The sequence below is a fragment of the Bos indicus genome, chromosome 20 (assembly GCF_029378745.1).
Source record: "Bos indicus isolate NIAB-ARS_2022 breed Sahiwal x Tharparkar chromosome 20, NIAB-ARS_B.indTharparkar_mat_pri_1.0, whole genome shotgun sequence".
Classification (NCBI taxonomy): Eukaryota; Metazoa; Chordata; class Mammalia; order Artiodactyla; family Bovidae; genus Bos; species Bos indicus.
In genome coordinates, this window is record NC_091779.1 from 45375104 (window position 1) to 45447192 (window position 72089).

Below are 72089 nucleotides of genomic sequence, written 5' to 3' on the forward strand. Positions count from 1 at the left end.
AGAAAACCTAAATAAATGAAGTACTTAAATAGCCATGTTAGAGAGAGAATTACTTATGCTTAAGGACATTCTTTCTCTAGGAAAAGTAAAATAAATGAAAATGTTTAACAGTTTTGCAAACTGCATTTGGCATTTTATATAAAAAAAGCAAAACAAATGAATTGAAAGAATGGTAAAAATGATCTTTATGTTATTGGAAATTGTGTTATGTAGAAAGGAATCCATAGTGTATTCCATAATCTGTTAAATAAATAATCCAATATAAAAAGAAGTTATCCAGTAATTCCTAATCTTTAGGAAAGTGTTGTATACTTTTTCTTGTGTTATGATTCCCAGGACTTACTGGCTGGAAGATTTTATCTCTTTAAGCCTCAGTCTGAGAGACTAAATGACAACTCCATAAATATATATGTACATATCTATATATATATATGTGTATATCCATATAATCATACATATATATATTTATATATATATATATATAATTTAATTATCAAAATAGTTTGTGTATATTCAATGAAATAATTCATAAAACATAGTTCTTATTATATCATCAATAATTTATATTTGATAAATATAAACATGAGAAGATACTTTTCAAGGATGGAAAGGATCAGGTTTAGGAAAGATTTTCTAATGTATATTTTTAATAAACTTATTAAACATACTTTAGCCATTGCAATGCCTGATATTCTTTGGTATTTTATAAAATGTGCCTAAGCATGGAGAAATTAGCTACCCTGCAAAGAAATAGTTCTGCAAGGATATTTCCTAATTTTTAACACTTTATTGATATGTAATTGTATACCAAAAAATGTACATGCTTAATGTATAAAATCTGATGTTTGGATATATGTATATACCTGTAATACCATCACCACAATCAAGGTAACAGGTATATCTAACAACTCCCAGAGTTTCTTTGTTTCCTTTTGTATTAATAAATACAAATTAATAAATAGAATACTATTTATTATTTATTCACATGATAACAGTTAACATGAGATCCACTTTCCTAAAATTTCTTAAATGAGCAGTATCATACTGTTAACTACAGCCACTGTGTTGTACAACTGATCTCTAGAACTCATTTGTCTTTCATGGCTGAAACTTCATACCCATGGAAAACCACTTCCAATTCATTCCAAGGATCACATCTTTACTTGAGTAGCCCTGTGTGAATTCCCAGTTATTTAGCTAAAATTCCTACTTATTTATTTTTCTAGAAGCTGGTAAAGTATTAGTAATAAAGCATAAATTTCTCTGCTTTCATGGAACTCACATTCTAGTGGGTAGAATTAGGAAAATAAGCTGGAAATTAAAAGAAGAAATATCATATTCATGCATATTAACATATTAATAGATTTATTGATTAGCAATTGATGTTCCAGTAAGATTTTTCACAGCTATAGGTTCTATGAATATCATGAAGTAGAGGAAAAGAACATTAACTGGAGGAAAAGAAATGATTTGAGAAAATTATTTACATGGAGTTGCATACATGAGTTTGGAGGACAGAGGGATATCTGATTGCAAGATATCAATGGAAAGATCACTAATACATAAATGATGAATGCACTGGACTAGTGGGCTAGAAGAAATTATGGAGAAAGGACAAAATTAATCATATCAACTTCACGAATGCTGGAGAACAAAAGCCAAAAAGGAAACTTGAAAATGCATAGCCTGTGAGGTGGGAGGAAAACTATCAATGAGAATTCTAGAAGAAGGCACGGTCATCGAGTCACCATTCTGAGAAGAAGAGAAAGACTATGAAGGCAGGAGAGTTTTGGAGATTTTGTAAAAGGCAATTTGAGAAGAGATGAGGAGTCAGAATCTGAATGTTTTGAGAAGAGAATTAGAAATGAGGATACGAAACAACAAACATAAAGATCTCTCAAGATTTACTGTGAAAAGGACAAAGAAATGGGCATTAGTTCTGTAGTTTAAGGGAGGATATCTTATAATAAAGAAGAAATATAATATTCATACATATTAATATATTAATGGATTTATTGATTAGCAATTGATGTTCCAGTAAAAAGGCATATTTCCAGTAGCAAAGTTCTTGAGAAAGTATGAAGAATGGGGTTCTGAATACAAACTGAGAAATCAATTTTTGTGAAGGATAGAGAAGCCTGGTATGCTGCATGTAGTCCATGGGGTCACAAAGAGTCAGACACGACGGAGTGACTGAACAACAACAAGGCAGAAAATGAATATGGATTGATATATAGTTAGATGAGTATATTTGTTCAAGGAAATAATTCCTGAGTGCTTCTATTTATTTTTATTATGATTTTTAATTTTTCAGACCTATAAATGTTTTCAGAACTTGTGACTCCTTGAGGATTTCTCACAAGCCTGGTTCTAGGAACAATGAGGGGACATTCTAGGCCATGGACCATTGTGTGGGCCAGTGTGAGTCCTGCCTGAGACTCAGATTTAGTCTGGAAAAATGGAAGCAATCTTCACACGTTACCCTTCTTTTTCATATTGCCTGTGCTTGAAAAGTCCTCATTCTGATTCAGTAGCAATAATGAAAAACACAGCTTTGGAGAAAGAGTCCAATAAAACTGGGAGAAAACTTACAGGCATAAATGATTACATACACATACTTAAGAAAATTATACAGAGTTAGATGACCTAAAATATAACCTTTATTGGAAGTTAAAATGATCTATTATTCCTATATACATGTATTTGTCTTAAAACATATTGATATAATAGATTATGACTTTTCTGGTTATGTAGAAAGAAAGTAAAATAAAATTTCCAGACAGGATGGAATAATAATTACCAGGGGTCAAATATGTTGTTGTTGTTCAGTTGCTCAGTCATGTCCAACTCTTTGGAACCTCACAGACTGCAGCACACTAGGATCCCCTGTCCTTCACTGTCTCCTGGAATTTGCACAAATTCATGTCCGTTGAATTAATGATGCTATCTAACCATCTCATTCTTCTTCTTTTGGAGTAAATTTTTCCAAGTATCAGGATCTTAGAGACAATGAGACAGCCCTTCACAACAGGTGGCCCAAGTTCTGGAACTTCAGATTCAACATCAGTCCTGCCAAAGAATATATATACATTAACCGAAATTATAAAAAAGCAGGTTATGGATTTATAATATATAACCAAGAAGAGGTTTTAAAAGCAAAACTTTTAATTTTCTGTTTGTTTCAGTCATATATTATTAGGATGATAAATCAATTTGTTTCCTCAAATGGTAAGATGCTAAACTGGAATAAGCACTCTAAGACAGCTGAAAATAAATATCTTATTTCAACATTTTGTCTACCTGAATTCATTATCTTGTCATCTGTTTACCCAATTTCTTTTGTTTTGGTGTTCTAGAATTTATGAACTACTCCAATCTATAAACTAATATAAAACAAAAATATAAAACTAATATAAGACAAAGGTTTGCCTTTGTCTCCAAGGCAAACCATTTAATATCCAAGTTTATGCCCTGACCAGTAATGCTGAAGAAGCTGAAGTTGAATGGTTCTCTGAAGACTTAAGAGAACTTCTAAAACTAACACACCAAAAAAATGTCCTTTTCATGATAGGGGACTGGAATGCAGAAGTAGGGAGTCAAGAAAAACCTGGAGTAACAGGCAAATTTGGCCTTGGAGTACAAAATGAAGCAGGGCAAAGGCTAATAGAGTTTTGCCAAGAGAATGCACTGGTCATAGCAAACACTCTCTTGCAACAACACAAGAGAAAACTCTACACATGGACATCACCAGATGGTCAGCAGCAAAATCAGATTGATTATATTCTTTGCAGCGTAAGATGGAGAAGCTCTATACAGTCAGCAAAAACAAGACCGTGAGCTGACTGGACTCAGATCATGAACTCCTTATTGTCAAATGCAGACTTAAATTGAAGAAAGTAAGGAAAACCTCTAGACAATTCAGGTATGACCTAAATCAAATCCCTTATGATTACACAGTGGAAGTGAGAAATAGATTCAAGGGATTCCATCTGATAGAGTGCCTGAACAACTGTGGATGGAGGTTTGTGACATTCTAAGGAGGCAGAGATCAAGACCATCCTAAACAAAAAGAAATGGAAATAGGCAAAATGGATGTCTGAGAAGGCCTCACAAATAGCTGTGAAAAGAAGAGAAGCTAAAAGCAAAGCAGAAAAAAAGATATACCCATTTGAATGCAGAGTTCCAAAGATTAGCAAGGAGAGGTAAGAAAGCCTTCCTCAGCAATCAATGCAAAGAAACAAGAGGAAAACAGTTGAATGGGAAAGTCAAGAGATCTCTTCAGGAAAATTAGAGATATGAAGGGAATATTTTATGCAAAGATGGGCTCAATAAAGGACAGAAATGGTAAGGACCTAACAGAAGAAAAAGATATTAAGAAGAAGTGGCAAGAATACACAGAAGAACTGTACAAAAAAGATCCTCATGACCAAGATAATCACGATGGTATGATCACTAACCTAGAGCCGGACATTCTGGGATGCGAAGTCAAGTGGGCCTTAGGAAGCATTACTATGAACAAAGCTAGTGGAGGTGATGGAATTCCAGTTGAGCTATTCCAAATCTTAAAATATGATGCTATGAAAGTGCTGCATTCAATATGCCAGCAAATTTGAAAAACTCAGCAGTGGCCACAGGACTGGAAAAGGTCAGTTTTCATTCCAATCCCAAGGAAAGGCAATGCCAAAGAATGGTCAAACTACAGCACAATTGCTCTCATCTCACATGCTAGCAAAGTAATGCTCAAAATTCTCCAAGCCAGGCTTCAGCAATATGTGAACCATGAAATTCCATATATTCAAGCTGGATTTAGAAAAGGCAGAGGAAGCAGAGATTAAATTGGCAACATCAATGGGATCATCAAAAAAGCAAGAGAGTTCCACAAAAATACCTACTGCTTTATTGACTATGCCAAAGCCTTTGACTCTATGGACCATAACAAACTCTGGAAAATTCTGAATGAGATGGGATAAACAGACCACCTGACTTGCCTTTTGAGAAATCTGTATGCAGGTCAGGAAGCAGCAGTTAGAACTGGACATGGAACAACTGACTAGTTCCAAATTGGGAAAGGAGTATGTCAAGGCTGTATATTGTCACCCTGCTTATTTAACTTATATGCAGTGTACATCATGAGAAAGGCTGGGTTGAATGAAGCACAAGCTGGAATCAAGACTGCTGGAAGAAATATCAATAATCTCAGATATGCAGATGACACCACCCTTATGGCAGAAAGTGAAGAATAGTAAACAGCCTCTTGATGAAAATGAAAGAGGAGAGTGAAAAAGTTGGCTTAAAACTCAACATTCAGAAAACTAAGATCATGGCATCTGGTCCCATCACTTCATGGCAAATAGATAGGGAAACAGTGGACACAGTGACAGACTTTATTTTCTTGGTCTCCAAAACCACTGCAGATGGTGACTGTGGCCATGAAATTAAAAGAAGCTTGCTCCTTGGAAGAAAAGTTATGACCAAACTAGACAGCATATTAAAAAGCAGAGTCATTACTTTGCAAACAAACATCTGTCTTGTCAAAGCTATGGCTTTTCTGTAGATATGTATGGATGTTACAGTTGGACTGTAAAGAAAGCTGAGTGCCGAAGAATTGATGCCTTTGAACTGTGGTGTTTGAGAAGACTCTTGAGGGTCCCTTGGACTGCAAGCAGATCAAACCAGTACATTTTAAAGGAAGTCATCCCTGAATATTCATTGGATGGTCTGATGGATAACTAAAGCTACAATACCTTGGTCACTTGATGAGAAGAGGTGACTCATTGGAAAAGACCTTGATGCTGGGAAAGATTGAAGGCAGGAGGAGAAGGGGGCAACAGAGGATGAGATGGTTGGATGGCATCACTGACTCGATGGACATGAGTCTGAGTAAACTCCAGAAGTGTGTGATGTACAGGGAGGCGGGGCATGCTGCAGTCCATGGGGTCACAAAATAGTTGGACATGACTGAGCTACTTAACTGAAGTGAACTGATAAACTAATTCAGACTCAAGCTAACTAATATTTAAACAGGTTCAGGTTAGTACTATGTCTGTATCATCCTATTTTTTATTCTAAATGCTTTGGAAATAAACATTCTTGGTAGTAATTTGTAATTACTTGAATGGGCTTCCCTGGTGGCTCAGAGGGTAAAGCGTCTGCCTGCAATGCAAGAGACCCTGGTTCGATTCCTGGGTCAGGAAGATCCCCTGGAGAAGGAAATGGCAACCTACTCTAGTACCCTTGCCTGGAAAGTTCCATGGATGGAGTAGCCTGGTAGGCTACAGTCCATGGGGTCGCAAAGAGTCGGACACGACTGAACGATTTCACTTCACTTATGTTCATGTACTTACATGCTAGCTTGTTCTACTTCATGATTGAGTTGCATCATTGGATAATATATGTTTGATTATACATATATATGTACATATTTGTACATATATATGTATATTCACATATACATATATATACATACATATAATGTATCTTTGATTATCATTGGATAATGTATGCTTGATACCTCCATCCAAAGAATGGGATAGCTCTTTTAATCCATATTTGAAATCTCAAAATGGTCAAATCCTCAGGCAGTTATTCAAGTTAATTTCCCACTTATCGAACCCCCAAAGATGACAATCTGTACTTACCAGCTTCCTCATTCTACATATCTGGTAACACAATCATCTCCTGTTTTGGATCCCACTGCTTAGCCTTCAGCCAAAAAACTGATCTCATCAGAGGCCCAGGGTTGAGCACATTCAGGGTATGTACTTATGTTACTTGAAGAGAGCAATTTGATTAAAAAAAAAAAAAAAAGCAAAACAGTCTGCAATAAATATATTTGTCCAACACAGGCAGCATATAGGTATCTGTCATTGTCAGCAGTTGATGAATGGGCAAACAAAATATTGACTGTTGCTTCAAGCAAGTGTGTAAGGCATCAAGTCCTCATGGCATTTGATCTGTAATACAAGTTAAGTACCGTAACTGCCAGGTGAGCGAGCACTGCCCTAACTACTTTGGGTGGCACTCACGTGGATCCTGCCATATACTCTTCTTTCCCTTCTTTTTTTTATACTCATTTGAACCTCTCTCTGGCTATTCACCACCATTCCTCATGTTTAAATCATAAACTCCCTTGTAGTGATTTTAACTATTTTTCCTCTGACTAAGGCTCTTCTGCTGTGCTTTGCTTTCTTCTCCAGGATTATTTATATTTATGTTTCCAGTTTTTCCAGGGAAGTTCTTAACATTTGTATCCCTAACTCAATATTTGGGTCAGCTACTAATACGCTCCTGTGATGACTTGTACATAGCTCAGCACATGGCTTTCAACTAATTTTCAGTATCCCTCAGCAAATATGGTGACCTCTGAAAGTAATGTATATATTTCATCACACTAAAGTGTGTTTATATGTATTTTGTCCTTTCAACTTTGTTGAATTATTTTTGCTTTCAAATAGCACTCCTTCCCCCTCCCCTTTTAAAGTTGTTATAATTTCTCTAAGGGTCATTTACAAAAATAAAACCTCAATTATTCTAAATTCTATATCTAAAATTTTTATAACTCTGCTGCTGCTGTTAAGTCGCTTCAGTCGTGTCCGACTCTGTGCGACCCCATAGACAGCAGCCCACCAGGCTGCCCCATCCCTGGGATTCTCCAGGCAAGAACACTGGAGTGGGTTGCCATTTCCTTTTCCAATGCGTGAAAGTGAAAAGTGAAAGTGAAGACGTTCAGTCGTATCCGACTCTTAGCGACCCCATGGACTGCTTTAAGTACTAGCTATTATTAATGCATTATGTACAGCCTGATTTTGTACAATGTATTCAATATTCAGCTTTAAATCTGTAGATGTAATGCTTTATTTAGCTATATCATAAATGTTTTGGTTGAATCATTTGTTAACCATAAAAAATTAATACCTATTATTTCATGAACTTCTATATAGATATTTTACATATTCAATACAATAATTTGCCACTATTATTGGCAATATAAGCCAATAATAATAATTTTTAAGCCAATAATAACAATCTAATAATAATTTCCTATTCAACATGTAGAGTTTTAGAAAAGTTTACTCTGGGTGTTTAAAGTTCTTTTCAATTCTTCTCTTTTTTATGTTTTAAATTCTCAAGAGATTAAGTCCGTTAAAATGAAGCTCATCTTTAATTAGCAAGAAGAACATATGTATGCTCTTCATTAAAATCCCCAGGTATCATGGGCAAGAGTTCATTTTGGGTTTTCAGATAATTAAAGCCTCATACACATTCTCTGATATTCCATCTGGCATTAGAGTGTATTCAACTATAGATCACTTGAGTTATCAGACAGCTGAAAAGCTTAATAGCAAACATTAATATTGGGAGCACCTCCTTTTTGATCTTTTACAGATAAGAGCATTATTATAACCTCAAATATCCTCAAACAATGAAAAAAATAAAAAACGGTATATTTTATCTTCTTTGATAGCCTTGCTAGACAGTAACAATTAGAAGTCTCTTGAAAGTTTCAGTTTAAATAGACTTTCTATGGCTGCTAAAATGGAAATTCAGATACAAAATAAGATTTGATGATTTATTTTAGGAAATATTGTTTCTATTCCACCCTCCAACCAAAAGGCCCCTCGCATTCATATCCACTGAAATATATATATATATCATAAAAGCAGTGATCTTGTGACTAGTTCACTGAATAAAACCTAGTACACAATTTGTGCCCAATGACTATTTGTACACTATTCTTAAACATTTTGAAATTTAAGACCTTTAGCTTGTGTGGATAATGTGCTAAGGAAATTTAAGGTAACTGTTATTTGATCTATTTTATAATTTTCATTATTAAATATGTTGTAGTGTTTCCTATAATTCAAATTGTACTTTGTAATTATAAAGCACCTCAGGAAACAGGAATCTTAACTTTTCAAGCTGAGTTGAATTTTTCTTGAAGATCAGGTTAGTTTCATGTATTGTGTATCTATTTTACATTTCAATAAGCATTTATAGTTTTTAAAAACTCAGCTAACATTGAAAACTCTTTCATCCAATGTTCTGTACCAGCATCTGATGAAGTATCAGAAAATTATGGCTAAAATATCTTTCTCTTTCCATGGATCCCTGGGTCAGGAAGATCCCCTGGAGAAGGAAATGGCAACCCACTCCAGTACTCTTGCCTGGAAAATCCCATGGAGGGAGGATCTTGGTAGACTACAGTCCATGCGGCCAGGAAGAGTTGGACATGACTGAGCAACTTCACTTTCACTTTATGTTGAAGATGAAGAAATTAATAGTAATAGATGTCCAGATAAAGCCTCAAGAGAAGAATGATAAAGTTTCAATGTACACTGTTCTTAAGACAACAGTCATTTTTCTGGATATATTTACATGAGTTATCTGCATTCATCTCAAAGACTCCAAGGCTCGTTATAGAGTCTGTTTGTGCACAGTGATCTGCAGGTTTCTCTGACTCATAAATTACTACTTAGCAATGATGGGTTGTTAGGGTGGACTTCTTGATATTAGTTCTCCATCATTTTAGTTGCAAAATATGCACTTGCCATGGGAAATTGAGAAGATCTGAGTTATAGAGAAAGTTAATTGGTTCAATAGTGAAATGTGATCTAATATGTCAAATGCACAGGGTTTCTGTAGTGGCTCAGACTGTACAGAATGTGTCTGCAATGCAGAAGACCCAGGTTGAGTCTCTGGGTTGGGAAGATCTCCAGGAGAAGGGAATGGCGACCCAATCCACTATTCTTGCTTGGAGAGCTCCATGGACAGAAGAACCTTGTGGGCTAGAGTCCATGGGGTCACAGAAGAATTGGACAGGAATGAGAAACTAACGCTTTCACTTTCACGACAAATGCAACTGCATAAACTAAGTTTCTGCCTAGATCAAAGTCACTACAGTTATTATGGTTGCTAAAAGAATCTACCATATTACTGTTGTTTTGGAAATAAGTGTTTTGAAATATGGACTAATGAAGGATATAAACTAACTTCCATGGCAAGTTAGAGTTGACATTGACCACTGTCAAAAAAATAATACTTTGTGATCCAAAATATAATCTAAAATATCATGAGCGCAAGTGATGTTTTTTTTATTTAAAAGTGTCTAGTTCAGTTCAATTCAGTAGCTCAGTTATGTCCCATTCTTTGCAATTCCATGGACTGCAGCAGGCCAAGCATCCCTGTCCATCACAAACTCCTGGAGCTTGCTCAAACTCATGTCTAGATGGTACATCAATACAGGTATGTGTGGAGGAGTAAGATATAATGAGAATAAGATAAAATGATATATTGAAATAAATAATTTTCTACCCGAGTGAACAGGCAAATTAGAAAGAGGTAAATTCCAGATAACACAAGTTGTCCAAATATGGTAACAAGGAATTAATGCAATTGCTACATCACATTTTCAAGTTAGTCAAAGCAATCTGATCAGTGGTATCAGTGAGAATAAACAGTGTTTAGAATGAAGATTTGAAGGGTAAATTTATCTTCAGCCTCTGTTACAGACTGAAAGAAATATCAGGAGAGGAGAAATGATCTTGTTCTTAAGGAATATGTGAAAGAGATTTAAGGTAATTTTTTTTTTCTTTTGGATATTTTTTACTTATAGTACCAAACAAAATACTACTTCTCTTAATATTAAGTCACTCGATTCATCAAGATAAATATATATGAACATTTTCACTATTATTGATGATATATTTTGGTACTACATTTTCTTGGAAAAGTTTAAACTTATTTTATTGAGGATATTATAGAGGGATTTTCAAATTAAACACATTAAAATAAGTGTCTGTATACAGAAAGGTTTATATTTAAAGCAAAATATAATTCATGCTTAAAATTTTTATCTGCACAGAGCAAATACATAGAATAAAATGAGCGCTGAGTTCTGATTTTTAAGAAGCATACTTAAATTTTAAGTAATGAACTTAAATCAATAATAGGAGATCATAGCACTATTTAAAATAATATTTATTTTCTAATACAATAGATATAAATATTTCTTTAAAATGTGTAATATGTGTTTCAATCAAAGTTATTAAACTGAGCCAAATATGAAGTCTGTTCATTTTTAATTTAGCTTGATAAAGTAAATTTATATATCAGGACTCACAAAATAGATGCTGCCCTCATGGTCTGTCCTATATCACAGATCTAAATGTATGTCAACCTGCACTTGTGGGAAACACCACATTGTCAAGGAAACTTAACACCAATCACAATCTTCCAACTCAGCTTTAGCTAGTTTATCTTACCCTAGAAAATAGGACCTGTAGGCCTTATAAGAAAACCCCTGACCTCCTAAGCAATCAAGCTGTATTTTGGTGTTGCCTTTTCTGAGTGCTTAGTTGTTCAGTCTTGTCTGATTCTTTGAGACATTTTGGATTGTAGCCTGCCAGGCTCCTCTGTCCATAGGATTTTTCAGGCAAGAATTCTGAAGAGGGTTGCTATTTCCTCCTCTAGGTGATCTTCTTGATCCAGGGATCAGCTCATGTCTCCTATGTCTCCTGCATGGCAGGCAGATTCTTTACTGCTGAGCCACTGGGAAAGCCCTTCTAATGCTGTATAAAGCTCCCTTTGGCCAAAGTCCCTTGGGAAAAGCGCTCCTCCCTGAGGCACTGCGCTCTGTCACCCATGGACTGTTTTCTCTTCAATAAAGGACATTAAACTTGTTACTAAATTGTATTATTTTTGTCATTTGACATGCTATATCTGCATATGAATATTGATGACATTGATCCTTTACCAAATACTTCCAATGAACTAAATACTAACTTAAAAACTGTATATTCTATCTCATACTTTCACAAACTGTCAAGAAATATGTCATCGTCTTCACTTTTCAGATGATGGCATAAAGGCTGTGAACTTTTAAAGCAGCCACTGAGTAAATAAGGATTTAAACAAAGCTATTTCTGACACTAAGGGTGTACATTTAACTACCACTGATACTCAGGTAAATGTAATGTAACGTGTGTGTGTGTGTGTGTGTGTGTTTTCTGCCATGCTCCTAGACTGTGATCAATATGCTTTGGCCAGAAATGTATCACTTACGGCATTTTGCTCCTGGAATGAATCAGACCATGCCTAGCATGGTGTAATCCATTTTATCAGCCTCATGTAGACAGGTTTAGAGTGTAATTCTTGTTCTTCCCTTTTTCCCATATGTCTTTCGAACCTCAAGGTCCTCAGTAGTGGAATTTGCCTTTCTCTTCTGCAGCAAACCCTGAGGGTTGGTGAAAAATTGGTTCTTTTCCTGTTGCCTGATTGAAAGGGGTATGAATTCAAATCACTTCCGAGTTTAAATTGGCCTTTCATTGATGGAGTTCTTCCTCACATATCTGTTCTGGCTGATGGCTGAGATTTTTCACTGCTAAGGGCTTTGGCTTTGTTCAGAGGAAAAGCACCATCTAAGTGCAAAATGTTACAATTAATATTAAAATGAGATTCCATTGGGTTTAAAAAGACTCAATTTTTAAAAAGCACAAGACATTGCAGAAGGACAGCAGCATATGGTTCTTTGTATTATATAGATACGCTTTTTTCACAAAGTGGACATGGTTTTTCAACATACGTAATTTTTAGAAGAGAAACATAAAAAGTACATATGTAGATACGATATTAAGAATTCTGAAATATTAAAAAGGAACTCTGTAGTTAAGATATTTTTCATATTATTACACACATTTAAATTTAAACTGACACAAAAATTTCACTTTGCTCTCTTTCATAGCTTTTATAACTAATCATACATACACTTGACGGTCACTATTGCATTAACAGTTTTGAATAGTAAGGAAGTTTCTTATTGTTTCTTAAATACAGTAATGATACTGAATGAGGTAGTGAGAAAACCACTAACATAACAGCAACTGTTTTCATAATCCTCTAAGAAGAGTAAAAATGGTGCTCATCTAATTCTGAGTTCCAGCTTTGTTCAATGTGAAAATAAAGTCCCACTTGATGAATACAAAAATATGTGTTTGGAATAATTCAATGTTTATATAATGAATTTTTTTTTATTCAAACTTGTGTGTGTGGATTTTGAATTTGGTCAACTTGTACAATAATAACATGGCTCTTTAGAAGACATAAAGAAATCATACCCACTGCAACATGTTTTCCGAAAGGAATTACAGTTTATGATTTTGCAATATAATATTAGCAAATATATCTTACTTTAAAATATAATATAAATGCAATTTCAATATAAATCTTTCTTTCCCTATCTGTATATGTGTCTCTCTGCTACTGCTAAGTCACCTCAGTCGTGTCCGACTCTATGCGACTCCATAGACGGCAGCCCACCAGGCTCCCCGGTCCCTGGGATTCTCCAGGCAAGAACACTGGAGTGGCTTGCCATTTCCTTCTCCAATGTGTGAAAGTGAAAAGTGAAAGTGAAGTCGCTCAGTCGTGTCTCTCTACCTGTGTATAAATAAGTATTGCTATTACATTTATCTGTTCTTTCAAACAACATAGATTTCTAACCACCGAATCATGTGATATGACGTCAGACAAGCAGTTGTATCTTTTCATAGAGAAAATGTCAATACTATAACATAACATTTTAGTGTGGTAACTTAAATTTTAATCAAAGCATGTTAGTAAAGCATTAAAAAAAGTAGAAATCTTAAATGAAATTCCATCCATTGGACTGATGTAATTTAGTAATAGATTTCATTTATTCAAAAACATTTTATTATTTTGATGTAGTGTAAATTTCATAAGAAAAATCCCCAAACCACATATATGGGTTTTGGAGTGCATATATTATCCACAAAATGTGATTGCATGAATCAACACATAAAATAAGTGGAAGACAAGGATTTGACACTGGATCTATTTTATTTCCTCTTCCTGGATTGAATATTTATGAGTTAATGGAGATGGATCTCCAGAAGCAGATTTTCAATAGGAAATTCAACTTAAAATACCATTTACATACTTGATGGGTGACAGAAATCACTTACCAGATGTCATGGTGCTATCCTTAAATGTTATTAAGTAAAAACTGTTAAGGAAAAGAAGAAACGGCATTGATAGTTTCAAGTGCTAAAAATTAAAAATAACAATATTAAGAGGAAGGAGACATAAGTATATCTATGGCTGATTCATGTTGAAGTTTGGCAGAAACCAACACAATATTGTAAAGCAATTATCCTTCAATTAAAAATAAATTTTAAAACATCAAAAAAAGAGAGAAAAGAATAACTATAAAGCATAATCTTCAATATTTTGAAACAGCTGATTTTTTAAAAGCATGCATAACTCTTTCTTTTACTTTATTGATCCCTTCAGCTGTCAGTGCTGTATGATTAGCTGGTGATCAGAGTTTATCTTTATCACTTATCCCCATTTATTTGAGAGCAGAGAGTTCATTTTCCAATGAGATGACTGGATTTTTTGTTAGTTTTATCTGGTTTCTGCTCTGCAGACTCATATATCTAAAAGTACATCTTTTCAGTATCAGTGAAAGTCGTTCATCTACAGGATAAAAAAGTGATGATATATATCTATCATACATTATATATGTTTTTATTTTGAGAATGCTGCACATGTATGTACACATAAAAATTCATAGAAAATATATCACAAATTACTGTTTGCAATATTTTTGTTTTTGCTGTGTATATTTCAAATATTTAATAAGTATTCATATATAATATCTCATTATAAAAAGATGATGTGAACAGCCATCCGTTATTTTGAGCATTTTCCACCATTTTTCATCCATGTTTTACTATCCAAAATCTCTCTTAAAGTTAACATTTATTTTTCAAGTCAATATCAACACACTGATTGCTTAAACATTATGCAGGAAGTATCTTTGATAGCTGTATAATCTATTAAAAATAGTGTTATATTGGCCACTGTGACAGTGCACAGGCACGACCAAAAGGAGCTACCCCACGTCTGAGATAAGGAGCAGCAGCTGCACTTTGTTGGAGCAGCCATGAAGAAATACCCCACGTTCAAGGTGAGAGAAACCCAAGTAAGGTGGTAGGCACTGAGAGAGGGCATCAGAGGGCAGACAGACTGAAACCACAGTCACAGACAACAGGCCAATCTGATCACACGGACCACAGCCTTGTCTAACTCAGTGAAACTAAGCCATGCCGTGTGGGGCCACCCAAGATGGACGGGTCATAGTGGAGAGGTCTGACAGAATGAGGTCCCTGTAGAAGGGAATGGCAAACCACTTCAGTATTCTTGCCTTGAGAACCCCATGAACAGTATGGAAAGGCAAAAAGATAGAACACTGAAAGATGAACTTGCCAGGTTGGTAGCTGCCCAATATTCTATTGGAGATCAGTGGGGAAATAACTTCAGAAAGAATGAAGGGATGGAGCCAAAGCAAAAACAATATCCAGTTGTGAATGGGACTGGTGATAGAAGCAAGGTTTGATGCTGTAAAGAGCAATATTGCATAGGAACCTGAAGTGTTAGGTCCATGAATCAAGGCAAATTGGAAGTGGTCAAACAGGAGATGGCAAGAGTGAACATCTACATTCTAGGAATCAGTGAACTAAGATGGACTGGAACGGGTGAATTTAACTCAAATGACCATTATATCTACTACTGTGGGCAAGAATCCCTTAGAAGAAATGTAGAAGCCATGATACCTAACAAAAGATTCCGAAATACAGTCTTGGATGCAATCTCAAAAACAACAGAAAGATCTCTGTTCGTTTCCAAGGCAAACCATTCAATATCACAGTAATCCAAGTCTATGCCCCGACCAGTTACGCTGAAGAAGCTGAAGTTGAACAGTGCTATGAAGACCTACAAGACCTTTTAGAACTAACACCCAAAAAAGATGTCCTTTTCATTATAGGGGACTGGAATGCAAAAGTAGGAAGTCAAGAAACACCTGAAGTAACAGGCAAATTTGGCCTTGGAGTACAGAATGAAGCAGGGCAAAGGCTAATAGAGTTCTGTGAGGAGAATGCACTGGTCATAGCAAACACCCTCTTCCAACAGCACAAGAGAAGACTCTACACAAGGACATCACCAGATGGTCAACACCGAAGTCAGATTGATTATGTTCTTTGCAGCCAAAGATGGAGAAGCTCTATACAGTCAGCAAAAACAAGACCAGGAGTTGACTGTGGCTCAGATCATGAATTCCTTATTGTCAATTTCAGACTGAAATTGAAGAAAGTGGAGAAAACCAATAGACCATTCAGGTATGACCTAAATCAAATCCCTTATGATTATACAGTGGAAGTGAGAAATTGATATAAGGGACTAGATCTGATAGAGTGCCTGATGAACTATGGACAGAGGTTTGTGACATTGTGCAGGAGACAGGAATCAAGACCATCCCAAGAAAAAGAAATGCAAAAAAGCAAAATGACTGTCTGAGGAGGCCTTACAATAGCTGTGAAAAGAAGGGAAGTGAAAAGCAAAGAAGAAAAGGAAAGATATACCCATTTGAATGCGGAGTTCCAAAGAATAGCAAGGAGAGGTAAAAAATCCTTCCTCAGCTATCACTGCAAAGAAACAGAGGAAAACAATAGAATGACAAAGATTAGATATCTCTTCAAGATAATTAGAGATACAAAGGGGACATTTCATGCAAAGATGGCTCAATAAAGGACAGAAATGGTAGGGACCTAACAGAAGCAGAAGCTATTAAGAAGAGGTGGCAAGAATACACAGAAGAACTGTACAAAAAACATCTTCATGACCCAGATAATCACCATACGTGATCACTCACCTAGAGCCAGATATCCTGGAATGTGAAGTCAAGTGGGTCTTAGAAAGCATCACTATAAACAGAGCTAGTGCAGGTGATGGAATTCCAGTTGAACTATTTGTAATCCTAAAAGATGATGCTGTGAAAGTGCTGCACTCAATATGCCAGCAAATTTGGAAAACTCAGCAGTGGCCACAGGACAGGATAAGGTCAGTTTTCATTCCAATCCTAAAGAAAGGCAATGCCAAAGAATGCTCAAACTACTGCACAATTGCACTCATCTCATACACTAGTAAGTTAATGCTCAAAAATCTCCAAGCCAGGCTTCAGCAATACCTGAACTGTGAACTTCCAGGTGTTGAAGCTGGTTTTAGAAAAGGCAGAGGAACCAGAGATCAAATTGCCAACATCTGCTGGATTATCAAAAAAGCAAGAGAGTTCCAGAAAAACATTTATTTCTGTTACATTGACTATGCCAAAGCCTTTGACTGTGTGGATCACAATAAACTGTGGACAATTCTGAAAGAGATGGAAATACCAGACCACCTGACCCACCTGTTGAGAAACCTATATGCAGGTCAGAAAGCAACAGTTAGAACTGGACATGGAACAACAGACTGGTTCCAAACAGGAAAAGTAGTATGCCAAGGCTGTATATTGTCACCCTGCTTATTTAACTTATATGCCGAGTACATCAAGAGAAACGCTGGGCTGGAAAAAGCAAAGCTAGAATCAAGATTGCCAGGATAAATATCAATAACCTCAGATATGCAGATGGCACCACCCTTGTGGCAGAAAGTGAAAAAGGATTAAAGAGCCTCTTGATGAAAGTGAAAGAGGAGGGTGAAAAAGTTGGCTTAAAGCTCAACATTCAGAAAACTTAGAACATGGCATCCAGTCCTGTCACTTCATGGCAAATAAATGGGAAAGAGTGGCTGACTTTATTTTTCTGGGCTCCAAAATCATATCAGATGGTGATTGCAGCCATGAAATTAAAAGACACTTACTCCTTGGAAGGAAAGTTATGACCAACCTAGATATCATATTAAAAAGCCGAGACATTAATTTGTCAACAAAGGTCCGTCTAGTCATGGCTATGGTTTTTCCAGTGGTCATGTATGGATGTGAGAGTTTGACTATAAAGAAAGCTGAGCACTGAAGAATTGATGCTTTTGAACTGTGGTGTTGGAGAAGACTCTTGAGAATCCCTTGGACTGCAAGGAGATCCAACCAGTCCATCCTAAAGGAGATCAGGTCTGGGTTTTCATTGGAAGGACTGATGTTGAAGCTGAAACTCCAATACTTTGGCCACCTCATGCAAAGAGCTGACTCTTTGGAAAAGACCCTGATGCTGGGAAAGATTGAGGGCAGGAGGAGAAGGGGACAACAGAGGATAAGATGGTTGGATGGCATCACCAAGTCAATGGACATGGGTTAGGGTGGTCTCTGGGTGTTGATGATGGACAGGGAGGCCTGCCATGCTGTGGTTCATGAGGTCACAAAGAGTTGGACACGACTGATTGACTGAACTAACTATATATGTATGTATTCATCTACATTTATTTGCTTTTAAATGTATTCCCAGGTGGCATTGTGGTAAAGAATCTGCATGTCAATGCAGGAGACACAAGATATATGTGTTTGATCCCTGGGTAGGGAAGATACCCTGGAGGAGTAAATGGCAATCCAGTATTTTTGCCTGGAAAATTCCATGAACAGAGGCACCTGGAGGGCTATAGTCCATGAGGGTTGCAAAGAGTTGAACATGACTTTCATGGACACATAAACTTTTTGTTTCAGTAATGTTATCCACATAAAGTAAGAGGAATAGAGAATCAGAACACGTCTCCATAGTGTAGCTCATAAACGTTAGTTACAGTGAATGAATGGAGACTCCATGTCATAAAAATTCTAATGTCTTTCTCTTGTAAATTTGCCAGATGTTAAGTCATATCCTTTGGAAGGTTTGGAAATAATTATTCCTATCATTTCCCTGTCATTAAATTCTCTGGTGTGATACAAAGTTCAAGTTGATAAATACAAATGGTTAACCATATCATTCTGACTATGAACTTGAGACCTTTGTTTAAATGAGTAGAAGGAAAAGTTTAAAAAAATGTGTGATCTAAAGTATTTACTCAGACATTATTCTTGTATCCTATATAATATTTATCAACTTTGTAAGTAACAGCTATTCACAATGATCTCCATAATCTCTTAAACTTACCTCTATGAGTCACAGTACAATCAGTTACAATAACAGATCAGAAAAATAACAAACTTATTTGTGTCATATTCTAATGGCAGTGCTAATTTAACTGAGAAATTACTATATAATGTTACAGCCTAAACAGTCATTGATATTAATTTCAGATAATATTTGAAATTAAGAGAAAAATTAGTTATAAAATAATAATTGGAAGAGAAAACAGCTTAGCACATCATTTAAAACATGTTTTTTTTTAATTTTTATATGTCATATAGAAGCATTCATATAACAATTTGTAAAGAACTTATCTCCTATATGTATTTCTCTTACTTTAAATTTCTATCATATTTTAACATACATGGAAATTGCTATACAAATTAAACGAGTCCATATTTATCCCTCTTCATGTGTCAATTCACTTAACCCTCTATATCTCACTGTTTCTTTCCTCTTACATATGAATCAAAGAGAGAGGTAACTAAACTGGTTTCATCTGATTCATTCATTTTCTTAAGTGAATAAACTATTCAACATTTCTTTAATGAATGAGGAGTGCAGCAGATGTCAAATTTGGCATACTGAAGACATACTAACATATCAAAATATGGCTGATTGAAAATAAATGTTAGAATTACTGATGCTTGAAAAGCAGTTGGCAGAGCAATCGCTGATTGGATCTATATGAACATCACTCCAGATATGTCCTATGCAATGTACTTCAATTCACATTAACACAAGACCATACATGCAAAGAACATTGTAAAAATTAAGGTTATGTTGAAAACAAATATTCCCATCTATTCTATAAGCAATTGTGAGTACAAAAATGTGCTTGCAAATATTAAATTTCAGCACCTTTGGAGTCTACAGTTGTGATAATGGAAGACTGGTATTATAACATCAGATAGATTAAGGCCACTTCCTTTAGTAAAAGCTTTATTTATCTGCAGAATAAATGCTACTAAGATGCCATTTGTTACTTTAATTATAGCAATATGTCTTCCACTTGCCTAGAGTAAAAAGTTTACTTTAATTAATATCTCAATTTTATGATTAAAACATCAAACACTACATATGCTAAATTTTCACACTACTTACAGCACACAGACATGAACAATTTTGCTACAGATGCTGCTCTGGTCATCAGGATTTGTTGAAAATCTCTTGAAAAAGAACTGTTTAATCTCTTCTGCATGAATGTTCATCTATCATTTGTAGTTGATATTATTTGAAAAAAAAATATGTAAAAATATAGAATTTGGGATTTAGCATTAACATACATGGAAAGCCCACAATGTTAAGTGGTTATTTCAAAAGAATAACTCCTGCATAAGATATAGTTAGCATAAATATAGATTATTCTATTACTTTTAGTAAACTGTTTTCAGTTTGTCTAAGGATTATGGTCATTAGCATTTACAATATAGTCATGAGAAAGGAGAATTAGAAAAAAATCTAAATCATCAGCCTAGTTTTGAATTTCAAGTCAATCAACAAGAACTGTATGAATAATTAAAGAGCAAAATTTTGAGGGCATGCTTATCTGATAATAATTTTCCTATTTCACTCAAATGCACCAAGAATAAACAATTGAAGGAATTTAGCAAAGGGAGCAGAGAAGATGGGAATCTAACTGACCATTTGTAAAACTGCTTTCATAAAAATTACATATTTCACTAAATCAGGGATAATGTTGGGAGAATAGACAGTGCTCTAGGTGTCTTTTCTTCCTGAAGTCTCAGTATTTACTGAGACCCAGGAGGGGACAGAATTTATGCAGGAGAAAAATCTTCAGATGAAAAAAAAATGTTGTATATTTATAGATGAAATTTGTGATATTTCTCTTTCCCCTAATATTTTTCTTGAGATATTTACAATATCATCTTTTGACAGTATCTGCAGAACTGAATGAGATAACCTTTATTTTTTATCAATATTATGAGAAGGAAAATTTTATGTTTCAGTCAAAATATTGTCAAAATCATAAGAAAGCTATCAAGATTTCAGTAATTTTGACTGTATATTGACAGAACTTAAAATAACACTATTTTTTTATGGATATTATGGCTGCTCTGGTCCCCTAATCACTTCCACAATACATACATATGGAAAGGCAAAGTGCTACTAATATTAAACACACTGACAGTATTGTCAATCAAAGATACACCCAAGTGAATGCAGAGTTCAAGAGAAAAGCAAGAAGAGATAAAGCCTTCTTAATTGAACAACGCAAAGAAATAGAGGAAAGCAATACAATGACTAGATTTCTCTTCAAGAAAATTGCAGATACCAAGGGAACACTTCATGAAAAGATGGGAACAATAAAGGATAGAAACACCAAGGACCTAACAGAAGCAGAAAATATGAACAAGAGGCAGCAAGAATACACAGAAGAACTGTACAAAAAAGGTCTTAATGAACTGCATAACCACAGTGATGTGGTCACTCATCTAAAGCCAGACATCCTGGAGCATGAAGTCAAGTGGGCCTTAGGAAGCATTGCCACAAAGTTAGTGGAGGTAATGAAATTCCAGATGAGCTATTTCAAATCCTAAAAAATGATGGCAGATTCATGTTGATATATGGCAAAACCAATACAATATTGTAAAGTTAAAAAATAAAATAAAAAGAAATGAAAAAAATGATGCTGTTAAAGTGCTGCACTCAATATGCCAGCAAATTTGGAAAACTCAGGAGTGGCCACTGGATGGCAAAAGGGCAGTTTTCATACCAATGCCAAAGAAAAGAATGCCAAAGAATGTTCAAACTACTGTACAATTGCACTCATTTCACATGCAAGCAAGATTATGCTCAAAATACTTCAAGCTAAGCTTCAGAGGTATGTGAACTGAAAACCTGTATATGTTCAAGCTGGATTTAGAAAAGCCAGAGGAATAAGAGATCAAATTGCAAAATATATGCTGAATCATAGGGGAAAAAAAGGGAATTCCCAAATAATAATAATAATCATCTACTTCTCCTTCATTGACTACGCTAAAGCCTTTGACTGTGTGGATCACGACAAACTGGAAAATTCTTGAAGAGAGGGGGTTACTAGACCACCTTACCTGCCTCCTGAGAAACCTTTATTCAGATCAAGAAGTAACAGTTAGAACTGACATGGAACAACTCACTGGTTCAAAATTGGGAAAAGGGTATGTCAAGGATGGATATTGTCACTCCGCTAATTTAAGTTTTCTGCAGAGGATATCATGTGAAATGCTGGGCTGGATGAAGCACAAGCTGGAATCAAAATTGCTGGGAGAAATACCAATAACCTCAGATATTGGCTTCCCTGGTGGCTCAGAGGTTAAAATGTCTGCCTCCAATGTGGGATACCTGGGTTTGATCCCTGGATCAGGAAGATCCCCTGGAGAAGGAAATGGCAACCCACTCTAGTATTCTTGCCTGGATAATCCATGGATGGAGGAACCTGGTGGGCTACCGTCCACGGGGGTCGCAAAGCATCAGACACGATTTAACTTTCTTTCAGATATGCAGATGATACCACCCTTTTGGCAGAAAGCAAAGAGGAACAAAAGAGTCTCATGAAGGTGAAAGAGGAGAGTGAAAAAGCTGGCTTAAAATTCAACATTCAAAAAACTAAGATCATGGCATCTGTTCTCATCACTTCATGGCAAATAGATGGGGAAAAAATAGAAACAGTAACAGACTTTATTTTCTTGGGCTCCAAAATCACTGCAGATAATGACTGTGGCTGCAAAATTAAAAAAACCTGCTCTTTGGAAGAAAAGCTATGACAAACCTAGACAGAGTACTAAAAAGCAGAGACATCATTTTGCTGACAAAGATCCATATAGTCAAGGCTATGATTTTTCTAGTGGTCATGTATGGATGTAAGAGTTGCACCATGAAGAAGGCTGAGCACTGAAGAATTGATGCTTTCAGATTGTGGTTCTAGAGAAGACTCTCGAGAGTCCCTTGGACAGCAAGGAGATCAAGCCAGTCAATCCTAAAGGAAATCAATCCTGAATGTTCATTGAAAGGACTGATGTTGATGGTCCAAGACTATGGTCACCTGATGCAAAGAACCTATGCATTGGAAAAGACCCTGATACTAGGAATGCTCGAAGGCAAGAGGAGAAGCATCTGACAGAGGATGAGATGGTTTGTTGGCTTCACTAATTCCATGGACATGAGTTTGAGTAAACTCAGGGAGATAGTGAAGGACAAGGAAGCCTGGTGTTCTGCAGTTCATAGGGTCATAAAGGGTCGGAGACGACTTAGCAACTGAGCAACAGCTACAATCTCCACTAAGTTTTCATTTTGTAAAATAGAAACTCTATAGCCATTAAATATCAACATTCCATTTTCTTCCACCCTCATCTCCTGGCAAAGACCCATTCTATTTTTTGTGTCTGTGATTATGACTATACTAAATAACTCATAGAAGTGAAATCATATAGTATTTGTCTTTTTGTGACTGGCTTATTTCACTTACCATTGTGCCCTCAAGGTCATACATTTTGTGGTGTATGTAGGAATGTACTTCCTTTTTAAGACTGATTAGTGCTCATAATATTAAAAAAAAAAAAACAGACAAATCTATTCAAAAATTAGCAAAGGCCTTGAACAGACATTTTCTAAATGAAGATACACAACTGAATAATAAGCACATTAAGACATGGTTGATATCACTAATCAATAATAAAATGTAATTCAAAACTACAATGAGATTTCACATCACATCCCTTAGGAAAAAAATAAAAACAGAAAAAAAAATAATAAAACATAAAATAAAAAGTCAGTGAAACATAGGGACCTAAGTGCACTGTTGAGAGCAATATACAATGGTACAACTTTGTGGAAAATCATTTGGTGATTCTTAATATTGAAAATAGACATATCATATGATCCTTCAATTCTATTTATAGATATTTACCCCAAAGAATTGAAAGCATTATCTCAAAGAATTATTTGTATACCTGTGTTCATAATAGCATTACTCTCAGTAGCTAAAATGTGGAGACAACCACAGGGTCCACTCATGAATGAATGGATAAGCCAAATGTGGTTTCAGTTCAATTCAGTTCAGTTCAGTTGCTCAGTTGTGTCCGACTCTGTGATCCTATGGACTGCAGCATGCCACACTTCCCTGTCTGTCTTCAAATCCCAGAGCTTACTCAAACTTAGGTCCGTTGAATCAGTGATGCCATTCAACCATCCCATCCTCTGTTGTCCCCTTCTCCTCCCGCCTTCAATCTTTCCCAGCATCAGGGTCCTTTCAAATGAGTCAGCTCTTCACATCAGGTGGCCAAAGTTTTGGAGTTTCAGCTTAAGCATTGGTCCTTCCAATGAATATTCAGGACTGATTTCCTTTAGAATAAACTGGTTGGATTTCCTTACAGTCCTAGGGACTCTCAAGAGTCTTCTCCAACACAACAGTTCAACAGCATCAGTTCTTTGGAACTCTTCTTTCTTTATAGTTCAACTCTCCCATCCATACATGACTACTGGAAAAACCATAGTTTGACTAGACGGACTTTTGTTGGCAAAGTAATTTCTCTGCTTTTTAATATGCTGTCTACGTTGGTCATAACTTTTCTTCCAAGGAGCAAGAGTCTTTTACTTTCATGGCTGCAGTCACCATATGCAGTGATTTTGGAGCCCCCAAATTATTAAGTCTGCCACTATTTCCATTGTTTGCCTGTATATTTCCCATGAAGTGATAGGACCAGATGCCATGATCTTAGTTTTCTGAATGTTGAGTTTTAAGCCAGGTTTTTCACTCTCCTCTTCCACTTTCATCTAGAGGCCCTTTAGTTCTTCTTCAATTTCTACCATAAGTGTGGTGTCATCTGCATATCTGAGGTTATTGATATTTCTCTGGGCAATTTTGAATCTTAAATAAGCAGGATGACAATATACAGCCTTGACATACTCCTTTCCTTATATGGAACCAGTCTGTTGTTCTATGCCCAGTTCGAAGTGTTGCTTCTTGACCTGAATACAGGTTTCTTAAGAGGCAGGTAAAAGTGGTATGGTATTCCCATCTCTTTCAGAATTTTCCACTATCCACACAGTCAATTGTTTTGGCATAGTCAATAAAGCAGAGGTAGATTTTTTTTTTTTCTTTCTGGAAGGACCTTGCTTTTTCAATGATCCAATGGATGTTGGCAATTTGGTCTTTGGTTCTTCTGCCTTTTCTAAATCCAGCTTGAATATCTGGAAATTCATGGTTCACTTACTGTTGAAGCCTGGCTTGGAGAATTTTGAGCATTACTTTGCTAGCTTGTGAGGTGAGTGCAATTGTGTGGTACTTTGAGTATTCTTTGATATTGTCTCTTTGGGATTGGAATGAAAACTGACATTTTCCAGTACTGTGGCCACTGCTGAATTTTTGAAATTTGCTGGCATATTGAGTGTAGCACTTTCACAACATCATCTTTTAGGATTTGGAATAGCTCAACTGGAATTCCATCACCTCCACTAACTTTGTTCATAGTGATGCTTCCCAGTGCCCACTTGACTTTGCATTCCAGGATGTCTGGTTCTAGGTGAGTGATTACAACATCATGTTATCTGGGTCATGAAGATTTTTTGTATAGTTCTTCTGTGTATTCTTGCACCTCTTCTTAATATCTTCTGCTTCTGTTAGGTTCATACCATTTCTGTTTTTTATTATGCCCATCTTTGCATGAGATGTTCCCTATTACTGCCTCCTGTAGAATGTCAGGAATCTCCATCCACAGTTCTTCAAGCATTCTTTTGATCAGATCTAATCCCTTGAATCTATTTCTCACTTCTACTGTATAATTGTAAGAGATTTGATTTAGATAATAACCATTAGACCATTCAAATGGTTTTCCCTACTTTCTTCAATTTAGGTCTGAATTTGGCAATAGGGAGTTCATGATCTGAGCCACAGTCAACTCCTGGTCTTGTTTTTGCTGACTGTATAGAGCTTCTCCATCTTTGGCTGCAAATATAATCATCTGATTTCAGTGTTGACCATCTGGTGATGTCCATGTGTAAAGATTTCTCTTGTATTGCTGGAAGCGGGTGTTTGGTCTGACAGTACGTTCTCTTGGCAAAACTCTATTAGCTTTTGCCCTGCTTTATTTTGTATTCCAAGGCCAATTTTGCCTGTTACTCCAATGTGGTTTAGACTATATTTTATACAAGCCCACCAAATATATAAATTTTCTTAAACTAGAATAGCTTTTCTTTTGCCTCCTGAATATTTTCACTTCATTGAGACAGGTTTTTGTCTATTAACTCAATCTTGTGGGTTTTTTTTTTTTTTATAGTGAATCATTAATTTTCTTCACATTACAAAATAGAAAAAAAACAAAATGATGAAAAACAATATAAAAGGGCTATGGAATCATCATACATAAGTAATACTTAAATTTTATAACATTCTCTCACATTTTTTAACAGATAAACTTTATTAGCAATAATATGGTTTCCTAATTGTGATACATTTCACTTTTTGTAATTGCTTTGAATATATTTTAACTTTAATACAAATAAATTAATATTGTCTACAAGAATTACTGTGTCCCTAATATTTTGACAACTCAATCAACAATTTTTTTGAAAATAATTTACTGTTGTTTTGATGTGTTTAATAGTTTACTGCTCTTTTAAAATCTCTTTGTAAGAAAATGAGCTGTTTTGGGGGAGAATGTCCTGGGATCCAGTGGCTAGAACTCTGCACTTCCATTGCCTAAGGCCGAGGTTCAATTTATGGTTGGGGAACTAAGATCTTGCAAGGCTCGTGTCATGGCAAAATGAAAAAAAACAGTAAGCAGCTTTTCAAATATTTATCCATCATTTATAATTCCTTCTCTATAGTTTATCAGTTCACATTGTTAGATTGTTGAAAGTGAAAGTGAAAGTAAAGTCGCTCAGTTGTGTCTGACTGCGACCCCATGGACTGTAGCCCACGAGGTTCTCCTTCCACGGGATTCTCCAGGCAAGAATACTGGAGTGGGTTGCCATTTCCTTCTCCAGGGGAATCTTCCCAACCCAGGGATGGAACCCAGGTCTCCCGCATTGTAGGCAGAACTTTAACCTCTGAGCCACCAGGGTGTTAGTCCTATTCTATTTCACTTACAGCAATTCATGCTTATTTGAATTAACTATTTATGATCTCTACTGCAAACACTTGCATCCAGTTTGCAGTGTGATATTTAGCCATGATTTTCCTTTGTACGCAGGCATAGCTGTCTGCAGGCATCTTTGATTTTTGGTGTTCAGTCAAAATGTTTAGTCTCATAGGACTATTTTTTCTATCACAACAAAGTTACATACATATACCTATTATCACAATATTGTTATAGATTCACTTTTGTATTATTATCTTTAACACAGTAGAACTTTTTTCAGGGTAGAAAATGAGAAAGAAATAATTTTACCTGACAGATAAAAGCTGGTAGCTGGCCTAACTGCTTTCAGATACTCATGTGGTTCCCATACTGACATTAGCAATTTCACAGAAAATAAATATCTGACTAGAACACTATGTGACATAGATATAACATATATATAACAACAGAAAAGATGACTTGTAATCATGTCTAACAATAGACTAGAAAGAAATGTACTATACAAACACAAAAATGAATAGACATCCCCATGGCTTCTTACATGGGTGGTGTTCTTTGCTTCAACAAGTAATAAACCCAGTTTCATTTGTCTGCAAGTATGTTCTTGGGGTCTTTGGTATGTAGACATCAATTGGAGTAAAATATGAATCCAAAGGTATTTTTTCCAGATGGCTTCCCAGGTGGTGCTAGTGGTCAAGAACTCTCCTGCCAATGCACGAGATTGTAACAGATGTAGGTTCAATCCGTGGGTCAGGAAGATCCCCTGGAGGAGGGCATGGCAACCCACTCCAGTATTCTTGCCTGGAGAATCCCAAGGACAGAGGAGCCTGGTGGGTTACAGTCCATAGGGTCACAAAGAGTCAGACACAACTGAAGGGACTTAGCATGCAGCACACATCTATTTTATCAATATTTTGCTATAATTTCTCTGCCAACTTTAGACTACAAACTGATGTAAAAGTGATCATTTGCATATTAAAGGTAAAAGGAATTAAGAAATTAATGTAAATATCCTATATAAATGTAAACTAAGTAACTGATAATTTATAAATAGTCCAATGGCTTTAAAAGGACAAACTATGGTAATAATACAGAGTTTTAATCATCCTCTTTCTTTAGTATTATAATATAGCTATAAAATAACCAAATGTCCAAACATTGTATTGATATATATTTTTTGCTACCTTAAATTATATAAATGACATAAAATGTCCTTTTATGTTATAAAGTAAAGGATAAAAGAAATAATTAGGTTTGCCTTGACATTCTCCAAAAAACTATTAACTCAAAACTATTTTAAGAGCTATATTGTTAAGCCACTTACAATCAAAAGAGAAATTCAGTCTTCTTTACATGAATGCATTAAATCAAAACATATATATTGATATGATTTTATAATTTTCAGAATTAATAATAAACTTACTCAAGGTGAATCACAAAGATTAGTAAAATAATTTTCTTTCTTGCTTCCTTTCTTCTCTTTCTTTCTCTCTTCCTCTCTTTCTTCTTTCTATGAGTTCATGATCCATCAATCAGGGCCAATAGGGTGAAATTTTGTGAAAATTTTCTGAAGATGTATTATGACAAGAGGTAATGCCCTTACTGTTCATAATCTGTTTTTGATCCAAGGAATGTGTCTAAGTGTATAATTGCATATTATGTGCTAAAACTCAATTGAGAATTTTACTATCTTTGGTTTTTGCTTATGGCCATAAACATAACTCATTAATCAAAGTTATTTAGCTTTTTATCACAATAAATATAAATTGGCAGCTGTTTTAAATTAATATTTATGTGAAATGCTACCAAATTTTCAGGGAGTATAGATTTTATCTGTCACTGTCATCAGACGAATAAAATTGCAAAGGCAAGACACTGTCAAAAACCAAATACTAGGGTCCTTTTTAACATCTTTTACTGAAGTTCATCAGAGAAGGCAATGGCACCCCACTCCAGTACTTTTGCCTAGAAAATCCCGTGGACGGAGGAGCCTGGTAGGCTGCAGTCCATGGGGTCGCTAAGAGTCGGACACGACTGAGAGACTTCACTTTCACTTTTCACTTTCATGCATTGGAGAAGGAAATGGCAACCCACTCCAGTGTTCTTGCCTGGAGAATCCCAGGGGCAGGATGCCGGGTTGGCTGCCTTCTATGGGGTCGCACAGAGTTGGACACGACTGAAGCGACGCAGCAGCAGCAGCAGCACTGAAGTTCATGCAGCTAATTTGCAATATATTTTATTTGCCTATTTATTTACTATTTTTCATTATGCTTTATTACAACATATTAAATACAACTCCCTGTACAATACAGTAGGACCTTGGTTTTTTTTTATCTATTTTATATAAAATAGCTTGTTTTTGCTAATCCCAAACTACTAATTTATTCCCCACTGCCTCTTCCTCCTTTGGTAACCATAAGTTTATTTTTTAACTATGTTCCTCTCATTGTGCACTTCTTTGAGGATAAGCTGGAGGTTTTCTTTGCTGTAGCACTGTGGCTCTAATAGTAACACACTATTGGATTTTGTCTTCTTAAACCTGGGAAATTCCAAAATAACTCTAATGACAGAATCACTGGGACTGTTATAACTATCTTTGTAAAGATATCAATTAAAAAGACATCTAACTGTCCCTAGCATCTCCAATCTTTGGGAAAGATAGAAAGTACCAATGGAATTCTGAAAATAAAATCAGCAAATTTTCAGAGACTCTTTTATGGCTTAAGATATTGCTACTGCCTTTAATGACAGTGAGAGTGACAACTTCTGTGTTCATTGCCGCCTTTAAAAATTACTAGGAAGCCATCTTATGTTTCTGAAAATAGCACCTCCAGTTCTAATTTTCACATTCTGTCAAGCAGAAATAAACACATATCACATGGGGCTTGTGCGATTTATCTGGTTTTGACAGCAGGTGTGGAGAGCCTTTCTTCAACATCTTCCTAAACCACCTCTGCATGAACAGAATTTACAGAACTGGCCTGTGAAATAACATCAAAGAAAGACACTGTTTGAACCTTGATAGAAAGGATGTTATCAGATACAGTTAACAGCTGTCACATCAGTGAACACCAAAAATTTCATTCTTGTGTCAATGTTTGCATTGTACAGACACAGTAAGTCTCAAATAACTTGAAGATTGGCAAGCTGGAGACCCTTAGAAGTTTTCTAGAGCAAATAGTCTTCAAGAGGTAGATGGATTCCATACAAGATCCAAACAGCCAGAGCCACATACAGTAATACTTAAATGTGCAAGCATATTATTTCCTAGCTACTTCTTTTTGTTTTCACTGGTTTAAAATTTTGGACAATTAGTAACATCTATTACCTATAAGTCACATATTTTGAAAATTGTGTTCTGTCCAAACTTATGGTTGCCAGGGGGCAAGGGGTTGAAGGGATAACTGGGGAGTTTGAGATGGATATGTACATACTGCTACATTAAAAATGGATAATCAATATGGACCTACTGCCTACCATGGGGAACTCTGTTCACTGTTGCATGGTGGCCTGGATGAGAGGAGATTTGGGGGGAGAATAGATACATGTATATTCATGACTGAGTTGCTGGCTGTGCATCTGAAACTGTCACATCGTTAATCGGCTATACTCCAATACAAAATAAAGGGTTTTAAAAAAATGGGTACTATCTTATTCACTTCTGGGTATGAGTCAGTAACTGGTTGCAATTTTTTCATGATTTGGCCCAAGTGAATGATGAGACTCTTGTTTGATTTGTGCATCTTTTCCTTTTGGAGTCACCACACTTCCCTAGTTGCTATATTCTTTTAGCAGTTGAATTCCCATATAATTTGAAAACTGATCAATAACTATTCTCCTCCACCCACCCAAGGCAAACACCACAGTAAGCCAAACATAGAAGAATCTTAAATGTTGATAGTTAAAGATGAACTCTAGATTTTCTTTCTCGAGCTTCTTGAAATGCTGCATTAGAAGAGGCCTGCACAGTAGGGAGAATGCTACCTGCTGGAGTACAGAGAATAGCAAGAAAAGTAGGTAAAACTGCCAAGGCTACAGAACTCCTTGCCCAAAGGGTTCATTAAGGTCAACATCAGTCAGTTTGGAATAGGCCTCCATAGATAAATTGGCTTATCAAGATGGTGTTTAGTATGTTTGGATTTTTGTATAATGTGTAAAATATTTCATAAGGGCTGTGCCTACAGAAGTACAACATAAAAAGAATAATTCCTCCTGAAATGTATTATTGATAAACACATCACCTGCCTATTATTTATGCTGGAAAATGTAGGAACATCAGCTGGGACTGAGTTCAGACCTCTGAACTGGGACAAGTGAAGGACAAAAGCTCTGTTCCAGGAAAAACACCTGTGTTTCTGCCACCTTCTCTGCAAAGACTGTTTGTTTTATTGTTGTTCAGTCAGTCAGTTGTGTCTGACTGTTTGTGATGCCATGGACTGCAGCATGCCAGGCTTCCCTGTCCTTCACTATATCCTGGTGCTTGCTCAAACTCATATCCATTGAGTCAGTGATGCCATCCAATTATCTCATGCTCTGTCATACCCTTCTCCTCCTGCCCTCAATCTTTTCTAGCATCAGAGTTTTTTATAATGAGTTGGTTCTTCAAATCATGTGGCCAAAGTATTGGAGCTTCAGCTTCAGCATCAGTCCTTCCAATGAATATTTAGGGTTGATTTCCTTTAGGATTGACTGGCTTGATTTCCCTGCTGTCCAAGAGACTCTAAAGAGTCTTCTCCAGAAACACAGTTCAAAAGCATTAATTCTTTGGCCCTCAGCCTTCTTTATGGTCCAACTCACCTCTGTTCATGACTACTGGAAAAAGCATACGTCTGTCAGCAAAGTAATGTCTTTTTTTTTTTTTAATATGCTATCTAGATTTGTCATAGTTTTCCTTCCAAGAAGCAAATGTCTTCTAATTTCACGGTTACAGTCATCATCCGCAATGATTTTGGAGCCCAAGGAGAGAAAATCTGTCACTGGTTCCACATTTTCCCTTTCCATTTGCCATGAAGTGATGGGACTGGATGCCATGATCTTAGTTTTTTGAATGTTGAGTTTTAAGCCTTATTTTTCACTCTTCTCTTTCACCTTCATCAAGAGGCTCTTTAGGTACTCTTCCTTTTCTGCCATTAGAGTAGCATCATCTCTATATCTGAGGTTATTGATATTTCTCCTGGCAATCTTGATTCCAGCTTGTGATTCATCCAGCCTGATATTTCACATGATGTGCTCTGCAAAGAAGTTTAATAAGCAAGGTGACGGTATACAGGCTTGATGTAATCCTTTCCCAATTTGGAACAAGTCCATTATTTCATGTCTGGTTCTGACTGTTTCTTCTTGACCTGCATACAGGTTCCTCAGGAGGCAGGTAAGGTGATCTGGTATTTCCATCTCTTTAAGAATTTTCCACAGTTTGCTGAGATCCACACAATTAAAGGCTTTAGCATAGTCAGTGAAGCATAAACATATATATATATATATTTTTTTTTTTTGGGGGGGGGGATTCCCTTGTCTTTTCTATGCTCCAACATCAGGTAAATACAAAGGCACAAGCAGAACATATTCAATGAACAACTGCTTGTGTTGTTGTGGAGGGCATTTGATCTTCCTCCTCAAAACTCCAGGCATTTTCCAGACATGAAAACTTCTCTCATAAAAAAAAAATACTAAAAAAATCTAAGAAGCATGAAAATATCATAAATGTAGATATTTTAGATAGCAATGCTGTATGTGTCTGAGGGCTTTTCTAGTTGGAGTTAAGGTCCTGTTCTTTTAACTTCATTTAGACACTCCTGAACCCTGGCTTAAAAACTGATTCACAGGCTCTGACCTCAGTCCTTCTCTTGGTATTTTCTTTGTTGCAGTGTTAAACTGTGTGATCTCCAGAATCACAAATACTCCTGTGTAGCTGCTGGCCTGTCAAATGATCTAACAAATGACCCTCCAAGTAAAAGAACAGGGAAATCTGATTATCCTGGAGGTTGAAACAAGCACCCTCAAATACCTCATATGTGATTATGACACTTCACAAGAAAGAAGAAATGGATTGCCAACTTATACAGATGTTGATGCTCTATTCTTTAGCTTGAGCTGATGAATGGCAATTAAAGGTGATATTGAAAGTCAAATTTATCTGACACCCACACACCTTGATGTCTTTAGCAACACATTCTACTATGAAGTTATTCATATTAATTAACAAGGTCTTACTATTCCAGAAAACATTTGTTCAGGAAGATGCAAGTGGAAAGAACATTTATGATTTGTTTCAAACACTTTTGGAAAGCATTTAGTTGCCAAAAACCAATAGGTCCCATAGGCTTAATGACTCTACAAAGGTTGCCTCTCAGCCCTGTCTTTGACTCTCAGTCCTCTGTGTCTACAAATCCTAGATTATTGCGTCATGAATTTTTCCCCAGTCTAATCAAGACCTCATATTCAAAGTCTCATCATAAATCACACTCCCCATCCAACCTCTAGTAATTCACCCTAGGCCCATTTCCTTCTGAGATGTTCTTAAATTTCTGTCAATAATTAGTCATTTTACTTCATTTGTACCACCTTCAGTTAGTTTCTTCTTAGGGCATTTCTCCTTGTTTTCAGGCAAGTTTTCCATGTTTTCTCTAACCTTTCCCATCTCTTGAAGATGTCTGTATTGCAAGTAACGTTACCCTGGAATTTAATTTTTGCCTTCTTTGTGTGCCTGTGAATATAATCCTAATTAAGGTCTGCATCTGAATGCAATATATTTCAGTTTGAGTAACTCCTGAATAAAAGGGTTTGGATTTTGTAAAAAGAAAAAGAAAAGAAAAAAAGACAGAAGTAATCTCCACTTTTGTGGTAAGAAATATATTGCAACTTTCCTTTATCAACAGATTGTTTCAGGGGGCCAACATTTGACACTTTGAATGCTCTTCTGAGAGAAAAGTAGAGGCAAGGGGACTGATCAAGAATCTGATATCAGAAGTTTGGTCAGAGAAATGTGGGGCAAAGATTAGTAAACTGAGAGAATATTCTTTCCTTTTTTAGGTGAAACTTTTACTTGATCAGAAACTACATGTGAATTAGAAGAGAAATGCCTTTTCAAGTACTGTCATTTAGAATATACTATTGACATAAATTATATATATGTACTCATATATTTATTTTTGTATATACAATATATCTTCATGGGAGTCAAAGTACCCAACTGAAAAATCTTGGGGGGGGGTGGTGGTGGGGAATGGCTTGATTGAACTGCCTATGCAAATTATGTTACATTATCACTACTCACTTCTATCTTTAAAAGCAAAAAAAAAAAAAAAAAAAAAGATAGATTATTTCATGGTTGCATTAATAAGATACTTTTAAAATATGTATACATTCTGTTTAGATCTTCAGTTTCATTCCCAGAGCAATAACATCCACAAGGATAAATTGTCCATCCAAATCCAATGAAAAATCATTAACAATTTTTTTTACATCATATCTTAAAAAACAGAGCACCTGTGAAGACAGGCATACCTTTGATTAAGCTTTCGGGAAATTTGAAATGAAGTGCAATATATCTAATAGAATTTTTAGTACAAAAGCATGAGCAAACTCAATATCTAAAATTTTTAGAGGACAGACCTTTTACTCTGCTTTTTCGGCTTGCAAACTTATAATTCATACATAATGTTTTATTGAAATAGATTACAAAATTCATAAAATTTGTAAAAATTCATCATGATGTACTCTTGAATTCTGTATTTCTATATGCTATGCTGCAGTCTAAATGATAAAAGAAAATGTTAGCTAGAGATTCTCTGTGAATATGAAAAACATACACTTTTTTCCCATTTTGCAAATTAACTTGATTTCTTTCAGAATCCTATAACAGAGATACCTTATAGTAGGAAGATTTGCCTGATTTATTATGAATCTTCTTAGGTGTCCCAGCAAGGTGAAAAAGCAAGAAAAGCAGATGGAAAACAGCAGGTACACACGTTTTGATGTGAGAAACTCATTCGTGATGATGACACTATTACTGTTCAAGATGGAAACAATGAAATGTACTTTAAGGTGAATAAGCAATAGAAGTGTGATAAATTAAAGTAAATGAGTACTAGCTCTGTCTAAACAATAAAAATAGTGGTAATGTATTTCATTTGAATATCGCTACTCTCTTAAAATTAAAATGGAACTTAATAACCTTCTTAATAATAATTACATATGTTTCCTTACTAACAGGAATCTCTCCATTACCATCTTAAAGATACAAGTAAGGAAAAGAATTTCACTCAAAAAAAAATCAGACTTCCAAACTTTTAGAATCATTGTTTTGAAAAAACTATTGAATTGTGTTATTTTTAATATAAAAGCAGTATCAACATGGAGATATCAGAAAGAAAAAAAAAATTATGTTCTTACCGTTCTCCTAACCAAGATGCTTGTTGTGTTTCACTGTATTCCATTTGGATATGTAAATAACATTTCTACATTTCTAACTTCATTTTGTGTGACAACAGATCACTATTATTTCCTCTTATTTTCCCTTAGAGTACATGAAGAACACTTTTTCACTGTTTGATATCATATTCCTTAATGTATTTGTGACCCTCAAAGGGTGTTGAGTCATTTCCTTTCACCTTACATGTTTCATATGGATTTCCAGTGTTTTAATTATAGCTCTAACATCTGAATTCCATTTCTCTTCAATTTGAGAGCATGAAATTTTCCATAATGCCATAGTCAGAGTTTACTCTTTGTTGAGTACAAACAGAAAAAGGTCTGATTCATTCTGCCACATGCTCCATTGCATTTCAACATATTTATTTTTAGAAAATAATACTTGCTCAGTTTAGAAACTTTGGTCATTAACTCTTAACTAGATGCAGCAAATTCTGTCTAGAGTATTAAGATACTTTGTGAAAGCAAAATGGCAGTACCAAATAAGATAAATCAAAGATGAAAAAAAATCATTGTTTAATAGAGAGAGAGAAGCTTGGCTAGCAGGAAGTTTATTTGTTGGGGGTGAGTGGTGAAGCTGAACAGACATGATCAAGACAGTTTAACAAGAAATATTTATTTCTGCAGTCAGAATCAGTCATTAAAGGAAGATGTTTTCTTGATTAAGCTTAGGGGTGAGGCACAGTTCAGAGATTTGGGGGAAGAAGAGAAGCCTGACAACTAACTCTTGGTCAAGATAAGTAACAAGCAATTCTGAGCACTTGGTGAGCAGAAATACATGGCTTAAATTTAAGCCCAATAATTATAGAATCTATATAGGAAATTAGAGTATGAGAATTTTAGGATAGTTAAATTAGACTTCACAGACTTAAGTCACAGCTGCGTGTATAGATGGTATCTATCTATATTTCTTATTTATGATACATGAAATGCTTTATGTACATGAAATATTTTATCTTAGGGCCTTTTTATTACCATCTTTGTCAGCTCAGCAAAAACACCACCAACAGAGTGGCTTAAACAAATATTTATTTCTCACAGTTCTGGAGGCCAAAAGTCTCCAACACATGCAACACAGTCAGGTCTGGTGAGGACACTCTTCTAAGATTACAGCCTGCCCACTTTTCTTTTTATCCTTATAAGGTGGAGTGAGAGAGTGCTCTGGTCCCTTCAAAGCCTAAAAAGAACATCAATCCCATTTATCAGTGCTTCAGACTCCTGACTGAATTATCTCCCCAAAACCCTACTTCCAAATACCATTACACTGGATGTTAGGTTTCAACATATATATTTGGGGAAGACACAAACATTTAGATCATATTTGTCATATTATATTAGGTGTGTATTATGCTATCTATTTTGGTAATATCCTGCTATAATACTTAAGAAATAAAACATAAGCATGAACAATGAAAAGACACAAACATGGAACATTCTTTCTGAGTACTTTTTATACATTAACTCTATTTGAAAAAGCTGCATTTTAACTTAAGTATAATATAGATGATTTTTATATATATAAAGAGGATATCATAGTGAAAAACTGGTATATCTTCACTTTAGTAGCTTCTTAGATGGGCATTTTAAATAGTAGAAGTCTCTCAGTTTGGGATAGAATAATAAGCAATAGTCTATAAAATAGACTGCTCTTCTGCCTGCAATGCAGGAGACCCAGGTTCTATCCTGGGTCAGGAAGATCCCCTGGAGAAGGGAATGGCTACCCACTCCACTTTTCTTGCCTGGAGAATCCCATGGACAGAGGAGCCTGGCGGGCTACAGTCCATGGGGTCACAAAGGGTTGGACACAACTGAGCAACTAACTGTCACAAAGTAACAGATCTGTTAGTTTACTGCTGCTACAATAATAAGTTTCCTATCTACTTCAGCAATAAACTGTGGAAAATTCTGAAAGAGATGGGAATACCAGACCACATGACCTGCCTCTTGAGAAACCTATATGCAGGTCACGAAGCAACAGTTAAAACTGGACATGGAACAGACTGGTTCTAAATAGGAAAAGGAGTACGTCAAGGCTGTATACTGTAACCCTGCTTATTTAATTTATATGCAGAGTACATCATGAGAAACACTGGGTTGGAATAAGCACAAGCTGGAATCAAGATTGCCAGGATAAATATCAATAACCTCAGATATGCAGATGACACCATCCTTATGGCAGAAAGTGAAGAGGAACTCAAAAGCCTCTTGATGAAAGTGAAAGAGGGGAGTGAAAAAGTTGGCTTAAAGCTCAACATTCAGAAAACTAAGATCATGGCATCTGGTCCCATCACTTCATGGGAAATAGATGGGGAAACAGTGGAAACAGTGTCAGACTTTATGTTTTTGGGCTCCAAAATCACTGCAGATGGTGATTGCAGCCATGAAATTAAAAGACACTTACTCCTTGGAAGAAAAGTTATGACCAACCTAGATAGCATTTTCAAAAGCTGGGACATTACTTTGCCAACAAAGGTCCATTTAGTCAAGGGTATGGTTTTTCCTGTGGTCATGTATGGATGTGAGAGTTGGACTGTGAAGAAGGCTGAGCGCCGAAGAATTGATGCTTTTGAATTGTGGTGTTGGATAAAGACTCTTGAGAGTCCCCTGGACTGCAAGGAGATACAACCAGTCCATTCTAAAGGAGATCAGTCCTGGGTGTTCTTTGGAAGAAATGATGCTAAAGCTGAAACTCCAGTACTTTGGCCACCTCGTGCAAAGTGTTGACTCATTGGTAAAGACTCTGATGCTGGGAGGGATTGGGAGCAGGAGGAGAAGGGGACAACAGAGGCAAGCTGGCTGATGGCACCACTGACTCAGTGGACGTGAGTTTGAGTGAACTCCGGGAGCTGGTGATGGACAGGGAGGCCTGGCGTGCTGTGATTCATGGGGTCGCAAAGAGGCGGACACGACTGAGTGAACTGAACTGAACTGATCTATTTCATCATGGAAGTTCACAGTTTAAAAATTTTAGATGCTGAATACTTTTTGATGCATATCACTGTCATATTAGTGAAAGTAGCTCAGTCGTGTTCGACTCTTTACAACTCATGAACTATACAATACATGGAATTGTCCAGGCCAGAATATTGGAGCAAGTAGCCGTTCTCTTCTCCAGGGTACCTTCCCAACCCAGGCGTCGAACACAGGTCTCCCGCAATGCCGGCAAACTGTTTACCAACTGAGCTTCAGGGAAGCACTTACTGTAAAATATTAAGATCCAGAAACTTGAGAGACTTACTTAGCGACCCCATGGACTGCAGCCTACCAGGCTCCTCCGTCCATGGGATTTTCCAAGCAAGAGTACTGGAGTGGGGTGTCATTGCCTTCTAGACTATGTATGTTGAAATCTCCCTTAACTAAATATGCTGCTGCTGCTTCTGCTGCTAAATTGCTTCAGTCGTGTTCGACTCTGTGTGACCCCCTAGATGGCAGCCTACCAGGCTCCCCCGTCCCTGGGATTCTCCAGGCAAGAACACTGGAGTGGGTTGCCATTTCCTTCTCCAATGCATGAAAGTGAAGTCGCTCAGTCGTGTCCGACTCTTAGTGACCCCATGGACTGCAGCCTTCCAGGCTCCTCTGTCCATGGGAATTTCCAGGCAAGAGTACTGAAGTGGAGTGCCATTACCTTCTCCGTAACTAAATATAGTTTCTTTCAATTCATCAAGAAGTTTATGTAGTATTACAGAAGGTGGCCCGCATATAAAGAAGCATGTGCTTGCTGAGTTAATTTCAGCTTGGACTTCCCTGGTGGCTCAAATGGTAAAATTTGCCTACAATGAGGAAGACCCAGGTTCAATTCCTGGATCAGGAAGATCTCCTGGAGAAGGAAATGGCAAACCACTCCAGTATTCTTGCCTGGAAAATCCCATGAATGGAGGAACCTGGTAGGCTAAAATCCGTAGGATCACAAAGAGTGGGACAAGACTGAGCAACTTCACCTTCACTTTCTTTTCTTGAAGATTAATTGATCATCTTGCTCTGATTTGTAAAAGGAAAGTGGATGAGAACTGTAAGGTCTCTATATAAATCATATGCATCCAAAGCATATGAAATATGCAAATATATCTTACAGATAAAAGAGATTGGAGGGTTTTTATAAATCTTTTATTGAAAAAAAATAGTATTTCCAGATATTGCCCTGTTTTCTCTGTTGTAATCTTACTGGAAGGGCAATAAAGAGGCATTAGAACATATCTCAAAATTCTTCTGTATTTTATTCTTTCGTTCATTGTTAAAATGATACGCTTTTTCCTCTTGAAGGTGTTTCAATCATACTCTTTAAACTATTTTGTTATTAAGTGAAAATTAAATTACTCTCTGCTTCTCCAAAATAGAAAAGCTAATTGAAAATGAATCCTAGCAATCTGCCTTGTTATATTTTAACAAAGTTTTTTTCTTAGCTTCACCCAAAATAGGCTCAGCAGGGTCACTGAGGCATTGAGTCTTGGCTACCAGTTACAGCAAGCCTACCGACCTCTTAGATTTTATGAGATTCATTGTAGGAAAATTAAAATATATAATATTCTCTCACAGAGTCCAATAATCTAAGTAAACAAACATTTTGCACTTTATATCAGAAATCACAAGATGATAGTAAATGGAAATGAGCCTACTTGTATATTGCCTGCCTATCATGGAAAAAGGTGATGAACAAAAACATGCTATATTTATATTTGACATTAATGATAAAATTTCAAGGTGGAACTAGTGGTAAAGAATCTGTCTGCCAATGCAGGAGACATAAGAGACACGAGTTTGATCCCTGGGCTTGGAAAATCCCCTGGAGGAGGAAATGGCAACCCATTCCAGTATTCTTGCCCAGAGAATTCCATAGACAGAGAAGTCTGGTGGGCCACATACACTCCTTAGGGTTGCAGAATCAGATATGACTAAAGTGACTTAGCATGCACATATCAAATTGTAAGGACAGAATAAATCAGTAACAATTAAGCCATTTCATTTTCTTGGCTCAAGGTCAGTTAAAGAAAATTTCAAAACATAGACCTTAAGTAGAAATATATAGCTTTAATAACAAAAAATGTGTATAAGATAAAGGCTTAAAAAAATCAGAGATTTTGGATTGTGTTAATTTAATAAAATAATTTTAATGCTCACCTAGTACATTGAAATATCTGTCCGAAATCATTACATTTTAGAGATACTTGAAGAATATGATGAATATATAAACTGCTATATTTAGAAACACTATTTAATTTTATTTCCCTTGTGGCTCAGCTGGTAATGAACCTACCTGCAATGCAGGAGACCTGGGTTCAATCCCTGGGTTGGGAAGATCCCCTGGAGAATGGAAAGACTACCCACTTCAGTATTCTGGCCTGGAGAGTTCCATGGACTATATAATCCATGGGGTCACAAAGAGTCAGACACGACTGACTAACTGACTTCCCTAGTGACTTGACGGTAAAGCATCTGTCTACAATGTGGGAGACTTGGGTTTGAGCCCTGGGTTGGGAAGATCCCCTGGAGAAGGAAATGGCAATCCACTCCAGTACTATTGCCTGGAAAATCCCATGGACAGAGGAGCCTGGTAGGCTACAATCTATGGAGTCACAAAGACACTACTGAGCAACTTCACGTAAAGTAATGATTACTTTATACCAAATCAAAAGTATCTGTCTACATGATAGTTTGAAGATGAACAAAGAATATAAAGCTTGTATTATTAAATATCACCGAAATAGCAGTTAATGTCAACCTACTGTAAAACATTATGTTCTTGATTAAAAGCTCATATGATGACAAATATTCCTTTAATACTCCATGAAAGCATTATATCATCATGTTATTTCTCATTATACATCTACTATAGTTTAATTTTCTAAAAGCTGGCAAACAGAGAAATATAACTTCCCAGAATATCGGAACATGAAACTACTTTTAGAGGTTCATTTTGTTTATTTAAAGTACTTATTCCATTTCTCTTAGTCTCTTTCCAACAATGCACACACACAAGAATCACATTGTTGTGTTATTGGCCTGTCATAACATATCACTGTATAATGTTTATAGTCTTCTTTCATACCTACAGTCAGTAATAATGAACTGCATACTTTCAAATGTGTTATATTGAACAACACACATTAAGTGTTCTTATTGAAATAAAATAAGAAGCCAAAAAAAAACATATGGCAATTAAATAAAAATGTTTTATTTATTTATATAGATTCAGAAAAATATAGTACTAACATAAATAGATGTGAAGCCCATATAAGTCATTTTCATTTTTATCCCAAGCATGTTTCATATCTAGAATACCATTTACATATTTTTTTCTTTTTCTGTGACAAAGATCAAATACTATGTGCTTTCACCAGTGACATTCTTTCCCATCCCTTTGTTCTTATGTCAAGCTGTTAACCTAGTGAGCTATGCAGAGAAGATTATAAAGAGTGTTATGAATTAGCTTTATCTATAAAATTTTGTTACAGTTTTTCTTTATCCTTCAATTTATAGTGGATTAGCATGGCTCTTTGCCGGTCAGGAAGGGGAAAAATAAAGCAGGCAGTAGATGGGTGTGCATTCCATGTTTGTGAAAATACGTCTCTCAGTCAGCCTTATAAAAAATAATGTTCAACCTTCAAAGAATAACAAGTGATAGTTCCAGGTGAATACAGCATAATACCTCACCTAAGTGAGCTGCTGTCACTCTCCCCATGATTCTTTTTCACAACATCTATAACAGTAGGAAAAGAAAGCAAGGTGATATTGTAGTTACTGGTGCCCAGTAAAAACTCAACTACCTCAAAATCAAAAGAATTTTATTTTAATATCTGGAAGGAGGAATAAAGGAAACACAGTTTTTGTCTAGTATAAATTCGCTTGCTCTGGAGCTCTTTAATCAAGGAGAGTATGAAAACATATAAAGTATCATTGCTGCTGTTGCTGCTGCTAAGTCGCTTCAGTCATGTCTGACTCTGTGTGACCCCATAGACGGCAGCCCACCAGGCTCCCCAGTCCCTGGGATTCTCCAGGCAAGAACACTGGAATGGGTTGCCATTTCTTTCTCCAATGCATGAAAGTGAAAAGTGAAAGTGAAGTTGCTCCGTCCTGCCTGACTCTTAGCGACCTCATGGACTGCAGCCTACCAGGCTCCTCCGTCCATGGTCCATGGGATTTTCCAGGCAAGAGTACTGGAGTGGGTCGCCATTGCCTAAAGTATCATTAAAGACTAACAAAGGCCACAGGTAAGAAACGAATGTTCAAATCCTGCAATTTAACCACATGCATTGTTGTAAAAGCCAACATTTTAATAATATATATATATTTTTTTTAAAACAGAGAGGATGTATAGATTCTTCTGAAATTTTCTTCCTTTTAAAAAGATATCCAAAAAAACAAAAAAAAAATAAAAAAATATCCACTAGATGATGGGTGCCTTAAAAAATAAGATGAGATGAAGTGATACAATGGAATGACTCCTTGACTGGAATTCAGGAATCGGAATAGTAGAATAGTTCCTGCCACTAATAAACTGCAGGACCTTGATGAGAAGCTGGTCAAAAGCTAGTGTATATCAAGATCAGGAAAACATTTTCAATATTTGAAAGACAAAGCCTTGAACAATCAAGAGAGGCAGTGTCTCCTAGGCAGTGTTCAGCATTTCTCTGTAAAGAAGTGTTCAGAGAATAGGGTAATTCTACACCTTCCCAGTCTAGATTATTGAAAACTCAGTCTAGCTTCTGAGATCTGTCTCAGAAAATTTAAACAAAGAAGAATTCACTAACAGGAAGTAAAAGTAATACATAGATGTGTGCATCTGTACTAAATCGCTTCAGTTATGTCTGACTCTTTGCAACCCTATGGACTGTAGCCCACCAGGCTCCTCTGTCTATGGGATTCTCCAGGCAAGAATACTGGAGTGGGTTTCCATGCCCTGCTCCAGATCTTCCTGACTCAGGGATCGAAATTGTGTCTCTTAATTTCCTGCGTTGGCAGGCGAGTTCTATACCACTAGCACCACTTGGGAAGACCCACATAGGTTTGCAACACAGGTCATACTCCACAGATGTGGTTTCAGGGCCACAATCATTATCTTATTTTTGTGTCTGGGCCAATTAAACAAAGTTAAAATAAATCAAACATTGTATGAGATAGTAATGTGAAATTACAAAGTAAATCATTTTTAAAGAATCACAGTCATTAAGTTTAACCTCAAACAACATTTGATATTAACCTTCTGGTTACCTCATTTCATCTTTTATGATCTCATTCTAAATCATTGCCTCTCAGAAAAAAAATATTATGTACTTTCATAAAAGTAAAATGAATGTGTCAATAATAATGTAAGTGATGTAATGAATGTATCTTAATGACTTAATTTTACTTTAACAAGCGTAATATTATATGAAATGTTGTCTAAAGAGTGGTTTTATTAATAACACCAAGAAAGTTTACTAAAATATAAAAGTCTTAATAAATTTTGGTAATGTTTGACTTAGTATTTAAATTTGCATAATCTTAAAAAGCTTAGTATATGTGTAAAGATTTAGGAAAAAAATAGAACATGCAGGATATTTCTGTCTTTCAGGTGTTTAGCAAATTTTTTATAATGACACATTCACCTTACTATTTGCATTTATTTGTACTGTATCGGATTTTGGTAAATTTATTAGATCTTTAAGAGTTTTACATAATATCTAAGAGTAGAGAATCAATTGGATTCATTTACTTTTCCAAATGGAGAAGGAAATGGCAACCCACTTCGGTATTCTTACCTGGAGAATCCCATGGACAGAGGACTTGGTGAGCTACAGTCCATGGGGTTGCAAAGAATCAGATATGACTGAGCAACCAAGCATGCACTGACAGATACTTTTTAAGTATAATTTAAATAAGACAAACTTCAAGTGGTTGACACTCGGAAAACTGTGCTAATCCCTGGTAATTGATGTAAACATATGAGAGCAGGTTCTGAATATGAATTCTTAATGGATATAGTTACCTGATACAAAGACTTTCTCACGTATTGGTAATAATTAATGGAATAAAGCTATTTTCTCCACTTATTCAACAAAGAATCTATTTAGGAAAAACTATTTGATATATTATGTAGAAAATCACACTGATGACCCTTTTCTTTGTAAAGCTTACTGTTCTTAAAGATGAAGAAGCAGAGTGAGTAACCACATATTGTTACACTGTCCAATCAACAAACCGCCAAACAGGCAGGGAAAGCAAAAGTATACAAGATGGGGACTTTTCCTGGTAGTCCAGTGATTAAGGATGCATCTTCCAATATAGGGAAAGTGGGTTCAATCCTTGGCTGAAGAACTAAGATCCCATGCCCCATGAGCAACTAAGCCCATGAGCTGTAAATACTGAACCTGTTTCTGCAATTAAGACCTGGCCTAGCCAGATAAATAAATATATTTTTTTTAAATTGTATGATTGTAAATTAAAAAGAAGTACATGAGATGGTGAAGACCATAGAGTATAACAAAAAAGGAGCAGAAGACTGTACAAAATAGAACATAAAACATCCTTGCAAATAACTTAGAAGGCTTCTGTAAATCACCTCTAACCAGACTTTCAGTGTATGTTTCCAAGAGACTTCTATCCAGGAGATGCCTAGAGAATTGTATTATATTTTGTGACTCTTGTAAATTTTGAGAGCTATACTCTATAATATGACTTAAGAAGAGTAGTAAATTGTGTTTGATAATTTCAATTTAAGTTACCATACCATTTCTATTTTTAAAATTAATCTTGCTTTATTATCTATTTTTTACATATGCTAGAAAGAAAATAGCATCCAAAAATGAACCCTGGAAGGAAAACAGTATTATCTAAGAAAATTACCAAATCCACATGAAGAATGCAAAAAAAAACCAAATTAAAAAAATTGAATTGCTTCAATATAAGTAAATCATGTTTAAGATCTTCATATACAATAATGGGAGTATTCATATTCTGAATAGAATGACATATATTTTATAAGGATTGTTTAGTCTATCAAGGGACAGGAAGGCAATATAGACAGTTCTCTTTCTTTTATCTTTATTTTCTTTTCATTTTAGGGCCTATGATAATAATATCTATAATCAGCAGTCTTTAAACAGAAATTTGTTTACTATCATATGAACAAGAGATAAGAAACCTTTGATTCTAATGAAGATTTCTTTAACAAAGTGTCTTATAGTACTGAAAGTATTTCAATATATTAATAAAAAGGAGAAATATGTTGAAAGTAAGTCAATAAGTTTTACAATACCAATTTGTTTGCAAACAATCTCCAAATCAGTTAAAAGTGCATGCAAATGACTCCATTAAGCTTAATCTAGATCAAAAAGAAAGCGTGCTTAAAGATGTAATGAAAATTGAAGCACTTCTTTAATTATCTGCATAAATTACTTAGCATCAGTATAAAAAAATGCAGTAATGTTTTTTGGTTAACATTAAAGTATTTATGCAAGACAACATGACTAAGCTTCAACTAAAACTGTACTAAAAAAATCACTATATCAAAATTTGATGAGACAATTACATAGAAGATAAATTACAATGATATTTCACTCTTGATAACTAGTTGAAGATGATCAAATATTGAATACTAGTAGGAGTTTAATGTTACTGTAATATATTTTACTATAAATCCTCAAAACAGTATTTAAAATCCAATATGAATAAAATCTTCAGTGTTCTGAAAATTCTACATGTAATTGACATTTACATTATGAATCTTCTGAAGTCAAAATTAATATAAATTCATCCTTATATATTGCATCACATCTTTCCAGATTACAAAAACTCAAGGATTGTTAAACTAATTACATTATGGGACATAAGAAAAATAGTTTCAGTAAAATACTTTATTCTTTCAAATTTAAATTAATTCCAATTACAGTAACTTATGCTTTCATAAACATGCTTTCAGTGAGTTCATATACACTGACAACATTGAATAATTTTATAACATTTTAAAATGGTATTCTCTAGACAGTTCAGTTATGGCGGAGGGGCATGAAATAACTAACCTCAAAGGAAATTCAGGGTCTTTGAAGTATTTGAAATACATATATATATATATATATATATATTTATTTTTTTTTTTAAAGATCAAATACAGTTTGATAACTTATTGGAGGTGAGACAGGAATAGATAGTGGCAAGGAAAGTAATTTTATTTTCTCTTACCATCTTTTTATATCAATTTAATTCATTCAATTAAATTTACTTAAAACAGTTTGATAAAGGAATTTATAACAAGGTGAATGTGTTAAAAGAAAGCCTACATTCAAGAGAATTCAAATAATTTCTGATTGTAAGATGCTAGCTAACTTTTATCCTTAACTTAATTCAAATCCAAAATCTTTTTTCCATATTTAACTCCTGAAAACCTAAAGAGCAAAGTGACCACTAAGGAGTATGGCCCTTGTCACTTGATAATTCTCATTTATGCCTTCATGTAACAGCTAATTTTGAAAAGATGTAGCCTCTTGGAGTGAGGAAAACATGCTTTCTTTTCATTTTATTTGAAAAATCTATTCTTTATAAACTATTAGAGCTTTTTTTAAAAAAATAACCAATTGGGTCAGATATTTTAATCCAAACTACTTCGAGGAAACCAATTTCCCAAGTAGGTGACAGGATATACTAGAGAAAAACATAACCTTCCCACAAGAGCATTCATAGATTTGAAATAAACTCTCCTACCAACCACCTTTATGCTTTCTTGTACACATCTGAACTTCTTGTTTACTTACCTCCAGATTTGTATAATTACAATCATAATGAATGTATCTCATAAACTGTAGCACAATGTTAGTCAGTATTAAATCTTAATACATTATTATATTATTTTCATTTGGAAATCCCTCCCATGTGTAGACTGGATTGTTTTCCAAAAGCAGTAAGGCAGGCTGGAATCCTGGAGCTTTCTCTCTTCCTCTGCTGTGGTAATGACAAAATCCCAAGACCTACAAATACGACGATGGTGAGGGAAACAGATTTTGACATGAATGAAGGATTCAAGGGTGGGCAGTACTAGGGAGGAGAGAAAGTGAGTAGCATATGAATTGAGATTGCCTAATCTGCAAAAACTTATATCTTTCCTTTTCTCCTTTGCTTTTCACTTCTCTTCATTTCACAACTATTTGTAAAGCTTCCCTAGACAGCCATTTTGCTTTTTTGCATTTCTTTTCCATGGGGATGGTCTTGATCTCTGTCTCCTGTGCAATGTCAAGAACCTCAGTCCATAGTTCATCAGGCACTCTATTATCAGATCTAGGCCCTTAAATCTATTTCTCACTTCCACTGTATAATCATAAGGGATTTGATTTATGTCATACCTGAATCATCTAGTGGTTTTCCCTACTTTCTTCAATTTAAGTCTGAATTTGGCAATAAGGAGTTTATGGTCTGAGCCACAGTCAGCTCCTGGTCTTGTTTTTGCTGACTGTATAGAGCTTCTCCTCTTTGACTGCAAAGAATATAATCAATCTGATTTCGGTGTTGACCATCTGATGATGTCCATGTGTAGTCTTCTCGTGTTGTTGGAAGAGGGTGTTTGCTATGACCAGTGCGTTCTCTTGGCAAAAGTCTACTAGCCTTTGCCCTGCTTCACTCTGTATTCCAAGGCCAAATTGGCCTGTACCCCAGGTGTTTCTTGACCTCCTACTTTTGCATTCTAGCCCCCTATAATGAAAAGGACATCTTTTTTTGGGTGTTAGTTCTAAAAGATCTTGTAGGTCTTCATAGAACCATTCAACTTCAGCTTTTTCAGTGTTACTGGTTGGGGCATAGACTTGGATTACTGTGATATTGAATGGTTTGCCTTGGAAAAGAACAGAGATCAGTCTGTCATTTTTGAGATTGCATCCAAGTTCTGCATTTCAGACTCTTGTTGACCATGATGGCTACTCCATTTCTTCTAAGGGAAGAGAAACTAAAAAGCCTCTTGATGAAAGTGAATGAGGAGAGTGAAAACGTTGGCTTAAAGCTCAACATTCAGAAAACTAAGATCATGGCATCTGGTCCCATCACTTCATGTCAAACAGATGGGGAAACAGTGGAAACAATGTCAGCCTTTATTTTGGGGGGCTCCAAAGTCACTACAGATGGTGATTGCAGCCATGAAATTAAAAGACGCTTACTCCTTGGAAGGAAAGTTATGACCAACCTAGATAGCATTTTCAAAAGCAAAGACATTACTTTGCCAACAAAGGTCCGTCTAGTCAAGGCTATGGTTTTTCCAGTGGTCATGTATGGATGTGAGAGTTGGACTGTGAAGAAAGCTGAGTGCCGAAGAACTGATGCTTTTGAACTGTGGTGTTGGAGAAGACTCTTGAGAGTCCCTTGGCCTGCAAGGAGATCCAACCAGTCCATTCTAAAGGAGATCAGCCCTGGGTGTTCTTTGGAAGGACTGATGCTAAAGCTGAAACTCCAATACTTTGGCCACCTCACACAAAGAGTTGACTCATTGGAAAAGACTCTGATGCTGGGAGGAATTGGGGACAGAAAGAGAAAGGGATGACAGAGGATGAGATAGCTGGATGGCATCACCGACTCAATGGACATGAGTTTGAGTGAACTCCGGAAGTTGGTGATGGACAGGGAGGCCTGGCGTGCTGCGGTTCATTGGGTTGCAAAGAGTCGGACACGACTGAGCAACTTAAATGAACTGAACTGAATCTGCAAAAGCACAAAGGAAGGTTAGGCAAATTTAACTACCTTTGACTGCAGAGAGCCCTGAAAAGGGAAAAAAAGAGAAAGGAATATAGTGACAAGGAAAACAATTGAGACATCTGAAAAGATAAAGCACTATGGGATAAAAAATCTGTCAAGATAAAGAATTAATGGGAAAAAGGTCTAAATTTTAAGCAATATCTTCAGACTGATAAAAATATATTATAAATATATAAAATATAATTTTGTGCTAAAGAATCACATTAGAAGTGAATGACAGAATAATATAGCAGCAAATTGTGATGGAAACCAAAATCAAAACATTCTTTCAGAGGGGATAGAGAAGATGGATACAATGAGAGAGAAAATGAGAAAATCAAATTAGAATTACCAAAAACAATTAAGGACTCTAGAAGATAAAAATGATATAAACATAAAAAGATTGATATCCACTCAAATACCAAACAATAATTCCTTATAATTATTAAAAACAGATTGAAAGGGCTCATAAAGCTCTGAAAAAGACAGGACAGTCTAACAACAAACACAAACTGGAAGAGCATCTTATTAGAATTCTAGATACACACTATGAAATTTGAGATGATTTTTTAAAGGAAGAAAAATCTAAGATTTCTTGGTAAAAAGAGGATACCTCTCATAGGAAAAAAATACATAAAATTTATTCCTCAAATACATCACCAGGTGAAGAAAGAAAATGTATTTATAACAACAGGAAAAGTAGGTCAAGAATTTTATTATATATACACCCAAGGCAATTGTTGTAAACCACAGCCAGCAGGGCAAATCCAACCACTGCCTGTTTTGTACAAACAATTGCATTAGGACACAGCCTTGTGTGTTCATTTACTGTTTTGTCTATGTATGCTTTACTGCTGTAATGGCAGAGCTGATACCTGAGAAAAAAGCCACATGGTCTGCAAGGTCTCGAATATTTACAAGGTCTCAAATATTTATCTCACAATTTATGGAAAAACAAAATTACTGACCTCTGACCTAAGCTATCATTTAAATGCCACAGTGAATTACTGATGTTCTCAGGCATATAATTACAAAATGACAGTCTTTGAAATAACTTTGGGGATATTATCAGCAATAGGAACAATTAATCCAGTTGAAAGTGATAAGACATGAAAAATCAGATAAATTAAATCTTATTAAAACTTTACCAATTGATTAATTTTTAAAAATGACCAAGTAATCCAAGTATAAACATGGAAATCAGCATATCTTATCCCTGGTGAAACCAGTACTGGATTAACATAAGGACAGGAATAGCAGGAGAGACCAGAGGGGCTGACAACTTCCTTGTTCTAAGAAATATACAAAATTGGTAAATTCAACCTGAGTAGGGATTAAGTTTGAATCTCAATAAGCTAGTATTATTCATCAGATGAACAAAACGAAAATTAGCACATTTGAAAGCAGCAGAATAAAACAGCAAGCAAATAAATTTAAAAAGGAGAAGAGGAAATACAATTTCAGTTTAAGAGAAAATAAATATCTTTTATTGCATGATAAGCTTGTGACTATCACAAAACTATCACAAAATTCACAATTTTTTCATCAGTATGTTGTTAAAACATCATTACATTAATTTTGGTTTTATTCCATATGAAAAAAAAGAACACTTTCATTCTGAATTACTTATTTCTGTAATAAAATCTATTCAAGCAACTTAAATACTCATGAAGGTATATCATATTCATGCAGAACTTTTAAATTAGAAATGTGTGAAAACATTAATACAGAGTAAGAGAAAATGGAAAATAGTTGATATCTATATGTTTTTTCAGAATTTAATAAAGTGTCCTTGAACTATATTAGCTTTCTTACTTAAGATTTTAGCTATTAATATGACATATATAGTCAGAAAGTGCCCCTGAAGAATACAAAACAGAAAATCTTTAAGAATAATATTATTATTTATTGATTAAATATTCCCTTTTAATTAATTAATTAAACATTCAGAGAATTTCAAATTGTTCTTCCTCCTTAAGAAATGCTTTTGCTGTGCAAATTAAGAGATCAAAATCAAACAAATTTTTGTATAAATACTAATTTGTAAAATTTTATGTTATGAAGTGTTTCATATGATTCTCATAACAATCCATAGAGGGGACATTATTAATATAATGTTTTTTTTTTTTTTTTTAATAGGGAAGGTGATGTTCAGAAATGAAGTTGAGTAGCAAAAGTCTGCTTTCAGTATACAGAAACAGATCTCTTAAATATTCTTTACCAAATGATTTAATGAAAGAGTTTTTGCCTTAACTTCATCTTCGTTGTATTACCTGGCTTAAATACATATGCTTCTTTGGGAGACAGCTGATCTATAATTTGCTAACTTGTTTCAAATAACAATCTAACATGCCTTACATACTCAAAGGATGAATGGTTACGGGACTTGTCAATGGAAAATTCAGACAACTTAATAGGAATATTTTATTGAGCAAAATATTTTGAGCATCTGGTCCCAACACTTCATGGCAAATAGAGGAGGAAACAATGGAAACAGTGACAGACTTCATTTTCTTGGGCTACAAAATCACTGTGGATGGTGATCCCATCGATGAAATTAAAAGACGCTTGCTTCTTGGAAGAAAAGCCATGACAAACCTAGACAGCATACTAAAAAGCAGAGACATTACTTTACTGACAAAGGTCTGTCTAGTCAAAGCTATGGTTTTTCCAGTAGTCATGTATAGATGTGAGAGTTGGACCATAAAGAAAGCTGAGTGCCGAAGAATTGATGCTTTTTTTTTTTTTAATGAATTAATATTTGCTAGAGTACTTAATATAATTTTATTTTATTTTTAAACTTTACATAATTGTATTAGTTTTGCCAAATATCAAAATGAATCCATCACAGGTACACATGTGCTCCCCATCCTGAACCCTCCTCCCTCCGCCCTCCCCACACCATCCCTCCGGGTCGTCCCAGTGCACCAGCCCCAAGCATCCAGCATTGTGCACCGAACCTGGACTGGCATCTCGTTTCATACATGATACCCTACATGTTTCAATGCCATTCTCCCAAATCCTCCCACCCTCTCCTTCTCCCACAGAGTCCATAAGACTTTTCCATACATCAGTGTCTCCTTTGCTGTCTCGTACAATTGAACTGTGGTGTTGGAGAAGACTCTTGAAGAGTCCTTTGGACTGCAAGGAGATCCAATCAATCCATCCTAAGGGAAATCAATCCTGAATATTCATTGGAAGGACTGATGCTGAAGCTGAAACTCCAATACTTTGGCCACCTAAAATGAAGAACTAACTCATTGGAAAAGAGCCCAATGCTGGGCAAGTTTGCAGGCAGGAGAAGGGGATGTCAGAGGATGAGATGGTTGAATGGCATCACCCACCCAACAGACATGAGTTTGAGTAAGCTCTGGTTGTTGGTGATGGACAGGGAAGCCTGGCATACTGCAGTCCATGGGCTGCAAAGGGCTGGACATGACTGAGCGACTGAACTTAACTGACTGAGCGAAACCGAACTGTTCTCAAGCTGGGTAACTTCAAACTCCAAACTGGTATGAAGTCACCAGTCATGACATTACAGGATGATTTATAAAGTGAAAATGAGAAAGTTGCTTAACCTTTATGTGCATGCATGCTAAGTCACATCAGTTGTGTTCAACTTTTTGCAACTGTAGCCCAGCAGGCTTCTCTGTCCGTGCATTTCTCTAAGAAGGAATACTGGAGTGGGTTGCCATGTCATCCTCCAGAACGCGGAGGATCTTCCCAATGCGGGAATTGAGCCCGTGGCTCCTGCATTGCAGGTGGATTCTTTACTGCTGTGCCCCAGGGAAGCCCTTAACCTTTATAATGATTGGCAATTAAATGGAGATTTCCAAAAAGCAATAAGATTGGCTTATACAATTTTAGAAAGATGATTTAAGTTTTGCTTGTGATTAGTAGAGGCATTTAAAATAAATAATTTATTTACTTTCAGCCAGGTCTTCTGCATTGCAGACAGATTCTTTACCATCTGAGCTACCAGGGAAGCCCCTTCATAAAGTAAATTACATTAATTTTGCTTACTGGTTTAACTGGGCTTTTGTCTGCTCCAAGGATCTTTAAGTTTGGTTTTCATCTTATTTTGACAGACTGAAACAAAATATTGTTTGAAATTGTTAAGAGACCTAAATTTTGGTTGTGAACAGAGACATGTGGGCCACTACTAAAAACATATAAATTATATAAAACGGATAAGAAAATATCTTAATGATGTGAGATCAGTGGATGATTCTTGCTTAAGTAACTCAACAGTGTACTGAAGACTATGCTGTTTAGCTCTGCAGACCAGTAGAGTACTTTGATATATAACAACTCCTCAACAGATTTTTGTTGAATGAATGAAAGAGTGAATGAATGACAGTAGAACACTGATGTTACCAGTAATTACATCAGAGAGAATTTTTGACCTGTCAAATAATATGTGTCATTTTATTAGGGCTGATTCAACCCTATCCCCTAAACTAAAGAATGGGTGGGGTATTATACTATTATGGTATTATACTAACTATAGAGATGGAAGAAGTGTATATATGAAATTAACTATTCTAGCGTCAGGGATCCTGAGAAAGCCAAGGAAAAGCAATGCTATACTAGTGATGAAACACTCAATATCTAAAGTAAAAAGACTGAAATTTCAATACTATTCTCATTGTTTGTTGGATGACCTGGCAAGGAATTTTGCTTCCTTAATCTTACTGAGACATATTGAGGATGAACAAAGGTTTGAAAATCAGTCTGTCAAGGATTAGTTATCACTATTGCCTAAAACATCACACCTTTGACTCAAAGTTCTGATACTGAGGTTTACTTTTTATATCACTGGAATTTGAATCTGAAACCGGAATTGGAATTCTGCTTCTGTTAGCCCCACAACAATTGAACATTTCCATATAACAACCCATAAGTCTCCCCTGAATAAAGAGAAAGAGATAGAGTGACAATATTTACATACATACACACACATAGTATTTCTAAAGAGGAGGAAATACAATTTGCCTACTCACCTACTCAAATATCTGTGGAATTCTCAAGTTGGAACTTTGATACATAAACCCTGCTAAATTTATACAGATAATTCACATTGAAAGTTAGCTATATGCTGAGTTAAAATTGCATAATATTGTGCAACCACAGAATTAATTTTCCTTCAATTTACTGTGTGTGTGTGTATTTTAATTTTTTGCAAGGAAGAGAACATGAAGCATATTAGTGTATAGAGAGCACTCATGATGACTCTTTTTCCAGTTAAATCATCTTTTACTATGCATCACTACTCAAAAATGACAAAGCTTAGACTTCTGTTGATTCTCTAAACATGGTAATGAATTATAGTTAAAGCACAGATATATTATATGTGTGCAAGCATCAGTTCAGTTTAGTTATTCAGTCGTATCCTACTCTTTGAGACCCCATGAACTTCAGCGTGCCAGGCTTCCCTGTCCATCACCAAATCCCGGAGTTTACTCAAACTCATGTCCAATGAGTCGGTGATACCATGCAATCATCTCATCCTCTGTCATTCCCTTCTCCTCCTGACTTCAATCTTTCCCAGATTCAAGGTCTTTTCAATGTGTCAGTTCTTCGCATCAGGTGGCCAAAGTATTGGAGTTTCAGCTTCAGCATCAGTCCTTCCAATGAGTATTTGAGACTGATTTTCCTTTAGAATGGACTGGTTGGATCCCCTTGCAGTCCAGGGGACTCTCAAGGGTCTTCTCCAATACCACAAAAGCATCAGTTTATCAGCACTCAGCTTTCTTTATAGTTCAACTCTCCCACCCATACATGACTACTGGAAAAACCACAGCTTTGGCTAGACAGACCTTTGTTGGCAAAGTAACGTCTCTGGTTTTTAATATGATGTCTAGGTTGGTCATAACTTTTTTTCCAAGGAGCAAGCATCTTTTAATTTCATGTCTGCAGTCACCATCTGCAGTGATTTTGGAGCACAAAAAAATAAAGTCTGTCACTGTTTCCATTGCTTCCCCCTCTGTTTGCCATGAAGAGGTGGAACTAGATGCCATGATCTTAGTTTTCTGAATGTTGAGTATTAAGCCAACTTTTTCACTCTCCTCTTTCACTTTCTTCAAGAGGCTCTTCAGTTCTTCTTCACTTTCTGCCATAAGGGTGGTAAATCTGCTTATATGAGGTTATTGATATTTCTCTGGGCAATCTTGACTCCAGCTTATGCTTCATCCAGCCCAGTATTTCCCATGATGTATTCTGCATATAAGTTAAGTAAGCAAGGTGACAGTATACAACCTTGACATACTTTCCAGATTTGGAACAAGCTTGTTGTTCCATGTCCAGTTCTAACTATTGCTTCTTGACCTGCACAGAGATTTTTCAGGAGGCAGGTCAAGTGGTCTGGTATGCATCTCTTGAAGAAATTTCCACAGTTTGTTGCAATCCAAAAGTCAAAGGTTTTGACATAATCATAAAGCAGAAGTAGATGTTTTTTCTGGAACTCTCTTGCCTTTTCAATGATCCAATAGATCTCTGGTTCCTCTGCCTTTTCTCAATCCAGCTTGAATATCTGTAAGTTCACGTTTCATGTACTGTTGAAGCCTGGCTTGGAAGTTTCTTAGCATTACTTTGCTGGCATGTGAGATGTGTGCCCCTGTTGGGTAGTTTGAGCATTCTTTGGCATTGCCTTTCTTCGGGCTTGGAATGAAAACTGACTATTTCCAGTGCTGTGGCCACTGTTGTTTTCAAAATTTGCTGGCATGTTGAGTGTAACACTTTCACAGCCTCATCTTTTAGGATTTGAAATAGCTCAGCTGAAATTCTATCCCCTCCACCAGCTTTGTTCATAGTGATGCTTCCTAAGGCCCACTTGACTTCACATCTCAGAATGTGTGGCTCTAAGTTGGTGATCATACCACCGTGATTATCTGGGTCATGAAGATTTTTTTGTATAGTTCTTCTGTGTATTCTTGCCACCTCTTCTTAATATCTTCTGCTTCTGTTGGTCCATACCATTTCTGTCCTTTATTGTGCCCATCTTTGCTTGAAAAGTTCCCTTCACATCTCTAATTTTCTTGAAGAGATCTCTAGTCTTTCCCATTCTATAGTTTTCCTCTATTTCTTTGCACTAATCGCTGAAGAAGGCTTTCTTATCTCTCCTTGCTATTCTTTGGAACTCTGCATTCAAATGGGTATATCTTTCCTTTTCTTCTTTGCCTTTTCCTTCTCTTCTTTCATAGCTATTTGTAAAGCCTCCTCAGACAACCATTTTGCCTTTTTGCATTTCTTTTTCTTGGGGGTGGTCTTGATCATAGTCTCCTGTACAATTTCCCAAACCTCTGTCCATAGTTCTTCAGGCACTTTGTCAGATCTAATCCCTTGAATCTATTTCTCACTTCCACTGTATAATCATAAGTGATTTGATTTATGGTCTAGTGGTCTAGTGGTTTTCCCTACTTTCTTCAATTTAAATCTGAATTTGTTAATAAGGAGTTCATGACCTGAGTCACAGTCAGCTTCCAGTCTTGTTTTTACTAACTGAATAGAACGTCTCCATATTTGACTACAAAGAATATAATCAATCTGATTTTGGTATTGACCATCTGGTGATGTCCATGTGTATAGTCTTCTCTTGTGTTGTTGCATATATGCATGTAATCATACATATAATAATTGAAAATGCAAATTTTTATCATTTATATATTTTAATTTAACTACAGACTTGTCAACTATAACAAAATTAGACAATAACAGTGTATTTTAAAATAGAGACATCACTTTCAACAAAAGTTCATATAGTCAAAGCTGTGGTTTTTCTAGTAGTCATGTAAGGATGTGAGAGTTGGACCATAAAGATGGCTTAGAGTAGAAGAACTGATGCTTTCAAACCATAATGCTGGAGAAGACTCTTGAGAGTCCCTTGGGCAGCAAGGAGATCAAACCAGTCAATCCTAAAGGAAATCAGCCCTGAATATTCATTAGAAGGACTGACACTGAAGCTGAAGCTCCAATACTTTGGCTTCCTGATGCAAAGAGTCAACTCACTGGAAAAGACTCTGATACTGGTAAAAATTAAAGACAATTGGAGAAGGGGACAGCAGAGAATGAGATGGTTAGATAGTATCACTGACTCAATTGACACGAATTGGAGCAAACTCATGGAGGTTGCAAAGGAAGGGAAGCCTGGTGTGCTTCAGTTCATGGAGTCACAAAGAGTTGGACATGACTTAGAGACTGAACAACAACAACAACAGGTCAGAGATGTTTGTGATATATTTGGCAACTGTTTTCTCATTTAGTAGCTTCATTGTCATGGTAGTAGCTTCATTTCATATAGCAAATACTACTCTATTCTAATGAGTTTTCCAGAATATTACAAGAAACTTCATCCACAAAGTTCCTTGTTTATTAAAAAAACAGAACATTTATTTGTGCTAATTTTATAAATTAATTTTATTTCTACAAATGATCATTACAATGAATTTCTTTTTGAAAAGAGTCATATTTTATTTTATTTATTTTTTTTCCCTAATTTTAAAAGATGTGTACACCTATGGAAGATTCATGTTGATGTATGGCAAAACCAATACAATATTGTAAAGTAAAAAAAAAAAAAAAGTTTGAAGGCATTACAATGATTTTAAAGTGCTATTTATTTAACTTAGGTTATGTAAGTTACAGATAATCTTATATTTTCTCATTTTCACTTGTTTGTGTCCCAGTAGTTATAGTATTATCTACTGCAACATGCAGAATGATTTTTAAGGTTAAACTTAGAAGTATGTTATAAAGATTATTTTAAAAGCATTGCAACAATTTAATAGACTGAATTTCTATTGTTAGGTTGTTTACAACAGTGAAAAGTATATGGGGTGGAATGACAATAACAATTTAAGGAGGAATATGTTATAAATTCTAATAAATTCTAAGACTCAAGTGATTGAAGAGTATTCACTTACCACTCAATTAAAAATAAAATAATTGTTAAGCTTTAATTCATCATAGAAAAAGGAAACTGTAGAAGACATTGAGTTTTATTTATATGTAGAACATTTTATTACTGTAATTCTAGGATTTAGTCTACCATTATACATGGTAGCCATTAAAGGATAGTCTTATGTCTCAAAATGTAAGGCTTTCTTTCTGAAAGAAAACTATACAGTGTGTGATCTTTGAGCAAATAAATTTAGCTTCTTTTTTTTCACCTATGAAGTTTTGCTTTCGCCAGGCAGCCCAAGCAAAGAGTTTATAGAGAAGTAAGATCAATGCATTGCCATTGCAAGTTGCATTGTGATTTAACAACAAAAGGAGTGAGATTCAGCTTGGGAAAATGGTGCAATAACTAATATATTAAATACTGTTTACATCAACATTTCTGAGGTATCAGTTTGAATCGGTGAAATATAGCCTCATCTGATTTATTTTTAACCTCTTTCCATTATTTCAGCTTACATGGTATATTATATTCCAATATAATATATGTTATATGGTATATATAATTGTGTGGTATACTATATTATATTTTGATTGTTTATTACAGAATATTTCAACTTCCTTCTTGTCAGTGTCATCCTAATCATCTCACCATTGTACTGTTTTAATAGAAAACGTCCTCAGTTCTGTAAAATGAGAACAGCAGCTCCCTGTTCTTTATGTCTATTTTAACTCTAATATTTTCTCTTAATATCTATTTACAGATACATCTGACTCATCACAAAATAAGTTATTGAGTGTGAAATACTGAATTATAGAGGAAGCACAAGTACTAAACCCATGTGTAGTTAATATTAACTTGAAAATCACTTCAAGTACTCAAAAGCAACAAAATAAATATAGTTAAGTTGAACACAGTAAGTTTTTCTTCAGGTGTGATTAAATGTAGCCTTTCACTAGGAAGGGAATTAGATTAAATAATTATCTAACAATTCAGGCTAACGATGTACAAAACCTACATATTATATCTAAAAACATTCTCAGTTAAAGTTGGGTTAGTACAGTTGATTATATGAAAAGTAAATATTTATCTGACTTTACATCTTTTTTTCTATTCATTAGTGTAACTTGATTGAATGTTCTTATAGTGTGATAAATCTCATTACCCTGTATATTCCAAAGAAAGCTCAAACATGAAACTTCAACATGCTCTGTATTAATTTATCCAAATTTTATCTCTATACTTTATTTTAAAAACATTTATTGAATACTTACTATATGAGAAACAGTTTTCTATGTGCTCTAACTGCTTTTTGTTATTTAATTCTATCAGCAAGTCCATGGGATAGGTGTTACTGAGACCCTACTTTATAGATAAGAGAACTGAAGATATAAAAGACTCAGTAATCACAAGGCACTTCACTGGGGAGCAGAAGTTTGACATCCAGAGCCTTTACTCAACCACTGCCTTGGAGTTACTCATGTGTCCCCAAACAAACTCACAATCAATGCACATGCATGCACTTTTTCACTGGTTTGTGAAGTTTATTTTTATTCTACAGCTGTGTCTTTTGAAATCTTATCACCATACTTGAATGCAATTCAGAAATTCTAAAATTCATGTAGATCAGTAAATGTTCTTTTTGCAACCGTGACTTTAACAGATTTGTCTAAATTTCATGAATATCACCAGACTAAAATGGAACCCAAATCCTATGATAAAAAGATCACTGCATTATGTGTCATCTGCATTACTCCTTATCATATCATTGAACAAAATATATTTATTTTTATTTTGGTAATTTATATGGTAAACAATAGGATAACAAAATTAGTGATCATTCAATCATGTTTCCTTGTATACCAGCACCATATTGCTTTAATAACTATAGTTTTACCGAACAACTTGAAATCACTAGGTCTGATGCTTCCTGCTTTGTTTTTCTTTCTCACAATTTCTTTGACTATTAGGGGTCTTTTCTGGCTTCATATAAATTTTAAGGATGTTTTTCCTACTTCTGTAAAAAATGCCATTGGAATCTCAATAGGAGTTGCACTGAATCTATAGACAATATTCTATAGATTGTATAGAATCTATACAATCAATAACATACCATAGGTAGTATTGACATTTTAATAAAGTTAATTATTTCAATTAATAAATATGGGATACCTTTCTATCTGTGTCTTCCTCTATTTCATTCATCAATGTCTTATAATTTTCGGAGTAGAGATCTTTTCCTTCCATGGTTAAATTTATTCTGAAATATCCTAAGTTTTTATTGTTTACTATCTCTATATGAGATAATGAATGATAACAGAACTTATTTCAGTAATAATTTCACAACAGATGGCTCTGGAACAAGGGGGCTAAGGCTACCAACTCCTGCATATTTGAAATCCCATACTGTTATCTCTAACTTAAAAACAAAGGAATTGATAAAAGACTCACTTAAGGGAAGGAAGCAGAGACAGTTTGGATATAATCAGGAATCAAATCCTAGTTCTTTTGATTCCATATATTATGATCTCTAATGAAACATAAACTTTCCCCTACTTTAGTTAATTTAAAGACCTATAAAATGAAAATACTAGTACTATATTAATTGGAGAAAATCTGCATTTAAGTGGATCTTCTCAGTTCAAACTCATATTGTTCAAGCGTCAACTGTATGTGTAAATCAAACGATAATGCTGTACGCTTTAACCTTACACAATGATGGATGGCAATTATTTCTTAGTAAAACTAGAAAAATTGATTGAGTTATCAAAACAAGAAAAATAACATTTGGATAAATATTTGGAAGAGGTAATGGAGCTAACTAAAGAAATATCTGGGGATGATTATTTTAGTCATAAAAAATGAGTGGAACAAAAGAAGTAAAAATGTAGCATAACAAGCATATTCAAGGAATATGATAAAGATACCAGTGTGATCAGAGCATAAAAAGTAAGAGAAAGTACAACAGAAAATAGTGAGGAAGGCAGTGGACTGAGAAAATTAAGTAGCATCTTACAAGCCAGTTGGAAAACTCTGTCTTCTATATTGAATAAAATAGAAGCCAATGGTAAATGCTGAGTCACAAACTGACTTGTGCTTTAAAAGGATTACTGTGGTCCTGTTTTGTTGAGGATGCACTTTAGAGACTAAGGATAGAAGTAGGGAGAATGGTTAGGCATCCATTGCCATAATCCAGGGAACAGATTGTTGTGGCTTGAATGAAGATGGAACTGTGACAAAACGGGAAAAGACCATTTCTGCATAAATTTTGAAACAGCATTTCCTGGTATTTGGCTATACCATAGGAGGAAAGACAGGAGTCAAGGTGAGTACAAGCTCTTTGAGCTGACATGGGAAGTATGGAGTTTCCATGAACTGATATAAGGAAAGTGTAAGTGCAGTATGTTTTGGAGAGAGAGCCAGCAGTTTTGTGCATGTTTAATTTGAGCTGTCCATTATATATTCAAGTAGCAGTAGAGAGTAGACAGTTGAAAATGTATGTGAAATTTGTGGGACAATATGTGGCTAAAAATGTGAATTTCAGAGTTCCTGGCTTAAAAATGGTTTTTAAAGACATTACCGTGGATGAAGTCATCAGAGAACATAGGAAAGATAGAACAAATAAGAAGAACAAAGATGAGTCCTGGGCATTTCTTTATTAAAAAGTAAAGAAAAAGAACAAAGGAGACTGAATAGTAAAAAATAGGATAGAACAAAGAAGGAGTGTGATCATATGGAAACCAAGTGAAAACTGTGTATCAAGCAGGAAAAAATAATGAACCATGACAAATGCTACCAGGAGGTGAAGATGACTAAGACTAGGAAGTGAAAGTAACAACATGAAGGCTTAACTGCTGGGGACCTGACAGACATCAGTTTAAGACTGATTTGAAGAAAACATTAAAAACTGTTAAGGCTACTGCTTACAGAGACATTGGTAAAAATAGTATGAAATAAAAATATCTCCTGTCATATCAATAAATAAAATGTCACAGCCATCAGCGAATTCTGGCCTCCAAATGTGAACTGTTGCTAAGTCGTGTCCAACTCTGCAACCCCAGGGACTGCAGCACACCAGGGTTCCCTGTCCATCAGTGTCTCCCAGAGTTTGCTCAAACTCATGTCCTTTGAGTCAGTGATCCCATCCAACCATCTCATTCTCTGTTGCCTCCTTTTCCTCTTGCTCTCAATCTTTCCCAGGATCAGGGTCTTTTCCAATGATTTGGCTCTTCGCATCAAGTGACTAAAGTATTGGAGCTTCAGCTTCAGCATCAGTCTTTCCAATGAATATTCAGGGTTAATTTCCTTTAGGGTTGACATCCTTGCAGTCCAAGGGACTCTCAAGAGTCTTCTCAAGCACCACAAATGTGAATGATGGCTCCCAAACTAGCAGATGCAGCCACCCACCACAGTGATTGCTGAGGAACTCTGAGGAATGCAAGAAGCAGCCATCTGCCACAACTGCCACTCCTTAAGGTGAACAAATAAACAGGATTTGACTCCATGGGGTCCCTAGGAGTCGGACACAACTGAGCAACTTCACTTTCACCTTCATGCAGTGGAGAAGGAAATGGCAACCCACTTCAGTGTTCTTGCCTGGAGAATCCCAGGGACGGAGAAGCCTGGTAGGCTGCTGTCTATGGGGTCGCACAGAGTCGGACAGGACTGAAGTGACTTAGCAGCAGCAGCAGCAGCTGAGGTGCATATGAAAGAGATTAATTCAGTAAGCCCCAAGACTCTCGTCTTCCCATACATATAATGTTAAATTCCTTAACTTGATATCTGATCTTTGACATTCAGACTGCCTGCTCCCTTTGTTACAAAATTGTACATCGTTGGACTCTTCCTCCTGTCTCCTTAGAGCAGTTTTCTCAGAGCTATTGAGATGCTGTTTCCTGGGCTCAGAGTCCTAAACATTCCCGTCAGATAAAATAACTCTCAACTTTCAGGCTGTGACCCTACTCACATAGTTGGGTTAGTTGACAAAGAAATGTAAAAGTGTAATTTCAAGAAGACATGGGTAAAGAATATAAGCTTTGAATATGAGAGATTGATCAGAAAATGGGATGTTTAATATAAACAAAATGTGAGTATGTCATGGTTGTAAATTCTCCAGTTTGTTCTGATATAAATAAATTAAATTTGCTTAGTAGGTTTTTCTTACAAAATTCTGTTTTAAACACTTTCATATTAATAAGCCATGAAGTAAAGTTGATCTCTGCTTAAATTTTGAAATGCAACTCTAATTCACTTATAAAGAACTACTGAAAAGTTAAGAAGGTGGCAAAGACAGTGCTGTTGAGGTGAAAAACACAGAAGATACACATGTGAAGAAAGGCAGTTCTAATTCCAGTTTTTTAAGAAATCTCCACACTGTTCTCCATAGTGGCTGGAATTTAGAAAGATGGTAATGACAAACCTGTATCAAGACAGCAAAAGAGACACAGATGTATGGAACAGTCTTTTGGACTCTGTGGGAGAGGGAGGAGGGAATAACTTTAGAGAATGGCATTAAAACTGTATAATATCACAGAAACAATAAATAAATAAAAAATAAAATTGTAAAAAAAAAAAAAGAAAGGCAGATGTAAATCACTGAAGAAAAGACAGATGTCTTGAGCAGGGATATCAGTGTACAAAAATGAAAGATATCAATGCTATAATAAAAGGAAATTTCATGAACAAAATGGAAATTTAAAAAAGCATATATTGAGTGTACTTTTCTCTTATAGTTTCAAGCTGAAGAAAAAGAAATGCTCCCTAAGCTACATAGCTGAAAAGAAGAAATGCCTCTTTACATAGCATTTAAAAATGGAATAGCAATATGTCTCCCGTGGAGAAGCAATGTGATAGGACGTTTATTCACAGCATCATCTTAATTAGAAAAGTGAAAAATATTCCATATTTGAGATAGTCTATATCTCATATACTTAACTTTTCTGAATTCATTCTCATTTTAGTATCACTGCGCAGAGTCCAAATACCTAATATTTATTAAAGAAAATAAATTATTTTCACATTTATGTGAGTATTAAGAATAGCAGATGTGTAAACATAGAGTATCTGTCTAGAATATCTATGGAAAGTGCCCCCCCGCAACAATTATCTGATCCCACTCCCTCCTAAATTCTTTAGGAAGGTAAAACAAGCCAAGCCCATTAGAGCAACCATCTCTCCTTGCCACAGAGATAGATAGAGGCATTTTGAACAAACAGTCTGATCATCATGTCACAGCAATTCCCAGAAATACTTTTATAGCTATTACTAAAAGGTCAGTTCTCTCTCTCCCCTCCTCTGTTTCTTTGTGTTTGTTTCTCTCTCTGTCGCTGAATCATTTTATCACCTCTGATTGCCATCTGGATAAAATTGTACAAAAAGATTCTGCAGAACCCAGCTGAAAATAAAGTAGATTGCCACAGAATGAATAACAAAAATCTATTCTTAGTAAGATAATTTGACATATCTGTCCCCCCAAATGGAAAGGCTATAGGATATATAAAGGAGTGCCTGTGAGCTTAGTCACTCAGTCATGTCCAACTCTTTTCAACTCCATGAACTGTACCCCATGAGGCTCCTCTGTTCATGGGATTCTCCAGACAAGAATACTGGAGTGGATTGTCATTCCCTTCTGCAGGGATCTTCCTGACCCAGGGATCAAACCTGTGTCTCCCACATTGCAGGTGAATACTTAACCATCTGAGCCACCTGTGAAGCTGTATATAAAGGGGTAAGAAGCTCCAACTAGTATTCAACATCATTCTAGAAGCACATATAAAATAATTCTCTCAAAATTACCATGTACTAAAACATAAAGGAAATCTCAAACATATAAATTACAATCATCAGACTGTAATTATGATAAGAAATAAATTTAAAAATGGAAGCATGGATTAAATATTCCCATATGTGAAAATTAAAACACACATATACAAAAACACACACTAATTTGTGGGATAGGGATATTTTGATTCCAGCAATGGCATGTTAACTTGATTTAGATCAATCTCCTTGCCACAAATAACCAGGAAATTTGAGAAATGTATTATAAATACCCAGGTAAAGGCATTGGCAAGAAAGGTCTTGAAAAGCCAAATGCTGGAGATAGAAGAAAAACCTAGCTCAACAATTACAAAAATTTCAACTTGTTTTCATGATAAAACCTTTCAGTAATTAACAGTGGAAGATAATCCACTTCCTCAACCAGATTAAGGGCATCTATGGGAAACTCACAGCTAAAATTAATGTTCAAAGACCAGACATTTCTCTTTGAAGAATAAGAAAGTAAAAACAATGATGTGCACTCATGACACTTCTATTCAACATGGGGCCAGAGGTTCTAGTCAAGGCAACAACAACAACAACAACAACAAAACACAAGAAATCCATTCTGGAAAAGAAATCAAACTATCTTAATTTAAAGATGGCATTATCTTCTATATAGTAAATCCTAAAGAATCCATTAAAACTGTTTAGATGGAATACCAACAGGTAAGAAGATGGCAAGATAAAATACCAATACACAAAAGTCAACTGCATTTCTTCAAACATGAATAAAACTTCAAAAACAGCTCTATGAATACACTAAAAACCATTGCATTGTACTTTAAAGGGGTGCATTGTATGGTATGTGAATTCTGTCTTAACAGATTTAAGAAAAAATATTTACAACTAAACACTAAACTCAACAGTAAAGTTCAAACTACCACACATTGCACTCATCTCACATGCTAGTAAAGTAATGCTCAAAATTCTCCAAGCCAGGCTTCAGCAATACGTGAACTGTGAACTTCCAGATGTTCAAGCTGGTTTTAGAAAAGGCAGAGGAACCAGCGATCAAATTGCCACCATCTGCTGGATCATGGAAAAAGCAAGAGAGTGAGTTCTAGAAAAACATCTATTTCTGCTTTATTGACTATGCCAAAGCCTTTGACTGTGTGGGTCACAATAAACTTTGGAAAATTCTTCAAGAGATGGGAATACCAGACCACCTGACCTGCCTCTTGGGAAACTTGTATGCAGGTCAGGAAGCAACACTTAGAACTGGACATGGAACAACAGACTGGTTCCAAACAGGAAAAGGAGTACGGCAAAGCTGTATATTGTCACCCTGCTTATTTAACTTCTATGCAGAATACATCAGGAGAAATGCTGAGCTGGAAGAAGCACAAGCTGGAATCAAGATTGCCCAGAGAAATACCAAAAACCTCAGATATGCAGATGACACCACCCTTATGGCAGAAAGTGAAGAGGAACTAAAAATCCTCTTGATGAAAGTGAAAGTGGAGAGTGAAAAAGTTGGCTTAAAGCTCAACATTCAGAAAACTAAGATCATGGCATCCTGTCCCATCACTTCATGGCAAATAGGTGGGGAAACAGTGGAAACAGCGTCAGACTTTATTTTTCTTGGCTCCAAAATCACTGCAGATGGTGACTGCAGCCATGAAATTAAAAGACGCTTACTCCTTGGAAGGAAAGTTATGACCAACGTAGATAGCATATTCAAAAGCAGAGACATTACTTTGCCAACAAAGGTCCATCTAGTCAAAGCTATGGTTTTTCCAGTGGTCATGTATGGATGTGAGAGTTGGACTGTGAAGAAGGCTGAGCGCTGAAGAATTGATGCTTTTGAACTGTGGTGTTGGAGAAGACTCTTGAGAGTCCCTTGGACTGCAAGGAGATCCAACCAGTCCATTCTGAAGGAGATCAGCCCTGGGATTTCTTTGGAGGGAATGATGCTAAAGCTGAAACTCCAGTACTTTGGCTACGTCATGCAAAGAACTGACTCATTGGAAAAGTCTCTGATGCTGGGAGGGATTGGGAGCAGGAGGAGAAGGGGACTACAGAAGATGAGATGGCTGGATAGCATCACTGACTCGGACATGAGTCTGAGTGAACTCGGGGAGTTGGTGATGGACAGGGAGGCCTGGCGTGCTGCAATTCATGGGGTCGCAAAGAGTCTGACATGACTGAGTGACTGAACTGAACTGAACTGAAACAATAAATGCCTGCAAAATGAAGGAACGAGAAATGAAATTTGTTTGTTTAAACTATGATCAAAAAGAGTAAAATACTTGCAAAAAGTTGCACAAAGAACTTGAACCTTATATTCCAAATATGACAAAACTTTGCTGAAATAAATTAAAGAAGTTTAAAATATATGAGAAAATGTCCCAAGACCAAGACTTGATATAGTAAAAATCTGTAATAAAAATTTCTCTTCAGATTCAATGCAATCTTCATCAGAATCCCACCTATCTGTAGAAATTGTCAGGTTTATCTTAAAACTCACATGTCATTAAGGGACCCTAAAGACAAATCAAATAAAATAGCAATGAGAAAGAAAAAAAAAAAGTTAAAGAATCCAGTTTTTCTGATTTCCAAATTTGTTACAAAGTTCAGTTCAGTTCAGTTCAGTCTCTTAGTCCTGTCTGGCTCTTTAAAACCCCATGAATTGCAGCACGCCAGGCCTCCCTATCCATCACCAACTCCCAGCGTTCACTCAAACTCATGTCCATTGAGCCGGTGATGGCATCCAGCCATCTCATCCTCTGTCGTCCCCTTCTCCTGCCCCCAATCCCTCCCAGCATCAGAGTCTTTTTCAATGAGTCAATTCTTCGCATAAGGTGGCCAAAGTCCTGGAGTTTCAGCTTTAGCATCATTCCTTCCAAAGAACACCCAGGACTGATCTTTAGAATGGACTGGTTAGATCTCCTTGCAGTCCAAGGGACTCTCAAGAGTCTTCTCCAACACCACATTTCAAAAGCGTCAATTCTTCGGCACTCTTCACAGTACAACTCTCACATACATGACCACCAGAAAAAACATAGCCTTTAGGAGTTTTATTGTTTCTGGTCTTATGTTTAGATCTTTAGTCCATTTTGAGTTTATTTTTGTGTATGGTGTTAGAAAGTGTTCCAGTTTCATTCTTTTACAAGTGGTTGACCAGTTTTCCCAGCACCACTTGTTAAAGAGATTGTCTTTAATCCATTGTATATTCTTGCCTCCTTTGTCAAAGATAAGGTGTCCATATGTGCGTGGATTTATCTCTGGGCTTTCTGTTTTGTTCCATTGATCTATATTTCTGTCTTTGTGCCAGTAACATATTGTCTTGATAACTGTGTCTTTGTAGTAGAGCCTGAAGTCAGGTAGGTTGATTCCTCCAGTTCCATTCTTCTTTCTCAAGATAGCTTTGGCTATTTGAGTTTTTTTTTTTTTTTTTGTATTTCCATACAAATTGTGAAATTATTTGTTCTAGCTCTGTGAAGAATACTGTTGGTAGATTGATAGGGATTGCATTGAATCTATAAATTGCTTTGGGTAGTATACTCATTTTCACTGTATTGATTCTTCCAATCCATGAACATGGTATATTTCTCCATCTATTAGTGTCCTCTTTGATTTCTTTCACCAGTGTCTTATAGTTTTCTATATATAGGTTTTTAGTTTCTTTAGGTAGATATATTCTTAAGTATTTTATTCTTTACATTGCAATGGTGAATGGAATTGTTTCCTTAATTTCTCTTTCTGTTTTCTCATTATTAGTGTATAGGAATGCAAGGGATTTCTGTGTGTTGATTTTATATCCTGCAACTTTACTATAATCATTGATTAGTTCTAGTAATTTTCTGGTGGGGTCTTTAGGGTTTTCTATGTAGAGGATCATGTCATCTGAAAATAGTGAGAGTTTTACTTCTTCTTTTCCAATTTGGATTCCTTTTATTTCTTTTTCTCCTCTGATTGCTGTGGCCAAAACTTCCAAAACTATGTTGAATAGTAATGGTGAAAGTGGGCACCCTTGTCTTGTTCCTGACTTTAGAGGAAATGCTTTCAATTTTTCACCATTGAGGATAATGTTTGCTGTGGGTTTGTCATATATAGCTTTTATTATGTTGAGGTATGTTCCTTCTATTCCTGCTTTCTGGAGAGTTTTTATCATAAATGGGTGTTGATTTTGTCAAAGGTTTTCTCTGCATCTATTGAGATAATCATATGGTTTTTATTTTTCAATTTGTTAATGTGGTGTATTACATTGATTGATTTGTGGATATTGAAGAATGCTTGCATCTGTGGGATAAAGCCCACTTGGTCATGGTATATGATCTTTTTAATGTGTTGTTGGATTCTGATTGCTAGAATTTTGTTAAGGATTTTTGCATCTATGTTCATCAGTGATATTGGCCTGTAGTTTTCCTTTTTTGTGCGATCTTTGTCAGGTTTTGGTATTAGGGTGATGGTGGCCTCATAGAATGAGTTTGGAAGTTTACCTTCCTCTGCAATTTTCTGGAAGAGTTTGAGCAGGATAGGTGTTAGCTCTTCTCTAAATTTTTGGTAGAATTCAGCTGTGAAGCCGTCTGGACCTGGGTTTTTGTTTGCTGGAAGATTTTTGATTACAGTTTCAATTTCCATGCTTGTGATGGGTCTGTTAAGATTTTCCATTTCTTCCCTAGAGGAGAACACAGGCAAAACACTCTCTGACATACATCACAGCAGGATCCTCTATGACCCACCTCCCAGAATATTGGAAATAAAAGCAAAAATAAACAAATGGGACCTAATTAAACTTAAAAGCTTCTGCACAACAAAGGAAACTATTAGCAAGGTGAAAAAGCAGCCTTCAGAATGGGAGAAAATAATAGCAAATGAAGCAACTGATGAAAAACTAATCTCAAAAATAAACAAGCAATTCCTATAGCTCAACTGCAGAAAAATAAATGACCCAATCAAAAAATGGGCCAAAGAACTAAATAGACATTTCTCCAAAGAAGACATACAGATGGCTAACAAACACATGAAAAGATGCTCAACATCACTCATTATCAGAGAAATGCAAATCAAAACCACTATGAGGTACCATTTCACGCCAGTCAGAATGGCTGCGATCCAAAAGTCTATAAGCAATAAATGCTGGAGAGGGTGTGGAGAAAAGGGAACCCTCTTATACTGTTGGTGGGAATGCAAACTAGTACAGCCACTATGGAGAACAGTGTGGAGATTCCTTAAAAAACTGGAAATAGAACTGCCTTATGATCCAGCAGTCCCACTGCTGGGTATACACACTGAGGAAACCGGAAGGGAAAGAGACACGTGTACCCCACTGTTCATCGCAGCACTGTTTATAATAGCCAGGACATGGAAGCAACCTAGATGTCCATCAGCAGATGAATGGATAAGAAAGCAGTGGTACATATACACAATGGAGTATTACTCAGCCATTAAAAAGAATACATTTGAATCAGTTCTAATGAGGTGGATGAAACTGGAGCCTATTATACAGAGTGAAGTAAGCCAGAAAGAAAAATACCAATACAGTGTACTAATGCATATATATGGAATTTAGAAAGATGGTAACAATAACCCTGTGTATGAGACAGCAAAAGAGACACTGATGTATAGATCAGTCTTATGGACTCTGTGGGAGAGGGTGAGGGTGGGAAGATTTGGGAGAATGGCATTGAAACATGTATAATATCATGTATGAAATGAGTTGCCAGTCCAGGTTCGATGCATGATACTGGATGCTTGAGGCTGGTGCACTGGGACGACCCAAAGGGATGGTATGGGGAGGGAGGAGGGAGGAGGGTTCAGAGTGGAGAACACATGTATACCTGTGGCGGATTCATTTTGATATTTGGCAAAACTAATACAATATCGTAAAGTTTAAAAATAAAATAAAATTAAAAAAAAAAGAAAAACCATAGCCTTGACTAGATGGACCCTTGTTTGCAAAGTAATGTCTCTGCTTTTGAATATGCTCTCTAGCTTGGTCATAAGTTTCCTTCCAAGGAGTAAGCGTCTTTTAATTTCATGGCTACAGTCACCATCTGCAGTGATTCTGGAGCCCCAAAAAATAAAGTCTGACACTGTTCCACTGTTTCCCCATCTATTTGCCATGAAGTGATGGGACCAGATGCCATGATCTTTGTTTTCTGAATGTTGAGCTTTAAGCCAATTTTTTCACTCTCCACTTTCACTTTCACCAAGAGGCTTTTGAGTTCCTCTTCACTTTCTGCCATAAGGGTGGTGTCATCTGCATATCTGAGGTTATTGATATTTCTCTGGGCAATCTTGATTCCAGCTTGTGCTTCTTCCAGCCCAGCATTTCTCATGATGTACTCTGCATGTAATTTAAATAAGCAGGGTGACAATATGCAGCTTTGGCATACTCCTTTTCCTCTTTGGAACCAAACATTGTTGTACCAATGGAACTGAATTGAGGGTCTATAAACAAACTCATGTATCTGTGGTGAACTGATTTAGATAAGGGTTCAAAACCATTCATTGGGAAAATAACTGACTTTTTAACATAAGTACTTGGACAACTTGATATACACATACAAAAGAATGAAATTTGACTTTTAACTCACTGAATACAAAATTGATGCAAAAGAGATCAAAGTCCTAAATATAAGAACAAAAACTATTGAACTTTTAAAAAAAGCATAAAGTTAAATTTTTAATGATCTCAGAATTGACAAAGGATTCTAGATATAATATCAAAAGACCTGAGCAATGACAATGACTATATCTACGTAAATCAGACTTAAAACTGAAAACTTTTATATTTCAAGGAATACAGTTAAGAAAGTGCAAAAAACTTATGGAAATAGAAAAATATTTGCAGTCATATATATGTTAAGATTCTTATATCTAAAGATATAAGTAATCTTATATACATATATCTTTAGATATCTTATATATAAGATCTCTAAATATCTTATCTAATATCTTATATCTAATATATAAAGAACTCTTAGAAAGTAATTAAAATAAGACAAATAGCCCAATTTAAAATCATAGGTTAAAAATCTGAATTGATATTTTTCCAAAAAAGTTAAATAAATGGCCAATAGCATTAGTTATCAGGGAAATGCAAAACCCACAATAAGAAACAACTTCACATTCACTGGGCTTCCCTAATGGTTCAGCAGATAAAGAATTTGCCTTTGTCAAGAGACACAGGAGATGTGAGTTAGATTCCTGGGTCAGAAAGATCTTCTGAAGGAGGAAATGGCAACCCACTCCATAGTCTTATCTGGAAAATCCCATGGAGAGAGGAGCCTGGCAGGCTACAGTTCAAAGGGTCACCAAGAG